Genomic DNA, 69,251 nt, shown 5'->3' on the forward strand with positions numbered 1-69,251 from the left:
TCCTAAAAAGCTACTCTGGCATTTTTATTTTTGGTCCTTATTAAGAGTAGTCACAACAGATAGGGATCAGTCGTCCGTCTTCTTGTTGCTCATTCTCTCCACATTTTCAGAAATCCTTCCTCAGATTTCTAAGGCATATGCTCCTTACTGTCAAAAAAACACAAAAGCATAAGAAACCTTTTTGCATGAACTATCTACATAATATTGCTGCTTGAGGGTACTAATGAAAATGGCAATCGACGAGAGTAAATATAATGTGAATGCAGAGAGCATTATGTAGATGCTTTCAGACCCTCACTGTACACAAATTGGTCCCAATTAGGGAGAAAAAGTTTTCAAACTATTTAATTCTACCCTAACTTTCCGTGTTTTGACCAAATACAAACACTTAGCATCAGGGGCGTGGTGTAGAGGGGAAAAGTGATGACAATTCTAAGGGCCCTGACCAACAGAGGGCCCTCCACAATTTATTTTTTGTTCATGGAAATAAAAAAATAAAAAAATCGGGGCCCTGTCAATTACAAAAATTATCTTAATGTATTTTCAAAGATTGTTTTTAGCAGTAAAAATTTTATATTCTCACTCCCAGATCAAAAAACACACATCCATATTTGCCCTGAACCCACCACAAGCTCATTCGCTCTTTTTGTTCAAGTGTAACAGAGATGCGTCTCTGAGTTCCTGCAGATTTTGTCATTAAAGTCTCTTTATGGCAGGAAAGCACTTGGTGTGACGGTGGTGAGTGAACTCCCTCTCTCTGTGCCTCAGCCTCCCACCGTCTCCTCTTTCCCCTCAGTCTGCGGAGAGCAGCCGTGCAGACGGCAGCCTGCGAGGTCTCACCAGGGTTTCAGCGAGCGACGAAGACTCTTCTGAGAGCAGCAGAGAGGGAGAGCAGGTCAACGCTGCAGCTTCCCTCCACTTCATTATGGACCTGTGGACTAGCCGAGTATGGGGAACAACCACAAGGCTCGTCCTGATGCTCGTCAGCTGGTGTGTGAACATAAATTCAGGTGAGCTCAAACATCTCGGACTCTGAGCTGTTTTTTAATTTATTTCAACTGCAGAAAATGATTTGTTCCAGGGCCTTTTCAAACTTTTTTCTTTTGTGTTAATATTGAAAATTTGGCTCTTCAATTAATAAGCTCTTCAGAATGTCTATATGTTGAACTTGAATCCTTTGTTTCCTGAAAGGGAAACATGAAAAATGAGTTTATTTCATTTATTTTTTTAGTTTTAATGCCTATTTAATTTTAAGCATTTTTATCCTGCCTAAACATTACAGCAGTTTGGATAAAAGAATGTCCAGAACCACAATAATTCGTCAGTCGTCAAAAACAACAGGAGCTGATGTGACCTGACTCACATTTTTTTTTTTTACAATATGTTGATGTGCCATCTAATCTTTGATTCTTGAAAAACAGGAATCTCATAAATATGAAGTGCAAATAAGAAATTATTTTAGGCACCTCTTCCAGCATATGCAACACTGTTGAAAAGATGTTCCTTCCATAAATGTGAATTTGGATTTGAATTAAAAAAATTGCCCACATGTGATTGAAAGCTTGTTGGAAATAAACCCATAGAGTGATGTTTGGCTAGGACACATTTGAATGGAAAGGATAAACACTGATTTTGAAAACATTTCTAGAGTCCGATATGGATCCCTACTTGATATAGATATTATTGACATTTTAGATCAATTCACCCACCTCTATTTAGAAGTAAAAAAAAACAAAAAAACAAGGAGGTTGGTAGCAACATGGCGACATCTTCATGAGTTGGTCCATAAAGTGTAGAAAATTTGGTCTCGACAACATGGTTTTCACACAAAGCCAGTTGATAGTTGTGTGGAGAAAGTTCTGCTCTTTAGCTCAGACTAGCCACATCCAAACCCCATCTACTCAGATGAAACAGAACATGTCATAATTGTGAGGCAGGACATTAGCTTCAGAAGATGTTTTGCCTTCTCACACAACTGTCTTGACTTTTAACAGTGGTGATGTTATTTTCTCGCCGTCTCCGCAGTCCCTCGCTGAAACGCTAGTTCCTCTCTCAACTGAGAGAAGTGTGAAGTGTGTGTTCTAGTCACAAGCTAATGACAGATGATATCACAGCTTTTCTAACCTCTGTCTGTATGTGGGTGTGTGTGTGTGTGGTGTTCTCTTGTGAGTGGAGTGCTGACATCTTCAGATAAGTGAATAGCAGTGTGTGAACACGATAAAAGGTGTTAGCTGTTGTGTTTGTACTCACGAGTCATGGTGTGTGTTCAGATAATGAATGAGTCCCCATTTGTAGACCATAAGAGATGTTGATAAAGTAAAAGTTAAAGTGGTTTCAGCTTTTCTACATTTTACCATGTCACAGTTACAAACCATCGTGTGTATTATTAAGATTTTATATGGTTGACCATATAAACACATTGACATTTTTTTAGTCTGCAAACTGTTGTGTTCAGGAATGTGTACAGACAGACACTAGGTGGTGGTAGAGCGCCTGTCCTTTTTCAGCTAATCAAAAAGTAGCCATCTGAAATCTTTTGCCGTGTGTGGCCTGTATTAAATCTCACACTACTAAGGCAGCTGTCATACTTTTTTCATAATTTTTTTTTCATACTTGGGGACCTCCCCCCAAAATGTGTGTACAGACCTCTGGTTGTGTAGCATATGAGGTATGTGTTTTTCTGATTTTTATTTATTCTCATCTAATGAAAGAGCAGCTGAATGGCTGTATTTTCAGGGACCTGTCTACCCATTTGTTATGTGGTTTGTTTGTCTTTGAACTGCACTAATGCAAATGTTGTATGATGTCAATGAAGTCTTTTTCTGGTTTACATTGGGATTATTTAGATCAACTCTGTTTAGATGGCAACTTAAATGTTAAACGATTAAAAGGTGACTTAATATTTTCATCTGGTAATATCGGCCTAACTGTGTTGGACCTTTGGTTAGGTCTAAGGTACAGTCTGGGACATAACCTACACTCATCTATGGTTAAGGGTGACCAAAAAATGGTAAATTTGACTTTAAAATGTTTATGTCGGTCATTGGAGACCTAAAATTTGAAAAATAGTTGACATTCTTATAAGTTCGTTCTTCCCAGGCTAATGATTCACACAAGGGATAGCTGTCTTGGTAGCGTGTTCTCCCACCTGAGATGTTTTGGTGGGGTTGTCATATTGTTTCCATTATCAGTCTACAGAACTCTGTGAGTTGTTCAAAGCTAAGTTCATAACCTAAACCTGTCTCTGGTTAGCTGCAATTGAAGTCTAAAGGGTATTGGAATATAAGGTAGCTGAAGTATTAGGCTGCCATACCTCTAAGAAAAATACACTGAAGATTTTTATTGTGATATGACAAAATATCAAGCGATAAAAGATTATTAACATGTCAGAAAGTGCCGCATCATGATGGGAAGGCTTCTTTTGTTGGCTGAGGTTGAATAGTGGGTTTTAGATGCCATTGTGTGCTTCTGCAAGCACTTTCCAGATAGAGAGAATTTGAATGTAATGTGTGAAATTGTCAGATAAAACCTCGCAATTGTCGACAAAAGCATGATAGAAGCTTTTCAAACAAATCTTGTCTGTAACCATACCGAAACCTACCACATGGCTTCTTATTATAGCTGGTACACAGGCAGGGGCTGATAGGTCCTGCATTTCTGTCTGCAAAGCCACACAGCCTTCAATGTGAAGATGATGAATGTTTTATGAGACATGGGAGCTTGAGGTGGCACTGGCAGAAATAAAAAGTTGGAAAAGCTAAATAGAGGCTCTGATTTTGTCATTTGTAAAGATTTGTGTTCAGACAAGGACAGCTGATGAAGTCAAGGCAATCTGAGCGTAGCTGGGAGGATGAACTAGCTTCAGTCAGGAAGGAGTCGAGTTACTTGTTAAACGTTAATGAGGTGCATTTCGAGAAGAGAAGTCTTGTTCATTTTTTTGGACAAACTTTCCCAATGCTTGAAGGTTACCACAGTCATCACTCAGTTCTATATGAGAAAAAAAAACACATCTGGGGTATCCAGCTTTCACACCGTTCAGGGAGGAAGGTCCTGTTTCCAGAAACAAACGTTTCTTTCTACCAAGATGGGTTGAGAGCTCATTCGGCAATGAAGACATTTTTACGTCAAAGCAAGATAAAAGCCATATTATATATTTAAAATAAAGACAGACAAAGATCTTCCTTTTTGGAGACAAAGTTTAAGTTTTTTGGTCAGAAGACAGTTACTACATTTGGAGGAAGTTAGCAAATCTGAGAACATTTTTTCCATTTCTGCAATAGGACCATGTTGTGAGGGTATTTTGTTGCAACAGAAACTGGTTCGTATAGAGGAATAGAGGAATGAACAATACTGTATGTGAAAATATTGAAGGAATATCTTGATTTTACACACTGTCTGTAAATATCTGTCTTCAAAACAAGAAAAACATGATGCAGTCTATGAATGGAAATTGATCGCCCCCCAAAAATTCTTTTTTTTCCTTTTTTTTGTAAATAGTGCAACTGTTTTCTCTGATTCTCTGAGCTGGAATTAGATCAGGTTATCCTGAAAGCAGTTCAAGTGCCATTAGTCTCCAGGCCTTCAGCTGACACTGAACATCACAGAGCAAAAGCTGAATAAAAGCCAACAATTTGGGATGCAGCAGAGATGGTATCTGACAGGTGATTTAATGAGTCTCCCAATGAGTCAGACAGTGTAGCAATGGAAAACATGAGAGAAAACCTGCAGATTGTTGCTGAAACCTTCCCAACCCCAAACTCCTACAAAGATGTTTAGTTCAAAGGAAATATTGTGAGATGTCTAAAACTATTGTAGTGACGCGGTTATGCCAGCTTTTGTTATGAACTACCTTCACTGTCCTTGGAAGGTAGAGATGGAAAACAATGAATAAGCTATGAACCTTTAAGTTCAAATATCTAAACTATGAAATAACTAAACAGAATATAGTCTTTAAAAACAGAGATAATAGGGCCACATTAGCCATGCTTATTATAAGTGCCTAGGTATGTGAATCAATCCTCTAAGATTTTATGAATAAAATACACAAAACACCTGTCACATATTTTTTTGACAAACACAAAGATCTGCTTCCTAGCAAGATTTTCTTACGGACCTGATCTATGATAAATTCCAGATAATCAAATTTGTCGCAAATTATTTCTGCTACAGCCATTTACAATAAAGACAAATACATATGCGACATATGCGACCTGGCACTGTAATTGAGTTTGCCTAAGTACTACTCAAATGATTCCAATAAAATGGCTGACCATTTAAAAAAGGCAAATGTTGCCGCAATTGGGCAGACTGAGGAACCGTCGTGGAGCTGGGCCTGCTAGCTAGAGAGCATATTTATCTGGAGGTTGAAGACGAGGCTTTGGCATGCTAATTCCTGGAGGTGTACCAGGATGGCGTAGGCTATGTCCAAATTCAGCGGCTAAGTTCTTCATCGAGCGCGAAGACCGGAGTTGTGTGGCTGTGACTTGGGACGGTGCGGTGTAGCCTTCGGATTTATTCCTGACCTTACCTGACGTTTGCCCTGTTGCCTAACATGGAGGGCTTAGAGTCTCACCTCACTGGAGGATAAGGAGCCAGAGCTGGTCTTTGAGATGAGCAGTACCCGCTAGAAATAACTACCTCTATAAACATTTTGAGTTAATATGTAAATAAAGTGTTATTTAGACACATTCTAAACAGTGACAAAAAAAAGGTGGGTGTCTTTCCCCTTTCGCTCAAGAATTTCAGAGGTGCAAAATGTCAGTAAGATTCTCACTACTTTAGCAGGTGAGGTTTGAGCTTTCTATCCCGGCCGCAGCAGGGGTCTCCGTTTGCTGTTGCTGTAGGGTGAATGTTAAACCAGCAGCAACTATGGAAACGTGCAGCTGGCTTAGTGAAGGAAAGTTTGAAAAGAAGGTAAAAGAGCAATGACTGGAGTCTCACATATAAATCTGTTTTGCGTTCACACTTCACGAGTTGCCAGATAATTTCTGAAACACAAATGAACTAAAACTTCAGTTCTAGATTATCTTGAGTTTATCCCCTGTGGATTTTTGCCTTATTAAATCACCCTGTTGTCAAGTTAGTGCCTTTGTGACAAAGAATTCATGCTGTCAATTTTTTGTCACATCTTCAGAATTGATTCTATATTTTCAAAATTCGCCACCACACCGAGGGGTCATGACTTTTACTAAAGAAAGTAGGGTGAATGTGCTGTGGCGTGCATGAGACATGGATTATTTTTTTCCAAGTTCACCAAGCTTTTGAAAGAAACTGATATGTTCTGATATTTTTGATTCATAAAGAATCGTGCTTCCAACATCCCAGATCTGTGTCGTCTACTGAACACGTGTGAGCTCTGAGTCCTTCTGTGACTTTTGAGAAATCATATTCAAATTTAACGACTATCCAGAATGTCACCAAAGAAACTCTGTGATTTTGTAAAACATTTTCTTATGTTTGTTTTTTGTTTGGTGATTCTCAGAAACGTGTCACAGGCCGCTGGTATCGAATTTATCACCGTCGTCATTCAGAAGCTCCTCTCAGCTGTCCAGCAGTCATGGGCCGGGTTTTGCTAAATTAAACCGAAGAGAAGGTGAGTGACATCACTGCAGCCGTTATACTGTAAATTATATCACGGTGTGGTTATTAGTTATTAGCGCTTTAGCGGAAGTATGCCCACCAATGATAGCTAATCTATCACATCGTAACATAGAGCCACATTGGACAAACAACTCTCATACCTAAAAGGTTAACCTAATGGTGCGTTCACACCAAACGCACACGACGAGTGAGCACTTTGAATGCAGATGCTTGGCATTCTACATACAGCATTTCGCGCGTCTGGTTTACGTCCAAACTCTATGTGGAGGCGCGTCGAGGGCCGTTGTTTTCCATTGGACACACTTGACGTGTCAAATGCTCCAAACGGTTCAAATCTTTCTGCACTAGGCGCTCAAAACACGCCTCGATGTCCCTCAATGCGCCTCCACATAGACTTTGAATGTAAACCAGACGTGCCTGATGCTCAAAACATGTTTGGTGTGAATGCACCATAACATGATTTGGGCCTGTAGAACAATGCCGGACTATGCAGGGAAAACGTAGGTCGAACATGCAGAAAGACAGGGAGTAACCTTTCATGCACATAAATGTGCAGCTAACATAATTCCTGACAGACATTTGGAGGGTTTTTTGAACCGAGTCTACCTGACTGTCAGATTAGAAGGCATCCTAAAATTTAAGCTTCTAAATGTCAACAAAAGTAGAAACTTTTGATATACTTTTGGATCAATTCAAATACTAACTTCAAGTAAGTTCAAGTACTTGAAATCCAAGTACTACCTCCTTTCCAAACTGACTTTTCAACACTTTCACAGACGCAGCAAAAGGATAAAACTTTGCCAGTAGTTTTGAAGCGACGTATCAATATTGCTACACAAACTCAGGATGTAAATCACTGTAAATCTTTCACTTGTGCTGTTTAAAGCCGCGCATATAAATTACTGACACCACTCAGTGGGTTGCTGTCCTCAAGCCAACCTTATACTCCTCCGCTCTGCAGGATGCTGACATCTCGCACTGTGCTGAGAGGGAACGTGCTGAGATTAAACATAGTTTAGGCTTAGCTCAACATCATAATACCAAAATGATCACAGAGAATTTTTTTCTTTCTGTTTAAGAGGAAACAGACAAACCCTCAGATATGTGCTGAGCAAAATAAGCCTCCCACCCACTCGTAGTCCTGTTGTCACATGTAACATTTAGGAGTTTCATATCAATAAATAATTGCTGCCTATTGCATCCTTCACTACACAAGCTCTTTTAAATTCCCAGTGTGTTTGCAGTGGTTGTGCATAGAATCCCCCTGCTGTTTCTGCTCCACTGACCATGACACCTCACACTATGTGATGCGCTTCACTTGGATTTAAATTAGCCAACTCTTCATGATTTTGATTAGAGAGGGGGGGTAAGGTTCCTCATTGGTGCTGCGGTTTATGTTTGGAAAACTGATAAATAATACAGTCGACATGTTTTTGTTGATTCAATCTAGAACACCTACAGAGGCGCTCTGAAGTTACATATACTTTCACTGGGATTGATAAAGTATATGATATGTGTTACAAAGAAATAAGATAGTTGGTGTTGTTGGAGTTGTTGTTTATTTATTGCCTGGTGATTTACCAGTTAATCTGGAAACAAAGTAAACCAACATTGCAATACCTAGTATCGCATAATATTCCAATAATCACAAACTTAAATCACAGATTTAGACCTTTAAAGTAAACCACATGAGCATATCACCACCGAAGTTATGCTAGGTGTGTCTAACACAAATTAGAAGCTCTTACACTATACAAAACATTAGCATTATACCATACTGTGCAGTAAATAAGAGCTAGCATTGTGCTAATAATTCATGAAATCACTAAAATTTTCATTAGCTTAAAGCTAATCTGCTAAAACACTCATCTAGTACAAAATACACCTTTCTCAGTAGTTTATCTCATTCAAACTCAATTCATGTTAAAGAACTTAACTTGGTTGCGTCCTCTGATGACAGCATAAACTACTTCAACTCGCTTCTGGTTTTCAGTCACTTCTACCAATGTAAATAATCTAAACAGCCACCTAGTGGAATGGACTGAATAATCTTGAAAATATCCTTAGTGGAAGTAGCAGTGTTAATTTTTATTGGATGTTTCCCTGGCATGGACCTGGACACAATGGAGAGTCTTTTAATTTTAGGTTGAGGTAAGAACCACTTCAGTAGCCTAATCTTAGCCTGTTTAATTCCAAATCCAGTTTTCCGTGTAGGGTTAGTATCCTGTTGGATCACTCAACTGTGCCAAAGTCTCAGCTTACTGTGGATTTATGGCATTAAAAGAACTTGGAGGAGTTAACTTTGACATGAAGGAGCTTTCTTTTTGTCACATAAGCCAAATTTTGATTTGTAAAAGCAATTAGAAGGGTAGGACAATCACAGGGTGAATACCTTTTACAGACAACACTTATTATTTTGAAGATTTGTTGACAATAATATGAAGAGCAACATTTTTTTCCTCTTCGAAATAGTCATTTTGCGATGTCAATTTCATTCTAGAGTACAATAGGAACTGAGCTGCAGGTAATTTATGATAGCCTTGGTCTTCCTTGAAACATGACTGCCCTTGAAATAATAGCAACCTTGCAGAGAGTCAATATCATTGATCAATGTTGCTGTGTCTGCTTCAGCGTTAAACACCATCAAAACCAAATAGTGGGCCACTAGGATCCACTGGGTAGAGACACGCTAACAGCCATCAACCAATCTATTACATAGTGGACCACTGGGTTGAGACGAATGGAAGTAAACAAAGTTACTCTTAGAAAGATGTTTGCTTTAAGAGGTAATTAAGTAGTAATACTGGGTTACATGTTTGTGTCTACATGAGCAGGAACTCTGTCATGCCAGTAAGTGAAAGAGTTTTAAATGTTGCTGACGTACAATTTAGTGTTATCAGGTTACTAAAAGGCATAATTGTCTACAACAAAAGAAGTTTTCTTTCAGCACCAGCCTGCTTCTGGTTCCTTTGGCAATTTGCTCACAGATTTTATTTGCTGATTTTTTTTATCCCAGATTTTTCTTTCAACACAAACAAGAACTGATGAAATGAAATAAAAGGAAAATCCAAGAAGCTAAAGCAAAGTCATATATTGTTCTCCATACAGTTTTGTTATTGTTGCTGTTTAATATGCTGAACTTTTGACCTCATTTGATGTATTATTTACAACTAACATAACTGTTTGAAACACAACATTGATCATCCCTATTTCTAAGCCACTGACTGAAATATGTTTTCATATGCCTCAGTAACTTTCAATTAAACATGAAGCAGTGAAAATTGTCTTGAAACATTAAAAAACCATAAATAATCTTTATAGTAAAACTACTGAATATTTCATGTGACATTATTCAGATGTACAAATGCAACTGAAGTGGAAAAATATCTAATGTATTGTTTCAGTGTATTTCTAGGACAAGGGTCTCTGCAACCTTATAAACCTAAAGAGTCTTTTTGCTCACAGGACAACCAAATAAAATGTTTAGAAGTGTAACATGACTTTTTGAAAAAAGAGCAATTTTTCAGCCAATTACCTCCTTTAGGAAATTTCTTATCATTTTTAAACAGCTAGCATTTTGCTGCCATTTCTAGGATTTAAAATAAAGAAGAACATAAACGAGATTTCAACCTAATGACAATGAAAACAGATTGGTGCTGATACTTTTAATGTTATTCTTTGGATACAATTCAATAAAAATATTGCAGGGAATTTTTGAAAAACAGATTAAAAATCCATTTTTGTTATTATGTCTATACTATATAGACATAACAACATATTAAAAACATGAACTGAGTCCTTTTAATTTTTAGCCAAAGTTATTAAAGGGGCAGTATTATGCAAGACTGACTTTTTTTTCTAGCTTGCATCATGTTATAATCTTATTCCTTCATCAAAAACATACCTGCTGTGTTTCCTCGGTGGTGACATGTGTGTCTGGGATCCTTTAATCTCCGTGGCAACCATTCAGCTGTCCAAAACGCCTGGGTGGATGTAGGCCCGCCTTTTGAGATGAAACTCCTCCTCAGAGTTACATTTTCCGAGCTTCCGCCTCACCCAGCACCCCTCTCTCATAGCTCCACCCCTCTGCTCCTTCAGACTAGCCAGCAGCAATTAGCAAACACCTGGTGGAGCTGTGCATTATGGGAGCTACTTCTCAGTGCAACTCTGCTAAAAACACTGAAGGGTTAATAGAGGAGCCGTTGTGATGACTTCCTGAAGACAGAGTTTCAGAAAGAGATGGCGGCCCAACTTCAAGGTATTAAACTGCAAAGTAAAATTTCTCTTAAGTCATATTTGATATATACAGCATTTTTATAACAGCTGAGGGTAACATATTTACTTGACTGTGCTAAATGACACCATGTGATTCTAAAACACATAGTACTGCCCCTTTAAAGATAATTTTATTGTGTTATTTTCTGCCTTTCACCTTTAATTAGCCACATGCATTATTCAGTATTCAAAAAGTTCACAGCCAGCTCCATCCCAATACAATTAGTAGGAGAATCTCAGCGCTTCAAAGATATGTCCTTCACCAATATGCAGCTGACAATGCTCACATGTTCATGCAGAGGAAACAATAGTAAACATGTAAATGACAAGGACAAACGTTTTCAGCTTTTACCACCTCATCTTCACTCATTATGTTGAGAAATAACAGATTTTTCTCACTTGCTTAGATAGATTTTTCCCTCTTGTTTCTGCTGCAGGTGCTGGAGGCTGGTCTCCTCTGAGTTCAGACAAATATCAGTGGCTGGAGGTCGACCTGGGTGGGCGGACGCAAATCACATCTGTTTCTACGCAAGGTCGCTATGGGAGCTCTGACTGGCAAACGGCCTACCAGCTGATGTTCAGCGACACGGGACACAACTGGAGACAGTACCGATGGGAAGGACGCATAGGGGTGAGTTTACTGTTGTAAAGCAGTGTTTCTCAAACTCAAAAGGAACACTTAACCCATTTAACAAACACCCACGGACCACCTAGCTTGAAATTGCCACCGCGATAACACAATATCTTAATATATCCACCTGAAATGAAAACATTAGCCTTTTAACACTCATATTGTCACGAACATGTCTACATGGAGCATTTTGAGTTATTTACAGATTTTGAAAGTTGTGGATTCTGAGCTTTCCAATAATGTCAACCACATGGAAATAAAAAAAAGATGCTGTTCTTTACAACCAAGTGTTGTGTGCATTAATAACAATTCGACCTATTTGTCATTTAGAAGCACAGTTAAAGATAAATAGACTTGAGTTGTTGTGGCAGAAACAAAAAAAATATTCTTTTGCACCGTTAAACATAAAAAATATATACACTTATTTATTATTTGTATTTAATTAATTTAATCATTTTTAATTTAATAATAATAATAACAGTTTTTAACGTGTGAGCAGAGCATCATGAGCAAGCAAAACGTCATAAAAAAGCAAAGAGCTGTTCCAAAGAATCAAATCGTCAAAAACTTTGACGTTGAGAAAACCACAGTCTTCCTCTACTATTCTAACAGCTAGAATAGTTGTTAGTGTTTGGAAAAAAGCACATTTGCAACTATGACTAAACTTTTTTTTTTTTAAATCTCCAATGTTATGGGTAATTTTCAAAAATGCTAATTAATTTTACATTAGAAAATTATGATGGAAAAAAATGAAATGAAAAAAGTAAAACCAATATATTGTCTTGCAATGTTCTACAATGAAATTGCGATTGCATGTTTTACTAATAAAATGAAACGTTTTCATTTTAATTATTTATTAAATTTAAAGAAAGTAATCATGTAGCATAAGCTAGTTTTTGTCTACTGCAGTTGGATGAAGGCAAAAATAAATAAATAAATAAAATAAAAACGCTGTAGGAACTTTACAGTTAAGACGTGTCAAAACTCAGGTCATGAAGGATTTGATTCTGCACAGGATTTGGTAGAAGTAAGTGAATGAGCAAACCTCCAGATTCCTGTGTGGTCCATGTCGCTATACCAGAGGCAGCCCCAGGCTGTTTGGTGCCCTGGGCGAACCACCTCCACAAAGTTGTTGACGCTGAATTAACTTTGTAGCATAAAGACTTTGAAAGATGAGCTCAGTACTTACGTCTGCTGACGACTGCATGAGAGGAACAGGGACAGCTTTTAGGCTTTCAGATCCTGACGATCTCTCCTGCAGCATATTGATATAAATCCACAGGGTGCCTTAAAACAACTGAAGCGCCACATATTAGTTTGCAAAGTTTATCACGACTTTCAAGGTTTGGAGTTGCCCGCTGAGCTGCTTGTCTGTCATAACTCCTGTAAGACTTTCTTTTAAGCTCAGAAAGGCTGCATTCCTCTGACTCGCTGCTCTTCTCACATCCTTTCCACTTCCCATTGCCTGTGAAGGAGTATGAGAGCTGAAGACGGGGATTACAGTTGTTCCAAGTGTTTCTGAACTTAAGCTTTCTGGTAGTACAGGAGAGATTTCACTGTAGGAAAGAGGAACATGCAAATCAGCATAACCACCAGAGAAAAGCAAACATAATGTGCCAACCAGCTGAACCCTGGTGTGTTTTGTAAGTGATTGAAAGTGTAAAAAGCGGAATTTACTTAATACTGTTTTTGTTGACCTTTGGAGGTTCATTGCTCAGAGTACTATGTGGTTGGAGTTTGGGACTGGAGGAGTCCTTTTAATGTACATGGTGAACAGAACAAGGTGTAACACAAACCTGTAAGCATGAAATGCAATTTTATGCAAAAACAAATGAATTCTCTCTGATAGTATTGTTTTAGAAGTGTTAATGGGCTGTATGATGTGTTTTCCAGTTACACCGTGCCATTTTATAGCACAATCAATAGCTATGTTACCTTCAGTTGTTATAAAAAAGGCTGCATATCAAATATGACATAAAAGAAAATTGACGTTGTCATGCAACATCTTGAAATTGGGCTCCTGTCGCTTTAAGAAACTCTTGCTGTTTTCTGAGACACAAGCGTGTAATTTCTTTTCAATACAGCATGCATTTCTTTAATTGAAAAGGTACAACGGCATTTAATTTCCATTTTGGGATTAATAAAGTATTTTTGAATTTGATTGAATATTGGAAGTATGAAACATAAGTACATTACATCAAAAATAATGGTGAATCATATTCGCATAAATAAATAAATAAATAAATAAATAAATAAATATTAATTAAAGCACGTATTATTAATTAAAGCTCAAGTGAAAAGATAGAACTGCAAGCACTAATGAAAGGGTTCCAAGCCTTCCCAACTTTGGCCCTGCAATCAGGAGGTAACCTCTTAATATTAATAATACATTTTATTAATAGGGATCTTTCTTAGGATGCAAGGTCACCTTACATTATTTTCAAACTATATATTAGCATAATATGTAATTAGTAATGTCTTAAATCACATTATTAGTTTTTTTGCTGCGTTGTTGTCGTCTGTATGTTGTGATATATAAAGATCTTTCTCTGTGTTGCTGTTTTACAGGCCTTTCCTGGGAACAGTAATGCAGACAGTGTGGTCCAGCACAACCTCCAGCACCCTGTGGTCACTCGCTTCGTCCGCGTCGTTCCTCTCCACTGGAATCCAAACGGTCGGATTGGACTCAGGCTGGAGGCTTACGGATGTCCTTACAGTCAGTTTCCCCCCTGTTCTCCTCTGAAGCATCCATAAGCAAAGTGACAAAATTCATCTGTCTTCATTTAGTGCTAGAGACTTTTTGTTCATATGTTCATCTGCTTTTAAATCAGTCAAAAATTTGTTGAACCTTTTTTATGATTAAAAATCAGGGGGGGTTGCGTTCCTTTTAATATTTAATTTTTTTTAATAGTTAATTTTAGACATCTGGCTCATTCACAAAATTCTTTAGCAGGCTATAGATGTTACTATCTTTCTAATTTACTTACTATACTTTACCTTATTTGTATTTGATACAGTTAATTTATTAGAATTTATTCTGTACGTTTGAACATTTTTAATATTCATAATTAAGAACACAATTCTCACTGTGGATTTAAAAATGATTTCCTATTTCCCTGAAAGTGTAGACAATATGAAGACAGTGATAAACTTGTGTTAACAATGATAAAAATTTAATTTAACAATGATAAAAGTTGAATTTGTTACTTATTCAGAAATTCAACATTAGTAGGTTTTAATCTCTTTCTACTATATTTTTAACGATTTATTTCCAATGGAGTAAATATTTAACTTGATCAATTTTCAGAATATTAAATCAGCTGTTAGTGTTTTTTGCATGCTGGATTGAATGTTAAAACACCTGTTTTTTTAGATTTGTTAGTGAATATTAAAATTTATATGATAATAAATGTTGATATAAAGGTCTTAGGAAAGTTATTAGAGATTTGAGACTTAACTCAAACTTGTAAGGTTTGGTGAAGTCAAAACAAGATGGAGAGCTCTGCAAAAAATGCACACAATGCTGTGAATTTTCATGTATTTCTCAAAAAGACAAAAAATAAAGAAAAAATGCACACAAAACTTTGTAAATATTCCACTAATGTTGAAAAACAAAATCGGAAAAAAAACACCTCAGCCTAGCAACAAGACTTTTTAATCAAAAAACAAGAGAATTGTTTTTTTTTTGTTTGTTTTTTCAAAATGTCCCCACTTTCATTAAGCAAATTTATTTTCAAACTGTCAAATCGCACATTTATGTGGTCGATGGCGACGCAGCAGCTACTGTTGTGATCGTCCTTTTTCAGATTCTGACACGGTGAGCTTCGACGGCGACAGCAGCCTTATTTTCAGTCTGAGACCAAGACAGACGTCCACTAACACCATCCGTCTGACGTTTAAAACCTTGAGGAACTCTGGCTTTCTGCTTGACGCTGAAGGACAGAATGAGCTCGGCCTCACTTTGGAGTTACAGGACGGGCAACTTCTGCTGCTCCTCAGAAGAGGTACGACTCTGACACCCCGATGGTTAAAGTCTTTAACGGTTGTGTGTCCCAGCAGGTATCTTTTCTTTTGCCGTTTCGTTTGGTTCCATTGTCAATCAAATAACAATTACAGCCAGATGAGAGAAGTATTAAGAGGTTGTTTTCTAATTAAACAAAATTGGAGGGTTGGCTGGTTTGTGATTTATCAATTTCCTCTCTTCTTGCAAATGCAGACACTGCAGGTCTACCTCAGGAAACCATCTGTGAGCGGGTTTAATTGCTTTCTAATTCCAATTCATTGACTTTAAAAATCACATCACAGGCAATAACTGGCTCATTTGCACCTTTGTCTGCATTAGATTTGCATTAGTTAGTGCAGGTTTTGCTTCAGCTAACCCATTAGGGTCACTCATGTAGCCTCAGCAGCCTTCAGAGGCTCTTCTAGAAGTCCTTTCGTTCCACTCTGTTTGCCCGGAGCTGTCCAGGCTGCTGGAATAAATACCCAGACTCATTTTGGATGTAAAATACAATCCAGTGGATGCAGTAATGCCTCCTCATTTATCAGAGGCTCACATACACATATTTGGGTTTTTATTTTGGGATTGTGATTAGTACGGTTGAAGGTAAACGTTTGTATTTTTGTTGGATTTTCACTTCATAGCAAAAATAAATCAAAACATTTGAAAACTGCTAAATAAAAAAAAAAACACAATGTGACTCATTAAGATCACAGTTACATTTTATTTAGCATCTTTGCTCATTTATCTTTCATTAGAACCAGATAATCAGATGAAAATATGAAAAAACAACAACAAAATAAATCTCTCCTATTAAAGCTAAAAGTTAAGGGTCATGACTCATTCGAGTTGTTGCTGAATGGTAGACTCAACGGGATTTTCAGGAAGGTGTTGTCCGCTCGCCACAGAGATGTAAATATGTTGCTTTGCTTTTATCTGCACAGCAACATGCTCATGTCGAAAAGGCCGACCTGTGTTTGAGTTGATGGTCCAGAGCCGAGCCTTTTGGCTGTGGAGAGCATGGATTATTTCTACAGAGTATAAAGTCTCTCTAGGTGTTTGATGTAGGCATAGTTTCTTTTTTTTGTGGGGGGAGGTCTGAGCAGCAAGTTGAAAAATAACAGAAAGAATTACTTTAACAACAATTCAGTATCATTAACATTAGTCCTTTGACAAAAAGGAGGTTTGATTTGAGCAAATTATTGCCCAATTAAGTAAATACCAGGTACAAAGTGTGTCAAGTTTTTTGCTCTTGTTAAGCCACCTCAGCTGTTGCCCAAATTTGAAAAGGCTTGTTTCCTCCAAAGAAACGCAGAGCGACTCATCTCAGTGACATTTTTTTTTAAATTAATCTTTCCATTTCTCTCTCTTTTTTTTTTTTTAGATGAATCTCATCAGTAGTGTGATATGAACAGGCAACATGCATTGTCCATATGAGTAGCCAACATGTGCGTGTGGCACTTTGAGATTTTTGTTAATGAAATGTGCATTACAAATTAAATTCACATTATTATTCTGCCTTGTCTTTTGGACGTCCCATGGATCCTCGGGTTCGACGCAGGTGAAATTGTTTCAAGTCCACCTCCTGATTTTTTTGTTGCATAAGCCTCTGAACCTAGTTAGAAATCAAAATTGGATTTCTTATATCTAGTGACCTCTGCAGAAAAGGTGTATTATATGAGACCTTGCTTTTGCACCTCAGCAAAGTCTTTCAGCCTCTGGGGGGCATGGCAGTGTGAGTGGCTGACAGAAAATAATACAAAAACCAGATGTAAGTGCAGATTTTGACTTGATAAGACCGATTGTCTCGGAATATTTAATCACCTGATCATTTTTTTAATCCTGCTCTTTCTTCTTTGTTTTGCATTTTGAAGGTCTGCTTACAACCTGGGTATGATCCACTTGCACAAAATGAGACTTTTTTTTTTTAAGATTTCAGTTCAAGAGTATATTTTGAATGTTATATTTTGTTTTATTGTATAGCTGAGATTGGATTTTAGACATACATTCTGATATGTGTATCTCTAACACAGACTATCAGGGTAGAGGAAAGATACATATGTTTACTATTTCATATATTCTATGTTGTGGAGCGTTGTTTTTGATTAAAGATTTCTGTCTGTACCGTACAGCAGTCGGAGTTTTATGCAGAAAGATGTACGTAGGTAAATTCTGCAGGTTCTGTAGGTGAGTTACTGTGTGGGATGCACATCTACAGCCTTAGCACGGCATCTAATTGCCACTGGAGCATAAATCCAGCTTTAGGAAGCGAGACAGCACTGGAGAGCACAGATAAGGAGGAAATGGAGAGGTGGAATATTGCACATTTAAAGCAAAACGAGATGCAGTAAAAAAAATAAAAAAAAATAAAAGGAGAACCTTTGACTTATTTGCTCACACAATGCAGAGAAAGTCAAGTTTCTAGTAGAAGTTATTTGAAAAGTCAGTCTAGAAATCCCAAACTGAACATGAAGCTTCCTCATAAAACGTGTAGCTTTAGCAATGGCAGCAGAGGAAGTGGACACAGCTGTTGGCCACACTTCCAAATATTGAGCATTTACAGTCAGAGCAAGAGGAGTGTTTGAGACATGTTATTGCCAGTCACAGATGATGGCCACTTCTCACATAGTGGACACAATTTCTAGTTAGCTTCATACATGGCCAAACGTTAGTGGTGAAAATCAACCGCTAACGTTTGGCCGCTAATTTCAACACAGACCACGCCCCAAGGAAGAGCAGGGCAGGAAGCTATAGTTCTTTACCAAGCTAGCTAAAACTTTTGTCTTTCAGTTTTGTCTTCTGAAACATTTTCAAGCATTTTATCACCTTTCTTTTTTTATTACATATTCTCTAATAGCTGTTGGCAGACTTGCTGACAGCACGTGATGCAACAACTGTGCACATTTTCTACACTACACTGCTGCTTTTATCCAGCACTGAGTCATGTCAGTCCCATTGACGTTTGTGATTTTTTTTTTTTGTCAGTTGTTTATCTTGGTGTACTTTCATTGCTCCCAAAAAAAGATAATATAAACTCACTTAGTGGTAGGGTTAGTCACACAACTATATTCCAAGTGAAACAGGAGAAAGCAAGTCCCCAAAATCTTAGCATGAAAATATCCAAATCATTTGGAAGGAACAAGTTTGTCACTAATAGTTAAAGACAACCTATATTTCCAGTTTTCATCTTCAGACCTCAGTCTGCTGATCAATAATTAAACTTACATCAGTCTTCTTCTCTCTGTCTCCCACCACGTCTTCACTCTCTTCCCTCCTTCTGTTGTGACAGATCAATATAGATCAATGATTTAATACTTTTAACTTAGTCACTGTTCATATTGTATTCTTTCCTATCCTATGCAGACAGCGGGTCCCATTTCAAACAATGACTGATTCATATTTAATGAGTCAGTGCATTTGGCAAGGTCTTCACCTCAGTTTCTCAGCACAAAAATCTTTTGCTCTGTTGGCACTTTAGGGAGCACTTTGAAAGTCAGCGGCGCTTCCTTGTTCATTTATTTATGCTCGTCGGCCTCTTTTCTCACCTCTTTCAGTGTTAATTACATGACGTGTTGGTGTCGGTTTTCTCTGAGGCTTTAACAGCACGCGGAGATGAAGGCCTTGTTCCTGAGACATGATCCCCGGGAGAAAATCTTCTTTTTAACCCTTCACTTTCACTTAAAAAAAAAAATTCTAAAATTTGTAGCACACAATGAACACCTTACAAGCCAAGGATTAACAATTAAGGTGCATTCACACCAGTCCTGTTTAGTCCGCTTTAATTTAACTTCAGTCCATTTAGAAAGTCCAGTTTGTTTCGGGAGGTGTAAATGCGCAACCTAACTCTGGTCCGCCTAAAAGAAACAAACTAAATTTGGGTGAAGTGAACTCTGGTGCAGTTTGAATGCATATGTGAACGCCAAGTGGACTGGGCAATGTTCCAAAAGCAGGAAGCGAGCAATAGCGCAGGGAATTCTGGGTAAATACAATCAAAACAAACGCTCCGGTGTTGTGCTAGCAGCAGAAATGACTCGTCATCTTTTACCAACAACAAAAGTGAAATCCTACAACAAGTGAAATCTAACAATACTCCATTTTTGTTTACATTTTGCAAATAAGGAAGTTGGGCTCAATGTCTTCTTTACAGGTTGTCATGTCATTTCCTTCAATATTACAGCACCTCCACAGGCACAGGGGTGAACAGGTTTTTCTAAGCATTTGGTTTGTTTAACACAAAGCAGTGTGAAAGCAACCACATCAGTTTAAAATGTAACAAATGTTGCTACTTTGGTCCCCAGTCAAACCGAATCTACTGAACCATTAGGTGTGAAAACAGCCAATTAAACTCTGTGTGTATTTGATGTAATTAATTCTCACACATCTTTTATTTTTGTCATATATGTACAGTACCCTAATTGCCTCAATCTATGATCAGCATCACCAATTGTTTTGCTCTCGAATTCCAGGGAAGAGTTCCAAGCAGCATCTTGTGTCTGTGGGCAGCCTGTTAGACGACCAGCACTGGCATCGTGTCGCAGTGGAGCAACACAGCAGTCACTTCAACCTCACTGTGGACAAAAACACAGAGTGGGTGGAGATACCACCATGGTTCACCCACTGGGATTATGACCAGGTCAACTTTCAAAATGTTGATTTATGAGGTGTGCATGCAAAGTATGCTTCCGGTGCAGCTCATAGTTTCATGCTGACATGTTTTCCTTTCACAGATGACAGTCGGAGCAGATCAGAACCTCGACTCTCAAAACTCTAATAGAAATTTCCACGGCTGTGTTGAAAACCTTCTCTACGATGGCCAGAACCTGATTGACTTGGCTAAACAGAGGGACCAGAGTGTTACTGTGATGGTAGATATACTTCCAGTGGATTCGTGGAAAAACGTTCATTTTACCTTTAAATGCACAAGAAAAAGGATATATATTTAAATTGCTTAACAAATTCAATTCAGTTTTATTTACATAGCGCCAGTTCACAACAACTGTTGTCTCAAGGCACTTTGCAAAAGAAAAAAAATAATTTGGTTTCAATCATAAATTTCAATTGATCCTATCAAACAGTGCAAATAGCTCAATTCATTATTCTAAGTAGTTTAAAAAGTGTCTATCTAAGGAAACCCAGCAGCATCAAGACCAACATCTGGAATACCGCAAGAAGTAAAAAGAAAACAAAAAAAACAGCCAACTTTTAGCTCATTCAAAGTTGCTATTTGCAGTACCAGATATCAGTTATTTTCTTATTTTAAATAAAGTCAGCAGAAGCACAGATTATGAAGTGCTGCTTCAGGGTAACCAGTAATGATGAGGTTCGTTTCTAGGCTAAAAGCTACAGAAATGAATGAATAATGAAATGAAGTCAATGCAAAGTCCTTGTGATGCTAGAAAAACACACGGTGTGCACAAAAACGTGCGTGTGTGCGTGCGTGTGTTTGGTCATTGGATTGGTTCAAGCTGATGTGCACTTCAAACTGCTGTACCAATCCCACACAGAGCTTACGGAATTAATCAAGTGTGCCTGACGTAAAAAGGACAGCAGGTATTCCTGCTGCATGTGACGCATCCCATTTGCTGCTCCAGCAGTACCTGTGCTGCAGATATGACTTCTCACATCTAAAAGTCTGCTGATCAGAGGAGGAATGTCTTCTATCTATTTTCTCAGATCTTCTCCCTTTTGCTCCCTCTGTGGCCTTAGTAAACATTTCCCTGGTACTTTTTGTTTGATTTGGTGTTTGTTCCAATGAAATTATTAAGGGAATTCTAACATCCTTTGTGAGGAAAAACAGCTAATGAGGTTTCTGTACATACAGATTTGAAAAGTCCTCCATGTTTATTGAACATCATGTCTCTCACTCTGTCTTTTCCTCGTTTGACTCAGGGCAGCGTGACGTTTTCCTGCTCTGAACCAGTCTTCGTTGCCGTGACATTCACGGATCCCCGGAGTTTCCTGCAGTTACCTGGGGACACTGGTCTGCATTCGGCAGGGACCTCACTGGGGCTTCAGTTTCGGACGTGGGACACGGAGGGGCTGCTGCTGACCTTTGATCTCCCGAAGCGAGACGGGACGGTATGGCTACATCTGAGAGACGCCAAAGTACATCTTCAAATCCACAAGGCTGGAAGGGCCCCTGTAGAGCTAAAAGCAGGTCAGTGCGACCCCATACAGGTCTCAATCCAAAGTTCACAGTTTGCAAAGCAGCATCTGCTTTTTCTTTCTTTTTTGTTTGTTTGCATTGGGGAAAGTGTTCCGTAAAAGCAAATACTCAACACTAGAATGAAATGGAAGAAAAGCTCTAAGTGGTTTAAATGTATGTAGATTTGCTTTGGCTACTCTGTTCGCCGTTTAAACATATTTTTCAGATTTAAAATAAGAATCCAGAACAAAACCAAGATATTTCACATACACATATATACAACAGCATCATCAGCATACATAGAACACTTGCACAAAGACTCGCTAATCATGTATGCTGAATAGGACCAAGAATTCAGCCCTGTGGTACACCAGCGTTTTCTCTTTAGCTACAGTTTAAGAAGATACATTTGATTCACATACTTGAGGAGTTGTATTTTATGTAACAGGGAAAGGGGATAACACTGGTCGCTTTTTAGAACTTTTCAGATCCACATGCATCGCAATCATATGTGATGCATGTGAATTGTTTTTTGTGATAGCAGAAAAGTAAATAATTGAAAAAAACTACATGCAACTGCAGGTTCAGGCTTGAATGATGGCCAGTGGCATTCAGTGGACTTGAAATCACGACAATATCTGACTGTCACAGTGGATGGAACTGAAGTTGCTTCTGCAAGTCCCACATACCCCATCGCTCCAGGAGCTCAGCTTTTCTATGGCGGTAAGAGGAACTATGCTTTCTTTATAATCTTTTAAACCTGGCAGGTTTGACAGATGCAGCAGTTTGCTTTTATTTAATAATACAAATCTTTCTGTAAAGAGTTTGCTTGCACTATGTCAAAGTTCCTGTATTTTTTTAAAGTGGTCTTGAGCAATAGCTGTATGTGACTGTTTTTACTCTGATCAAGGTATCATCCGAGCATGAAAACTGCCACAACTCACCAGATGAACAATCGTTCTGTCTCAACATACCAGGCACTTTGATTTAAACTAGATCTCCAAGGAGTTAAATGGAATTTTTTTTAACATTTATTTTACTTTAATGCAAAAACAGCAAAGATAACATCGGTTGGGAAGATAGCTCCGACTAGGTTATTTTCAAAGAACTTAAACATCTTTCCTCTGTTTCTAAAATACATTACCTTCAAATTCTATTCATTTTCCATAGTTTTTAGGCCTGACATCCACAGGTTACCTTTTCTTATGTGCACACTCTGCACAACGTGCTGTGAAGGTCAGCTACATGAGCGCTCTTCGAGATCTTCAGAGAAGCCAAGAGTACTCTAAAAGATTCTTAGAGTTATATTTCCTGAAAATTAAGAACAAGATATAGATGATTTAAAGTGTTTGTGCTGTACAGCATTAAATATATTTTGAATTTTGTTCCATTTTAAGGTAATTCTGAGGTGTAGATTTTAAGGCGTCATTGCTAACATTGCCTGTAACATCAAATAACTCAGATAAGTTTAGTTGACAACTGTGGTGTACAACGATGGAGAATCAGCCAGATTTTCAGATTTAAACCAAACATTTGGGCAATGTCATGATTTTCTCTGGACTTTACTGGTTGACTCATATTTTACTCCTAGGTTGCCCAGCCGAACGGAGCGGCCACTCGTGCAGAAATCCCTCCCGTGCTTTCAAAGGATGTATGCGTCTCCTGACGGTGGAAGGCGAACTGGTGGATCTTGTCAAGGTCCAGCAGAGGCTGATGGGAGATTACAGCGACCTCCAAATTGACATGTGTGGCATTATGGACAGGTGAGAAAAAAACAAATTATTTGTTTTTGTTTGTTTTTTTACTTAAATTAATTTGGTCAAATGAACTTTTTACTTTTTACTTTTTCATTTTCTTTTCTTTCAAAAGTTAGTTTTCTAATTCAGTTTTATTGTAAGAAAAGAAGCTGGAATCCACCAGTCACAATCTTTAATTTGTGGAAACATTTTTCACCCTTAATGTTGATGTAAAAAGTTTTAGTTCCATTTACTGATAATTCCTCTTATACCAAGACATTTTCCCTTGATATAAGTGAAATAGTCTGCCAGTGAAACTAGTATGTTTTTAATCACTATGAAGTAATTATTGACTTAAAATAAGCTCCAATATGTTGCTGAAAAGTTATTTGAAAAGTAGTTTTGCCTTATTTCAAGTGTAGTGAGACATTTGCACAAGAAACGAGACCGAAAATACATGGTGAGATTTTGCGTTTTTGCAGCGCACATAGGTAACGTAATTTAAATCGAATGTCGTAACATTTTTAGAGTCTGATTAACTAACAAAATTGTTAACTCAGTTAGTATTTGTTTTACAATTGCAATTACAAAAATCCAGCTCCTTTTAAACTTATTTCACTTTCTATGTCCTAATTGCGTTAAGAAAATCCATTTTCCAGGACATACAAATGCATCAGACTTTTAATTCGGTTATAGTGGAATCACACTTTAGATTTTTTTTGCGGGAGGGGGGGGTTTAAATAGCTCCCTATTGAAAACTCATATGTTTTATAAATCTGTCATAATTCGGTTTAATGGCATTTTTCTCCCACCTGAGGCGACAGACACTTTGCCCTGATCGTTTCCTTCTCTCTGCCTATGCTGCTAAAAATGTCAGGACAAACTCTCCTGCAGGATTTTGCTGCTTTGTTACACAGAAACCTAACATGACATTTGACCTTTTCTGAATCATTTGAGCCCACTTGGTGAATATTAGCGATATTATCTCATAAAAATGAATTCCTTTGCCTTATGAAAAATAAAAAATTAGCCCGTAGAATTGATTTTCTACTTGTTTTTTGCCTTCAAGCTCCATTCTGCTATTTCTATTATTGATATAATCGGCATCTGATTGATCATGTGCATGCTGAATTAATCTGTGGTTTGACATTTTGGTTTATGAAGAAGTTTGGAAGTTATGTGTTTTGCAGATAAACAAGGCAAGAGTCAAATGGAAAGATATTCATCATACATGCAGCTAAATTCAAAGGTGGGGAAGAATAAATCTAAAAGACAAGGAACATATTTGCTTGGCTGTTTATAAATCTTTCTAATTTAAAAGTTGTTCACCTCACTTTCCATTTCCTTTGCAATTTGTTGCCCTCATTTTCCTCCTAAATATTTCACCCAACAGCTTCAGAGCTCCATCAGTCTATCTTTTACTTTGTTTTTCTCTGTTTTTTTTTTTTTTTTTTGCTTCAGTTCCTTGCACAACCTCAATTTTTTTTCTCTTTTCTAATTTCAGGAATGTTTCTTTATGTTTCCTGCTTCGCCGTCTCTCAAAAATAGCTGTGCTTTACGTTACCAGGTTCACTCTGACACAGAGTCAGCAAATCAGAAACAAAATAAGAAATCTTGAAAAAGATTGTGAGAAATAAATGACTGCAACCATCCCCTCACTGAAAAGCTGGAAATGAAGTACAATTGAAGTAAAGCTATTCAACTTGTCTGCGTCATTTGGAGCCAAAAATGACTATGTGCAAACAAGAAAGTCAAGTTTATTTGAATATCACATCATCAACAAGGCTCTTCAAGGTGTTCAAACTGAAACGTAAAGGGATCATTTTCAGGAAATTGGTCGATTATGACTCATTAAGGGGGCAGTATTATGTGTTTAGTCATATTTGATATATGTAGCATTGTTATAAAATTTCTGCATATATCAAATATGACTTCAAAGAAATTCACTTCCTGATATAATGCCTTAAAATTGGGCCACTGTCTCTTTAAAAACTCCTGCTGTCTGAAACTCCACCTTCAGGAAGTCATCACGACAGCTCTTCTCTATTAACCATTAAACAACATTTTACCACTGTTTCACTGATAAGTAGCTCATATAATGAGCTCAGCTGATGCCCAGTGTCACCAGGTGTTTGCTAATTGCTGCTGGCTAGTCTGTAGGAGCTGAGTTGGGAAGTCGTTGGGGAGGGATCTCTGTGAGAAAAAGCGCTAAGTATATATAGAACATTGGATTGGAGGATGATGGTATCAGCACATATTTGATTGGATGACCTCTGCTTCATCTCCCCCAGATGTTCCCCAAGTTACTGTGAGCATGGAGGCAGCTGCACTCAGTCGTGGAGCACGTTTCACTGCAACTGCTCCAGCACCGGCTATGGTGGAGCCACATGTCACAGCTGTAAGGATGTGTGTTGATTACTGTTGCTTTGGACATAATTCACTTTATGTGGGAATGTTTGCACCAATCTTCATGATTCCTCTGAGGATGATGAGCTCTGATGAGCTGTCATCCTCAGAGGACGGCATCAGAACATGAAGAATTATATACATGTATTTTATTTTATTTTTTTCCCTCAGCAATATACGAGCGGTCCTGTGAGGCCTACAAACACAGAGGCAACACATCGGGATATTATTACATCGACGCTGACGGTAGTGGGCCCATCAAACCACAGCTGCTATTCTGCAACATGACAGGTAGCTCTCTCACACACACATAAGCACACGCACACACGCACACACACACACACACATCCAATCACAGCATGCCGACACTCAGGTGTCCAGTCTCTCTTTCAGCAGCCAGCGTTCCTGCCTGTCCTGCAGCTTTAAAGGGAATTTCTCACTCAGGCAGAATCTAAAAAATTTATACTTTTTTTTTTTTGATACAGAAGACAAGACGTGGACAGTGATCCAACACAACAACACAGAACTGACCAAAATCCAGCCGTCCACAGAAGGAAGTCAGCATCTGCCTCACTTTGAATATGCTGCAGACGAAGAGCAGCTAATGGCAACCATCAACCAATCAGAGTACTGCGAACAGGAACTGGCTTACCACTGCAGGAAGTCCCGCCTTCTCAATTCGCCAGGTGAGGTTTGACATTTCTTAGATAAAAAATTAAAAAATAAATAAAAAACTATTCAAAATATAATTTTACAAAAGATTATGTAGACTAAAGATTACTTTTGAGCATTTTGAATTGATTCAGGATTTCCACGACTATAAATTACAATTGTGTATTTTTTTTCTTTCTGCACCTCTAATCTGTATTTGCCCAAATTTGCACATCACTGTAGATCTATAAAATACAGACAAAATATTGCCAGTAATACAAAAAAATTACAAAATTTATGAGCTGTCAGAATCACTGAGAAGTTGAAGGACACAACTCAAAGAGACTTTCAGAAGTAGAGCGGTCAGCCTGACACCAGCTGTCCACCCTGTCTGTGTTTCAGAGGGCGGTCCGATCAGCTGGTGGGTCGGAGGGCCTGGTGTGGGACAAAGGCAGACCTACTGGGGCGGAGCCCTTCCAGGCAGCCAGCAGTGCGCCTGCAGTCTGCAGGAGAACTGCATGGACCCCAAACGCCACTGCAACGGTGATGCTGACCGCACTGCGTGGTACTGTGTTTTCACTTTTTCAGTTTTTATTTTTAACATTTAGGATTTTCAACACTTTTCCAGGGTTTTTCCTTATCAGATGGTGCATGTTGGAGCTTCTATTCACTCCGTCCTTTTTCTTCCCGTCCGCTGACTCTCTGTTCATCCAGGGCCAACGACTCTGGTCTGCTGACCCATAAGGAGTCCCTGCCTGTCAGATCGCTGGTGCTCAGGGATGTCCGGAGGCCAGGATCAGAGAGCTCCTACCAGGTGGGACCACTGCGTTGCTATGGAGACAGTAAGTTAGTGATACCATATCATAGTAGAGCGTGTGAAGTACCTCGATTTTTGTATTTCCCGATTTCTGCTTTTTTAACTCGTCTTTGTTTTGTTCTGTCTTTTTTACAGAAAGTATCTGGAATGCTGCATTTTTTGCCAAGGAAACGTTGTACCTTCACTTTCCCACCTTTCACGGAGAGCTGAGCGCCGACATCTCGCTCCTGTTTAAGACCACCTCATCATCCGGCGTCCTCCTGGAAAACCTGGGCATCAGAGACTTCATTCGACTTGAACTCAGCTGTGAGTGAAATCTGAGGAATAGGATGGCAAATCCCGACTTTCCTACGATACGAGTACAAATCGAGCAGCGCGGATCATCCGAGATCCACCGGGATCAAGCATCAGCGGGGGGTGATGGGCTCACATCAGACTCAGGCTTTCTCATCTTTAAAAGACACACTTCCCTTTTCACACAGCTTCCTTTCATACCGCATGTGGAGAGATCGCTGAGGGTGTAACGTATTGAGACACCTGGGTGTGATGCAAGTCCAAACTTCACTGTGACAGTGATTTGTGAGAAAGTGCAAGATGTGTTTTTTTCTTTCTTAAAAAAAGTTGAATGTTAAATTTGATTTTGAAGAAAATCTGCACAATGATATAAAAACGAAAAGGTAAAAGAATAAGCTTGTATTTGTGATGACGTCCGACCATTCTTCCAGGAAAACAGACTCGGTCAGACACGTTCTTCCACACTAAATACTCTCATAAGGACCGTTGGTTATGTGTAAAAGTATATAGAACGTGTCACAGAAGCCCAGCCATGTTTTGGTGTGAAGCAACATTAAAATTAAAGGAGCTTAGATCAGATCCTGAAAAAGAGCTTCTCACCAAAATCTCCTTAGCACCAAACCTTTGCACTTGGCACAGTGATGGACCAAACCAAACCTTTATGTCAGTGTTTTTAAACAACAGCAAGTTAAATCTACACTCAACTTAAGTACTTGTGATTTTTATGTACCATTGCACCCCTACGTTTAACTGATTGGAACACCTAAATGTAATGATATGGATCGGCTAACAAATATAGACTATAATGATTTCAAAATCATTTTCCTTTAGGAAAGACTCAACTTCAGATTAACACTGGTGTGCAACAATATGACAGAAATTCTTAAAAATTTAACTAAAGGTGAAAGCTCTCTTTTAGATTAGAAATCAGTGAGAAAAATAGTTTTTCAAGTTGTTGAATTAGGAAGGAACCATCTTGATTGTGTTCAGCAGGTATCTTTTCCCGCTCCGTCTCTCTCACAGCCTCCACGGAGGTCGTCTTTTCCTTTGACGTGGGTAACGGCCCACTGGAGGTAAGCGTGAAGGCCGGCGTCCCGCTGAACGACAACAGGTGGCATCGCATTCAAGCTGAGCGTAACGTGAGAGAGGCGTCGCTGCGCCTTGACGAGCTCCCCGCCGCCACACAGGAAGCCCCTGCTGACGGACACATCCACCTGCAGCTGAACAGCCAATTATTTGTAGGTCTGTGAAACTTTAAAACCCTAATTTGATACAAACTTTGTTTCCAAAGAAACTGACAATAGAAGTGAGCGTCTATTGCAGCTTTGACTGATGTACGGCGTATGTCAATAGCTATCAGACACTTTAGTGATTACTGGACTCTCTAGTAACATAATGAGATGTTGTGATTGCCTAAAGTGCTCCTCAGGTTTTTGGCAGGAATGTGACGCCTAAGTTTAACACAACAAAAGTCTTAGTCCAGCTTTACTGCAAATTTAAAATCTCTGCCAGTGAATGTTTATGTTGGGTACTTAGTCGATATTTTTAGGCTTGAAAGAACCTACATTGTTAGGTTGAGAATCACTTCATCACCTTTAAACCGCTAAATGTTCAGATCATGCTAGCATATTAGCTAAAGCTAAAAATACTCTGTAATGTTAATGCGAAGACCAACACGGCTTTTTTTTAAGTATGTTTACTTACATTGACATTAAAGCTAATTATGACACACACGAAAAAAGTATCAGTACAGAAACAACCCATTATAAAAGGAGTTAAAAGCTAATTCTGACTTCTGCTTGTTCAACATTATTAAGCTTAAATTTTTACTTCTATAATTTAAGTTATTTATGCTGTTTTTCTTCAACAACTTTTTGAAGGACTTTTTGCTCTTCTAGTTTTTATACCACTTTTACCCCCTGTGTTTCGGATTCAGTTCAACTTTGTTAGCACAGCGGCTAACACTGTTCACACTTCGTAGAGTCTGTAAGGTCTTTCTCTGTTTTTCATTAACATTTAGCTGCTTGTTAAAATATTTTCAGTTTATGAAATGTTTGTTATAATACTTTGGTCAAGATATCCTCAATTCAGAGTTAATTGTCCAGTTTCCTTCTGGTTGCCTAAATAAGGTCAGTAGGTTGGACTGCTAAGCTGGTGTTTCCCTGACAGTTCCTCAGAAAACCTTGAGCTGTGATAGGAACCCCATCAGAAAAAGCAGTTTGTCTCATCACAACAGTTTTGAGCTTGACAGTTTGGTAGGCTGAGATGATTACAACATGCAGAGTCTGAACTCTGCGGGCAGCTGCAGGTTGTAGAGGGAAAAGTCACGGAGCAGTAACTTGCTGGGTTTAAAATTTGTTCAGACAGCCGGGACAAACAAACTGTCAGAGCGAGGCTGATGACTCACCAGGATTTATGATGGCAAATCAGCAAGGTACATGAATATCAGAGACACTTCTTGAGATAATCCACTTAAGGACAATTCAGCTCTGATATATTTTACAATGTAAAAAAATAAATCTTAAAGATGCTCAGAGTATTACTGACAAGTTTTTCTAATTCTACTGATGAAACTATTGTCAGTTTTTACATCTCTGTATCTCCTCAGGAGGCACTGCTTCCAGGCAGAAGGGTTTTCGGGGCTGTATCCGCTCCCTGCAGCTGAACGGTGTTACTCTGGACCTGGAGGAAAGAGCGAAGGTCACCCCGGGGATCCAGGCGGGCTGCCCAGGTCACTGCAGCACCTATGGTGGGCTTTGTCAGAACCAAGGCCGCTGTGTGGAGGGAGCCAGAAGCTTTTCCTGTGACTGCAGCTCGTCTGCCTTCAATGGAGCCTTCTGTGACCAGGGTATGCAGACCTCGTCCAATCAGATTTGGTTCGGTAGCGTTGATAGTTTTACCCAAGCTTAGGTCAATAACCTCCAGCTGGCAGTTTCTGATTGAAGGTAAATGTGTCACTTTCTTTCTTAATAAATTTTCTGTCCTGATAAAAATTATTTTAAAGTAGTTTTACATTTAAAACTGCAGTATGAAACTTCTACAAAAATGTTTTACATATTCGATCGAACTGTCACCATATTAGACTGATCATCTGTAAAAATATCAAGCTCCTCCCTGAACTACTATTGACATTAAATGAAACGTACTGCTCCTGATCAAAAAACTGCCAATCAGAGCCAGAAAGAGGGTCAAAGGGCAGTCAGTCAACTTATGTATGTGGTGCTAAAAATGCCAATGGTGGAGAAACTACTTGGAAAACTGTTTATCCATTTTTAGCTAGTTATCTAGTCCAGGCTGAAATGATGTCTTGTTTTCCCAGACGTTGTGAAAATACCAAAATGTCTCTCTACTAAGTATTGTGATATGGTTGGTGGGACTGAATAGAAAAGCGTGCCACACTTTTCAGATTTATATTTTGCTTTATTATTATCATTTTTATTTTTTTTTGCAACATCCTGAGATTCTGTCTGTTTTTGCTACATAAATAAACTGACTTGAAAGAAAATTGTACATTTAGAATAATCATATGTCTGTTGTAGGGTTTTTTTGTAGGAAAAAAAATATTTAGTTTTTAAACACAGAACAACAAACTTCTTTAGCAATATAGCAAAGTGAATGTGTTTCCTAGAAGTAAAGAATATTTCCTGGAAATGTCACTGTTTAATTGTTTACAGTGTAGTTAAGTTTGAAACAGAGTCTTGTGCATATTTAATCAGTTTTAAACCCTAATTTGGCAAAGTGTCGCCGGGTTTCGACTCATCTGTTGGGTTTGTGTTATTTAGGAAATAAAAGGCACACTGAGCCATGACAGTAGCGCAGCAGCACCTCAATGTGTGTTGGATAATTAACCAATCCCAGCTGTGCAGCTTGTTGAAGCTCCACATGTAAATCAGAACTCTGTCACCTGACTGTGATGCAACAAGAGAGCAGAGTTTGGAGAGTTTTTTCTATCACCTGTCGGCCGGTTTCCTCAAGCTGCTCTTTCACCAGATCGCTAATTAAGTGACAGAGGCAAAAATATGAATAATGCATAAAGTTTCTCTTGTGGGAGTGGTTGTTTTTCTTTTTTTATTCCAAGTCAGAAGCCAGGAATATTTTATTCCATTATGCAAATTGGATGCTAATGAAGTACTGATTAAATAATAATAAGATAAAAACAGTAGCTGTAGCGTTTGCATAGATCGCTTATTTGACAGTAAGTAGAGCTTCTCTTAAAAAGAGACAACTTTGCAAGAAAAAACAAACAAAAACATTTATTACAGATGAAGGTTGGTCATTGCTGGCTCTCACTCAAGTGGGAACCACCCAGACTAATAAACACAAGCGAAACAGTAAAATTACAAATTCTTGGTTCTGTTTGTAACTTCCAACACATCAAGGTTTATTGGGACCCAAAGCGTCGAGGAGAGGAGTCGTCAGGAGGCACTGATCAGCCAATCAGAAGTGGATTCTGAATTAACTATTACAAAACATTGAAAGAAGACAAATATACCAAATTTAGACATTATGGCGTTTGAGACGAAGCTCAGGAAGGTGGTCTTAGTTACAATAATAGTATTTATTATTTATTCCGGCAAAAAAGTTACTGGAAGGTGAATAAAAACATGCATGGTTCTGAGAAACTAGCCAAGCTAAGAGCTTGTTTCTGCTAAATTAAGATGCATAGTTAAAAAGTTGTACTACAAAATGTACACGTCTGGAATATTAGCAGAAAAATGTACAACCTGTTTTGCAGTGAGGCTTTGTGAACCTTTCCCTGCAGACGTCTCAGTCGCCTTCGAGCCAGAAACGTCCCTCAGCTACAGCTTCAAGGAAAACCTGGTGAATGAGTCAAACGGGAGCAGCAGCCCCACTTCGTCCCCCTTTTTACCCAACCTGAACCTGAGAGCAGAAAACATTTCCCTGAGTTTCAGAAGCGGCCAGAGTCCTGCTCTGTTCCTTTACGTCAGCTCTCACCACAGACAGTACCTGGCTCTGCTGCTTAACAAGCAAGGTGAGATCTCTGGAAAGTTTTTTTAAACCCTCCCTAACTGTTATTCAGAAGATGTGGATCTATAAAATTAGAAAAAACACTTGTAAGGTGTTGCTTTTAGGCATTGATTACAGGAGTTAGCAGCCACAGTTTGGACTGCACTGAAATGTACCCATCCAAATCAATTACTTCTTACTGCCTTTCTTCACTAATAGCTTTTGTGGAGGAGGAGGAAAAGGGACATCACTTTGTAGCCTTTAATAGAGCAGAAAAATGACATCTTCAACCGTCGCAAAGTTTTTACCAACTGCCGGCCGAGCTGCTGCTGTCTGCGAGTTGTGCCAACGCCTCCTTTGATTTGTTAATTAGAGTCATTGTTACCTGTGAACACAGTCTGCTTCGTGAAACAAGACATGAGTAGTGCTGAATTGTTAAAATTAATTAGCAGGACTGAAAGTGGTGAATAATTGATGATGTGAGAGTGTATAATAGCCTTTTCATTCGTCTTGCCCTGCGGGTTCATGAAAACACTGCTGTTGATCACAGTTGATCATCTGTGATTGTGCCAGAAGCTCGGTACACTCAGGGCGCAAAACGCTGCAGATATTCCGTTAATGTTGAAAAATAACAATTTTGCAATTCCTGCATTTCTATTAAATGGGAAACACAATTAAAATCTCATGTGAATAAGTTTGTTCACATGATTAAAATAAGTCACGATAAGTCACACCCGCGTCCTCCTACCACTTTCTGTTGTCCTGTTGCTACTTGCTGCAGCCAGTAGTAACATCCAGTTGTTGATCATGGGACTTGTGTTGCGTTTCCATTGCAATTTTGTGAAATGCACTCATTTTGATACAACTGAAAAGCCACCCGGGGCAAAAGCTTTATTTTTCTTTTTTTTTAATGTGAGCTTTTTGGAAATGTCCATGTCTCCCATTAAGCAAATTTATTTTAATGACTCCATGTTGCACAATTACATGGTCAATGGAAACGCAGCTACTGAGATCTTGTTGACTCTTTTTTTTTTTCTTTAGCGCTTTGGTTAACTATAATCAGTGTTAAAGTTGATTTTTTTTTTTACTTTCTTGAGTTTTAATTTTTGCCAAAGTTTAGCTGTTGGACAGATGGATTTATATTTGACAATAGGATATTATCATCTGCAGACGTGTTTGACTGTGGCTGCATAGCAAATCCAAATATACTCTTCCACCGTCATGCATGAGACCAGATAGGAGGTGATTGTGTAGATGAACTGTTTGGTTTTCAGCACAATGTGAACAAAATAATAACTGCAGGTGAATCTAGCACCTGCAACTTCTATAATTTGGCCGCTTTGACAGGAAAAGCCATATGGCTGGCAGAGGATACTGACATAGAAATCAGTGTTTGTCTAATAGTGAATACAACCATCATGCCTATTTTTGTCTCAATACTGCATGTGCTTAAGTCTCACATTAATATAACATGTTTTTATGTTTACATTGTGTGAGTGCAGAACAGCTAGAGGTGAGGTACAGGCTGGAAAGTAGCAAAGAAGAAGAAATCCTCCGGAGCAAAGTGAGGTCCCTTGCTAACGGACAGCTGCATTCTGTTTCCGTCAGCCGACTGGCCGACTCCGTCACCATACAGGTAACACATCATCCTCTGTTACTCTGGTTTTAACTCTGCCTTTAAACTGATTGGAGAATGATGTTAGCGTCAAACAGACGGCACACGAAGCTGCCTGTTTGTGTTTTATAGCCAGCTTAACAGCTTCAGTTCTGTGAAGTTTTCTTGACGCTGAACTCTAAACGCAAAGCTTCATCACAACACCTGAAGTTTTAACTTGACATATTTTGTGTTGACAAAAAAAACAAAAAAAACTAAAACCTTTCAGGAATGAGAATTACTTTTTAGCTTTATTCATAGGCTAAATTCTTTAATATTTACCTACAATGAAGGAAATGCATTGCTCGTGTTTCTTGATATTGTTTTTTTGTATTGAAATCTGCCTTTTCCTTCCAGGTTGACCAACATAGCAAAGAACATTTCAACCTGACCTCTGGTGTTGAATTTAGTGACGTAAGGTCACTGACTCTTGGTAGAGTTCACAGTAAGTGACTCAGCTGCACAAACATAAGATAGATGAGAGGTTTTTTTTATTATTATTTCGATCACTCAATCTATCTTCAGACGTACATTTTAATTTATCTGGTTAAACAAAACCATTAGAACGGTAAAGATGCTAATGTTTTCCCTTGTCATTGTCGTAATGACACAGGGACCCTATTGAAACTCTGCACAAACTGTTTTATTCACTAATCTCACTAATGGTTTGTAAGTTAAATACAATAGATTGAATTTATTTTATTTTCTTTAATAATAAAATACCTCAAAACTCCAACCTTTTTTTTTTTTTATCAGTTTACTGTCTGAATTTGAAATTATATCCAGCAAAGAACCAGCAGTAAGCTGTAATTTTTACAATCATTTCCTGTTACATTTGATCACTAAATTAAAATGAACCTAACACAGATGAGTTTGTATTTTACTGTTGAAAATACAACAGTAAAATGCCCCGGTTTTATACTTATAAAACCGGGGCAAGAAAATGTAAGCACTGGAAATTGGTCAAAGCACTGAATAACCTGCAATATAATTAACAAGTAGGCGTCATGTTTACAAACTTTGCTGGACAATAAATTCTCCTAATAATTATCACGATTAATGACAATATTGTTGTTTGAGACCATTTTCAAGTGATATATTGACAAACATATAATAACGTAAGTTCACCGTCTAAAAGACCAAAACAACGTTAATTTTGTAAAAGGTTTACAATACTGGAAGATATCAACAACAGATATCCTTACATTTTTTATCATAAAATTTGTAAAAAAAAATAAAAATAATAATAATAATAATAATAATAATAATAATAATAATAATAATAATAATAGTTCTGCATCAAATTAGAACTTTTTTCTTTGCCATCTTTTCCTGATGGGTAGCAGTAACAATTATTGTTCTGTTTTATGTAGAACATAGTTGAAAATAAGTTGAAGGTGCGTGCGTGTGTATGTGTGTGTGTTTTGTTAGTGTGTTTTGTCCTTTATCTTGTTGCCCCATTGAGCAGACAACAACCAGAAAAAGCCCTGATTGTTTTCAGGAAGTCAGATTCATAGCATTCTTTGCTCTTAAAAACAGCCACCTGCAGTTACTGAAAGGGCTAAATAGTATTCGGGTAACCATGGAAACATCAGGATGAAAAACTGAGAGACAAAACAGAGAAAAAGTGCAAAGACTTTCTCCCAGGTGGCAGAGAATTGATGGAGCTTTTTTTTTTTTTAAATGAATATGAGGTTTCCTCTCCTGCATTACAGCACTGCAATTAACAAACAAGATATGATACAATCACTAGGCTACATGTCCTATTAATCCTATTATCCTATTATTTTCAGACATATCAAACTAGACTTGTTCAGATCTTGCTAACATTTAGATAGTTCTCATTTATTTCTGTTTCGGTTTGAAGAACCTAAAATTAAGCCGGAAAATAGTTTGTCCTTCGTTTCTCTGCTCGTCTCTACAGACTCTCAGGATTTGGACCCGGCGCTGGCTCAGCTTGGCTCTTTGGGTTTCACCGGCTGTCTGTCTGCTGTCCTCTTCAACTCCATCAGCCCTCTGAAGGCCGCCCTTATCCGACCAATCGCCAGCTCTGTTGTTGTTAGGGGCCCGCTCATACGGTCCAGTTGTGGCCCCGCTGCAGCCAAACCCCATGCAGCGGAAAACACACACCACCAGCCAGGTCAGGAGGGGCGAGGGGATCCTTTATATCGTTTGTGATTTTTACTGATCATTCTGACACTGATGGTTCGTGAAGAGCACGTTATCAAAATTCTGGGAATCATTTCACTTTAAATTTTTAATAAATTGGGCACCGCCAGAAAGCTTCATGTTGCCATTTTCATTTGTGTTGCTGGCTGAGGGATCCAACAACAATAACAGAGAAACATTTTCAAACAGCTGTCATTAGAGCTCTTACCACTTATAGTCTATTTAAAGAAAAAAACAGTAAAATTGGTTCATAACACATCGGATCTGTCAACATTTTGAATAATCAATACCTATTCCTAATCCCACCACATGACCACCTGTGTTCTGCCATCTAAATAAAGGATTATTTTAGTTTTAATTACTTCTTGTACTTTTCATGATAATTGTTTGTAGTTTTTTTGTTTTATATTTATTGTTTGAGTTGATTGTAGTTTCTGAGATGGGATCCAATGATGTTAATTAAGGAGAACTACATAAAAAACAACTGCAAGGATAAAAGAGTCAATCTTAAGGGACATTAACTTCTCCTTATGGATTCAGGTTGTAAAAATAAGTATGCAACCGAGCTCTGTCCGGTTTTTATAGGGTGGTCATTCTTTCTGTTGATCTCTCTGGGTTTGTAAATGATGAATTAATGACAAGTGTAATGTTTCGGCTTCTCTTTCCTTTGATTGTTTTAAGGACCAGCCTACTGTGGTGTACCTAAGATTGTATGCCAAGAATAAGGATTTTTTTTAACTTTAAGAAAAAAATCAACTTCATCTCACACACATGCACTCGTTTTATTTTTCTTTCAAATGTATGCTTGTTGTTAAATGACGTGTTTCTGCTTTCTTTTGCTTGTTTTTGTCTCCTTTCTGCTGTCTATTGGCTGCAGACCAATCAGGGTCGGCAGGAGGAGGCCAGCCGTTAGTGAATGCCCTCAGAAGTGACTCAGCTCTCATTGGAGGTATTGTAGCAGAAACTAGCTTCAGAGTTGTGCTCATCAATCATGAGATGGGACATGTCTGAAGGTGAACTTTACAGTTTAATTCAATATGCTTGATAGAACCACTCGCAGTGAAAGAAACCCTGTGTAAATGAACCCTCACAGTTGTTCTCCAAACAGCTCGATTGTCTCCACGGTAAATAGAAATAGAACTAATAAGGATGTGAATCACTTTGTAATCCAAATACTCTGTTTTTGGTTCTGCAAACATCATAGAAGTAACTCCTTTAACAGGGAGGTTAGAATAAATATGACTAGTGCAGCTATGTTGTCCAGAGTACCGGCCGTAGGTAGGACCACACATGATAAATTAGTCAGACTTAGAGCCAATCAAAGACTTTGGTAGAAGATGACCATTGGAGCAGGAAGACTGGCGAACATTCCTGCAGCCAGACTTGGCAGTGGGGTTGACTGGGAACAGTCCAGCTGGAGAGAGGCTGAAACATTCAATGAGGTTTTGAGTTTCCCTGGAGACTGAGAGGTTTCGCCTCATTAGTCACCTCTCTAGGGACGTGTCTTTATCCGCTTTTGCAAATCCTTACCAGCCCTTTCCCAGTTTTTACGACCACTTCAGGGTGGTACAAGCCCTGCCGAGATGCATGTTGCACGCAAGCGATTTAGCTGACAGCAGACTGCATTGCTTGATAGGCCTCGGTTTACGTCGCTATATGAGCGAAGGCCTTGCAAACTTCAAACAACACCGGAACCACCGAAGTGGACCGGATCACATGGTGCCTGCTATCAGAGAGCTGCTCAGTGTTGAAGATCGTAATCATAAGCAGCAGCAGGAGAACATGCCTCAACTTTTGGAGACTGAGATTTTACTACCCTGCAAGTTCTCTGAAGAAAGGAGATGTAGCGAATAATGTCATATCCATTATTTATGTCTCTTGATTTGCTTCCATTCTGAATAGTGTATTGGTATTGGGATTGAGAGAGTGGAATTGAATATTCTGTTTGATCTGAAGAATTATACAAATAATATGTTAGCATCTTTCTATAACTTTTTTTTCATATCTAAGAATCAATTGACTGTCTAGAAATTACTTTTTTATGCTCTTTGTGTTCCCCCATGTGGCCAAATATGTGTTAGCCAAAATATATCGACAGTAAGTTTCTCTTTATCGTTCAAGCATCAAAAATCCTGAGGTGAGTGAAGTGTCTATGTATCACAATGTGAAATTAGGGGATTTTGTTATGGCTGTGATAGTTGAGTTTCTGTCAAGTTTGCTGATCTCATTGATCTCATCTTTATTCTGTATTTCTTCCTTAAAGAACAACGCCTGCTCATCTTTGGCCTTTTTCTTTGCATTTTAGGCCTGATAGCAGCAATAATCTTTGGGATTGCATCTGCGTTAGCCATACTGATCCGATTTCTGCACAGAAGAAAGGGGACATGCCAAAACCAGGAGCTGACAAAAACAGAAGATAACAACAGACTGCAGTTTGCCAGCCAGAGCATCTCGCAGTACGGTCCGACTGAGAGCCAGAAAGAATATTTTATTTAGACGCAACCTCCCAGTTGGCAGACAGAGACACTTTGTGATTCCTCAGTGCTTTGCACAACAACCTGATATGTGATTGTGATTTATATGCAGTTTGTGAAGTTCAGCAGTCAGAAAAGCAAAACAGTGTCACAACAGTCAGCTGTGAATGGATAATGATGTAAATTTTATAGTGTCAACTAAACTGTTGAAATTATAAATCATTTTTTGGTTACATTTGGAGTCTTTTGTGTGATAGATTTAACCTTTAAAGCCAGGAAGCCTAAGAAAATATTTTAACTTTGGCCTCTTGCTCTATGAATGGCTGTGAGAAATATATGTGCTTGCAATAAGAATTTTTTTCTCTCTAAATGTTTTTAAGGCAGTATAAAGAATTTTCTTATAAAAACGCGTTAGTTTTGTCACCTCTGTAGCAGGTGTCAATACACATTAAAATAATTAAGGAGTGTTTTTATTCTGGGCAGGCAGAAACCAAGTTTAAAACAGACATAAACACTTTTTTTACTCCATGAAATGTTTCTTTAATGTGCTTTTAATACTTTTTTCATTGTTGTTTCTCTTCCTTGCGTATTTTCATTCTACTACACTCCATTACCATGTTTTAGGAAGACATACAGGCCTTGTTAAAATGATGTTGTGACAGAATAAAATAAGGCACACAATATGTGAAAAAACAGCTCCTCTGAATTCTGTTTCATGCAATATGAATTTCATATTTACATAAAACCACTTTGCTCTACCGTTTCTATGGCAGCTCTGGAGACAAAACAGAAGTTGCCAGTTGGACTCTAGCGGTGGCCCCTGATGATTCTTTAAAAACCAGACTGACTTCCTCAGTTTTCATCATCACAAAACCACGTTTGAATTGTGATCATTTATTTATATACGTTTTCATTTTATTTGTTCATGACTCAGTCTACCTGGAAAATAAATTATTTAAAAAAATGTTTTCCTTGCATTTCTTTTACAAGTCAATAATTGTGGCAAATATCGTCCCGTGTATGTCCCGTTAACAACTGCTGTGATACTAAAATAGATACATAGTGACCCCTGGTGGCCCCACTAGGGATAAGCATATAAGCCACGATGGATGGATTATAATGCCTCTGATTTGCGCTGATGGAGTTTTTGGGAGTTGGATGAGTTTTATGTTGCTTTTAGGCTGGAAACTGTCAGTCAGATCTGGCAACCCCCGTTTGGTTTCCGTGTCAATTTGGTTCAGGCTAAAATGAATAACTATGGTTTCATAGTAGGTTCATAGTTCTCTAATTGAGTCTTTTAAAGTAGTTCACAGATTCAGGTTGAACTACTTCCTGTTTGTTCATCATATTTTGTCTGAAATAGAGTTTTAACAAATCTACAGGTCATGACGGTCACATTTCAACATTATTAGAATTTTTCAAGGGTTTTAGTTCTGGTCTTCAGTTAATATTCTTAATTATAATAGAATAAAATGCATAGTTGAGTTTAAAGGGAACTACATTTCAATACTTTTTGCTTTGCATTAATTAAACAAAAGTTTGAAAATGTTCTTCCATGTTACAGCTACACTCTTGTGTGAGTTGTTTTATCACATAAAATCACACAAAAAAAAATCACATCAAAATTATTGATAGTGTTAAAACTTTTACAAGGAAATCTAAACTCATGAAATGATGCTGCAAAGGTGCTAACAAACCTCAAAGTGCCGACTCCACATTTTACAGTGTCTTGCCGTTGGCAACATAACCTGGAACTTGATGAAACGTGGAACTAAAATCTCAGAGCATGTTTGGAAACATTTCTGCAAGAAGGCAGTGTACTAAAATCTTTACTTTCTGAATCTGGCTCAGCCTCCTTCCCCAAGGATCACGTGTTATTTATCAAATCCAAAATCAGATTTGCATGAACTAAGATACAAATCTGGGTTACAGATGACTGCAGCTTCTTCAAACAAGCCTAAAACGCTCCATTTAACAAGCAGGTTGCTTTTTCCCCGTCACAAATGAAACAAAAGCCCCCATCAGGAGTTGACATCTTTACCACACCTCACCCTGGTATTCAGTAAGGCAAATATTTACCTTAGAAACAAAGGTAAATGGTGAGGTGGAGGGGGGAGGGGGGTGTTTATTGTAAAAGTAGATCATTTCTGATAAACCGTTTGGGATGACACAGAGAACAGGTGTTTAAGAAAGGGAGCTCTGCCTACTCAGGCTGTTGTTAATCATAAATGTGTACTTCCTGTCTGGTTACTGTTATATCTAACAAATAGTTTCTCACTGTGGAATTTGTCAATGCACCCTTATAACTGTTAATGCAAAACAACAAGCTTTGCATGTATTTTTAATCTAACCAGAGATGACCACATACATGGTTTACAGTTCTTTGTTTTGTTTCCTTTATACTCACATTGTGACAGATCCCCCTGTAAGATGTCTTCTTAAACATGTTATTTATGAAGTACCACACCAGAGACATTTTTGTTTCCTATCTAAACAATGCAGAATTATTACGATTAAAAAGAGAAAGATTTAAAGGGGCGGTATTGTGTGTTTTTATTGTTTTATAGCACATTCAAGTAACTGTCACCTGCATAAATGCTGTATTTATCAGTCATTACTTATCATGACTTCACAATTTAACGCCTTGCATTTGGGCCTCTGCCCCTTTAAGAAGTTCCTCTGTTGAGCATTTACAAATAAGTTTGACTGGGAAACAGTTTTTATAATGAGCCCAGCAAGACGTGCAGGTCCACCAGGTGTTTGCTGGTTCCCGGTGCAGTCAATATTTATTTACCTCGGCAACAAAGTTGTGAAGTGAAAGGATGCAAGGGGATGAAGGGTGGGGGAGGTTACCAGAAATCTAGGAGCACTTAATAATTATGATGAGTCGGGAGTGAGAATGTGTTGAATAATTCAAATGACTCATCAGGATGTTCCACACAAAAAAGCCTCTGAACAAAAATAAAATGAAAAATAGTCACGTATTTCCTGTCTGGCTGCTACCAGATGGGTGGGAAATCTTTTCCTTGAGGGTCGGCTTGCGGGAGATTTTGCTGAGCAGGCTGGAGTCACTTTGGATGCAATCTGTTGTCTAAAAATTTTTATTTTTTTTTATGCAATCGTGCTTTTTGCCCCAAATATAGGAAACAAGACTTTCATGACTACAATTATTCCGATATCACCCCAGTAAATACTCTGGTGACCTCACTAAAGCTACTTCCTCTTTTTGCTTACATTCGATCGAGGTTTTCCCCTAACATTCCCGGCCTCGGAGTGTCTCCCTCCCCAATCGTATCCTCACACCAGACCTCTGCTAGAAGAAAAAAAACCAAAACAAACAAAGCCACACAGAGGAAATCAAAACTCTTCCATTAAACCACCAGCAATAAACTAAAACGAGACACAATCAGAACTCCATCCAACTTTACACATGTAAGCATTTTGAGTGTTGAACAACCAGGAAGTAGCTTCTGTTTCTGCTTGACAGACGATCAGAAAGGCCGATAAGTTATGGCAAACAGCTTGTCTGGTATATTCTATTTGATTTCTGGCGATGCACTGTGTAAAAATGTGATGAATATTGAGTGATCTCAGAGCTGCATGAGTGGCTCTCATAGTTTGCAAACTGGGCATTTCTTGTCAACCAGAGCAGAGACGCAGAAATCTAATTACTGGAAGTGTCGCCTTTACAGGAAAGCAGCAGGCATCGTTTTCTGGTGTGTTCTGCTTGTCTCTGTCCTTGGTGACCTTTTCTCATGTGAGTATTTGCTGATTAAGGGCTTTGAATTACACTAGCATTCAACATTCAAAATCAATACAACTCATCTGTGATGTGATGAAGCACATTTTTGGGAGGATGGTTGGGTCATGTGAACGTTTGGGTGAGACGTGACACAGCACAGACACAATCATGTGACGGCGTAGAGTTGAGACACGCAGATAATGCTGGAATCCTACTCAGTTTTAAAATAGTAGTCTGAGTAGTAAAGGTTAAATAAAAGGGTCCTGCATGTGACGACTCCACTGACTGCATTTGTTTTTATCTGAGTGCAGGTTCCGGTATTTTGAGTGATTCCTGTGTTTTCTATTTTTTTTAAGCTCTGCCGTCGTCTTGCTGTTCAAATTTGTGTTGGCGCTGTAAGCTCTGATATCTGCGCAGTTACTGCAACATTTATCATGTTTTATGGCTTCGTTTTGAACTGCATACAAAGAACCTAGTTCAAAACATAGACAACATGGTGAAATCAGAAAAACTCTGATCAATTTACATTGTAAATTTGCAAAAGTATCATTCAAAACTGAGGTTCTTTTGCATAAATTAGGATCCATATTGAATATATGATTCTTCAGATGTGAGCTGCATGAAAAGTTACTGCCACTGAAACTGGGACGAGGAATTCTCTGTAAGAGTAAAGAAACAGGCAGTGGCGGTAAACCCCAACTTCTGACCCTTCAGCGATACAAAAACAACTCGCACTTTCATTGTGTAAAGCATCAGATATAAATTTGTTTGGCAAATCAATTCAGGCGTGAAACAGGTTATACAGCACGGTTAAATAAACAGGTGTGTGTGTGTCATCTGATCTTATCTGTCTCATTGGCCAATAAAACATTAAGTTGATGAAAACTTTTAAGATCTAGATTATGAAATGAGGCTCTTTTAACTTAATAACCTTCACTCCCTTTGTTTCTGATTTCTGCCAGAGAACAGATTTTTAAAGGCACTTCAGGAAAATCCCGTCGTCATCATCTTCATCTTCAACTCTGATCCCTTCACGTCCTCACAGGTCCAGTTGACCGTCTTCACTTCACCTCCTCCCAACATTTCAAACCCCGGTGGAAAGTGTTTACTTCATTTTGAAATTCCCCTAACTTCCTTTAATTGAAACTGAAGTGATGTTTGCGGGACAACGTGGACAAAGAGGTCCGATACCTAGAATCCTAACAGACCGGTCTGAGGCTGATAAAGTCCTGTGCTGGTGTTATCTGAGCAATCCTGATGATGAGTCATAGCAGGACTGGTTTTATGTTATAAACATTTCTTGTTCCTCTTGTGCCAGAGCTCCGTGTAGGTTTAGCTGAAATGTAGCATTTCATAGAAATGCTGACTTAATTATTCACAGACCTTTTGGCGTTTTCCTCTTTTTCAAACTTTGACATTTTCTTTCACTTCGACGAATCCACGGTCCGGAAAAAGATTCTGTGGCACGCTGTCTCACTGTCTGCATGTTTGTTGCAGAGGTATTTCCCTTAACTCATAACCTACTTTGATACCCCTGAATGCAGTCCATTGAACTAAAATTAATTCAGAAAGGTAAAGTTCCAGTGCCTAGAAACAAAAGCTTGAAACAACTTTCAACAGGGCAGGACTAGGAGTAAAAAAATAAGAGTCTGCTAGCATCATCAGCTAACTGGGTTAATGATGCAAACCACTAATAAAAGTTGTTTACAATCACTTTTCCAACTACAGTCAGCTCAAATGGAAAGATGTACACTTTGGTCAAAGGGGCCAATAAGCCGTTGGGGTCCGGCCCTCCAGGTGTCACCCAGTACCTCAGAGGGCCAGTCCACACCTCGCTGTCAACGTGGTACTTTAACAGTTAAGGAGGCTGAATACATTTCCACACCACACTATTTAGATTTTATTTGTAAAATGTTTTAAAACTTCTTATCGCTACCACTTCACAGATATGTAACACTTTGTATTATTCTGTGAAGCAAAATCCATAAACTAACACATACAACTGTTCATGTTAAACATTGTTCATGTAAGACGTACATTTGTTTGATGTAAAGTGACTCGAGTCAAAGCTTAACCTGTTAAGAAAAACACTTTAAACAAAGTATGAGGTCCAGTGTTCAAGCAGGGAAAAATATTGATTTAAAAAAAAAATAAAAATAAAAATAAAAATAATAATAATAATAATAATCTGAAAAGTAAGGTAAAATTCAGAAACAACAAAAACACTGACAAGACCTGTAGTTTCCTGACCTGAGTCTTCAAGTGCTGCTGTGCAGCGGCAACAAAACAAAAACAAGCAAAATGTAAAAATCACTGTAATCAAATCATTCATACATTCGTTGCCATGTGGTTAGACAAGAGAAAACACAATAACACAGAATAAAAAATACATAACAATCTTAACACACATTTTAATCCATACGGATGTTCTTTGAGCTGGTGAAGAAATCATAGATCCAATCAAAGTAGAACTTCATTCTATCCAAGCTCAGTGCTACATGACTGCGGCGACAGAAGGCCTTATCTCCACCTAACAGAGTCTGCAGAGGTTGGGACGATGCCTCACGTTCTTCTCATGTGAGGTACGCAAATGACAGGATGTCCGTTTGTTAGAAAAAAAATGAGTTCATGAAGGCACCCAAAGGCGTAGAGTCGTCCCACACCAAGCTGCGACGGTCATGTGCAAAATTGTTTCTAGAGATTCTGTAGAACCATCTCAGGTTGGTTCAGATTGCCTGGTTTCCCTTCAGTGTAACGTTGTTGTTTCAATCTGCATGTGAACAAGAATGACATTTTTCTTCAAAACATGCAAAATTGCTGCATTAAAGGTCAAACTGTAAACACTTAGAGATGTTGAGGTTACCTGTGAAGTACGTTTCTGCAAACGAAGAACAGAATCACCAAAATTAACAGGATAGAGGGAAAGATGCCTACAAAGATGCCTATGAGCCAAACTGGAGGGGTTTCTAGAAAAAAAACAGACAGAATTAGACCCTCTGATCTATATTGCTTAAATAATCAGAATAAATGACATTTTTATACAACTTGCCTCTAACTTTGGAAGGGACAAACACGGCCATTTGCCATACGTAACATTGGGCAGTATTGTTTGCAAAAAACAAAAATAAATGCTATGCAATTATCAGAGTTTTTAGCATCTTTTGTTATAAGTAAAAAGAATTGAATAATGTTAGATATTCTCCTTTTAAATATTTGTGCATAGAGAGAAAATTTCATTCAAAGTTTTCCTGTCATACCACGGCTAATCCTGAATACCTTACAGTTTAGGACGTAGCAAAAACGAAGATGTTTTTTTTTTTGTTTGTTTTTGAGAATTAGTTACATAATAATCAAAAGTTTAGGAAAAGTGTGAGTAGAACTTTAAAGAGGCCAAACGGCAAGACCACTTTAACAGAGTGGTAAAAATGTCAAGATTCTTAATGAAAGGAAAGTGAACACACTTTTACTACACAGCTGGTGACTCAGCAACCATTACGTCATGTGAATAAAGTGTCATGTAATTGTTTTGACGGGATATTTCCTACCTGGTTGTGCAGGACGTCCAGCATTCCTCGTGCAGTTGACTGAAAAAACAAGAACACTTTATCATGAAGAAGCTCAATTCTTCCTTATTTATTAAAATTTTTAATAGATTAAAATGTTCTGGCTAAAACACAATTAAATTGTTTACTGCCTTGCACAAAAAAAATAAAAATCTAGCAATCATAAATGCTGAATTAAAAACTGGAGGTTAATACTGACAGCTCCTCCATTAGTCCAGATTTGTAAATGATAGAGAAAATCTTTGTGCTGTTATCATTGCTTCTGTAATAGCTTCTAGCAAGTGATTGTGATACTGCACTTCAGTAAGTAATCTAAGATTGATTTGACAATAACACAAGGGAGGACAAGAAAGACCGGTTATGAAGGGTTAGGCGGGTGAAATTTGCCTATCAGTCTGTGAATCTATTTTATCCACCTTTTTTTTACAACTGTGACTGTGGAAAGAAGCAGGTAAATACTCACCATGACATGTTGCGGTGGTAGACATCTGTGTAAAAAGAAATATGGAGTAAAATTAGAAGGGTTTTTTTAAGGTAACTCTTACCATTTGTTTCAAAAATGAGTAATTTTTCATACCTCTGACATGCAATCCCAAGAGTACACTATTGTCTCGTAGCAGCCATGGGTGTGTAGATGTGTGCTGTTGGAGCTGATGATTACCTCCTCAATTTTGCCACCGATATTTGCCATAACATGATTCTAAAGTTAATAAAGGGAACATGGAAAAAACTCTTAAAAGCTGGGTAATTTACAGAGACATGATGTTTAAGCTTCATAAGGTTTTAACACCAGAAGTAACATAAGAATACCTTTAGAAACTTCCATAAAGGCAAAAACTGCACAATAAACTTTTGATATTTCTCCAGAAGATGTGAAAAAGGTGCATTTTTATAACTTACTGAGCTGTTGATCCAAGAAAAATCACAAGTAGAGCCTGTGATGCCGTGGACAATGTAAATTGTGCCATTACTGGTTTCCATGGCAGTGCAGCTGGTCTCCTTCGAGACGCAACCACGACCAGCCAAGACTGAAACGACAAAAATGAGAGCTAGCAAAAAAGTTCAACTATTTATTGAGGTTGAACATATCAGAGTTATGTCAAAAACCATTGACAAAACAGTGTAATATCATACAGTTGCAATGGGTGTTGTGTTCAATGATGAGTACCGTTTTTGACCAGGAGAAGAAAGGCAGTAAAAGCATTTTCCCCCACTTTACATACCGCAGTGACATTTGTAGAAGCTGACGTTCCAAAAGCAGCACTTAGCACGAGCAGATTCAGAGTCAAATGATCAACTAAGCTAATACTCATTTTTATTATGTTTATATGATCACCTAAGCACAAAAGTAAAGTAAAGAAATCTAGTATTTGAAATATTTATTTGTTCTCTGGAAGAAATTAAGAGATTAATGTGTGTGTGCGTGCGTGTACGCATGCATGTGTGTGTGTGTGTTGTTTATGCTAGCAGATTAGCTGAGCGTTGTTGACAGGGATGTGCTGAAGTCGACGTGCATGGTAGTGGCTAAAATAAGTCATTTTTTGCCAAAAGATGTTTTAGGCAAAAAAAAAAAAAAATCACTTTCGACAAAAAATTAATTAAACCGCTATTTTAGGAAGGTGATGATATATAGATGTTCATTTCGAATTAGAATCATAAAGTCATTCATTTCCTTCACAATGTCCATTTATCTTGCCATTAACATTTAGAACCAAATAAATCCACCATCTAAAACTAAGCATAGTAGACAAGCGTTTGTCCCTTCCCATAGCAACAACTGAAAAGAATCACACTTGACCTTAAATGACCCCATGCCCTTTTCCGACATAGCCAGTATACACACCGACACCATGCGTGTTTCTGCTGCTGTAGGGAATTCCTTCCTGTTTGTCTGCCTTTCACACTTCAACTACTGGGAAACCCCTGAGTTGCTCAACATTAGATTTTGGCACTACTGTGTTCTTCGCAAAGGCATTCATAATCATCTTTAGACGATTTAAAGAAGGACTTCAGAAAACAAACGACTCATGGTTTACGATAAAACGTTCAATTGCCACATATGTGGTCACATGTGGTTGCACATATGAACACATATGCGTATGCAACCACATACGCGTGTGCGGAGACAAATAGTGCTTCTTGGAAAAAAGAATAGTGCAAAACTGTATGTTATTCAGTCAGGAGTTACTGTAGTCCTCTTACCGACAGCCAGGAACTGAAGCAGGTATTGGTTCGTCATCCTTTCACGCCTTAGATCAAAGAAGTCACTTTTCAGACAGCCGCCGGTTTCACTAGATCCTGCTAAGAGTCTGTTCCTGTTTGAAGGCTGCAGTGTGACTGCTCCGTTCAAAACCGAGAGGAAAGTGACATGTCTCTCTGGAGAACTGTCTGTTTTAAACACAGGGTGGGGCATGTTTAGATATATAGTAGGGTTGGTGGGGTGGCGGGGGGTGGGGGGGGATTTCTGCTGTCTACTCCTCCCTCAGGTGATTTCCTCATTCTCCTCATGATAAGGAATGGGTTGTAAATTGTTCAGTGTAATGTGTAAAAAAACGCCACAAACAAACTGACAAAGCAATAGAACGCAGAAAAATAGTTACATTATGTAACAATGTGAATCTCTATTGCCCACATATGTACAATATACAATCTTGTTATAACAATATCATAGACAGTAAAGATTATGGCTCCGTAATCAGCTATGTGATTAAATATGGTTTCATTCTTGGCAAGAATCAAAAAGTATTTTCTATCATTTACTACACAAATAAAATTATGTGTAGTAAATAACTTCTTCTAAAGCAGAACTTCTGCTTTTGTAGAACTTCTACTAAACTTCTAAGAGAAATGTTTTTCTTTTTTAAGATTGAAACTATGTCAACATAGAAGATCTAGAGAGGAAATGCAGTTTATGCAATCATAACTACTGTTGCATTTCTGCTTTTAATGTGGGTCTTCCACAAATGTGCAATTTGGCTCAGCACTTTCTGTGAAACATTGAGCCCAAAATAAACAAGTCATTAGTAGAAAAACATGATTCTCTTGTTTCAGTTTTCCACCCAAAAGCTCCACATTCAGTCGATCAAGGAAATAATTAGACTTTATCAAAAGTATTTACTCCACAACTATGATAATAGTGGAAGGTGTGTTACGATAAGGAGCCTTTGACTGATTGTCTGTGTGAAAGTGTGGCTGTGGTTTAAGTTAATACTTGTGGTGTTTTTATCACAAAGCTGCTGAATATCAGCAAAATCTCAAACCAAACAGGAAGGATTATATCCAGCACTGAAAAACAAACTGTTGAACCAACTTAACTGAATCGCTTCAATTGGTAACAAATAATTCAGTTAGGTTAATCCAACTTCATTTATTAAGTTGATTTAACTTGACATTTTTTTTTCTTTTAACTGTTTTAATGGCCTTTATCTGAGAGCGGTTAGACAGGACAATAGATCCTGACAGAGGGAAAAGACATTTAAGTTAAAAGTGTATAAGTTAAGTTAATTCAACGCTAAAGAGCAAGTTGTTCAGTGAGATTAATGCAAAAACGTCTACAACATGAACTAATAATTTATATTAACTTATTTCCTAATAATAACCAAATACACTTTTCATAGTGTAACTATGAGTTCTGACTTTTATTATAACATAGGACGCAGAATAAAGTAATTATATGGTGGGACATCAGACATTATACTTCACCTTTGAACATTTATAAAAACTTGAGATGTGCATATGTAGAAATATAAAAGCTTTATTATTTTAACAATTTATTTGTAATATCATCATATTAGTGCAATGTAAGATGTTGTTAAAACATGAATAGATTTTTGTCATAGTATGTTAAATATGTGTATTGTAAGAACGTAGTATATTGTTCAAATGTGAAAAGCACAACCTCAGTAGCAGCTCTCTGCTCTGTGAAATTCCTTAAAATGCTTCATGAGTAATTAATTCATTTCTAAACTTCCTTTTAGCATAGAGGATATAACAGATTATTAATTATAGTGTGTTCACACCAGGAAAGTCCTGTGGTGCGCTTATTTTGTCCAGATCAAAAGCAGACTTACTATTTTTCCCCTTTTGGTGCAATTTGCTTTCACAATGTGCTTTTTAGCAACCCATCTATAATTAGCACACACAGCTAAGCAGCAGATGATCATTGCTCCCATTGGACAGAAAAAAACAAATATAAAGGTCCTGCTTGCTGCGTTTGTGCTGTAATCAAATGCATGTTTCACAGTGGGATAATTCTCGTTTTGGAACGTTGTTGGGAAATTCGGCACAGAGATGCTTTGGGTGTCTGGACCCACAACATTCTCAAAGCAGAAAACATACGATCAGGTAAGATTTCAGCATAATCAGTATATGCAGTGGAGCTACTGGTAACACTAATGGACTCATTCTTTCCAAAATGCTGAGGACAGTGGCTCACGGAGGCCAAAAAGACATCTACTTCCTGTAATTGGTCTCTAACCCTCATGCAGTTTGCCTCACAGTGGAGCAGATAAGGAGACAATGGCAAGTCTTTGGATAGATTCCACAGGGAGACAAAACAGCTTTGTGATCCAAATTCAAGTGATGTTTGGTTTTTGAATTTATTTTCAATCTGAGGAAGTAGAATTAATAACTTTGTTTTCACTGGATCTTGACATGTTCTTGTATATCCTTCCACCGTATAAGACATAGCTGCAGAGTTGTGGTTGTGGTAGCAGTGCAGCCAGCGATGTTGTTGCAAGGAAGTCAGACCTGGTGGCTGCGGTGGTGCCGTACTTTCCTGGGGTAGAAGTTCATACTCGTGCACCAATGTGTTCATTACGGTGCTGTTTGGAGTCTCACTGGGCGACAGTAGATAACCAATAGATTGTAGGTGCTGTAACCATTTCTTCTTTGAATTCTGAGAAGGATTCTACGTGTGTTTAGTTGAGGTAACTATTACAATGAACTGGGTTTCTATGGTCGGAAATAGAAGATAAGCATAATCTAGTGGTGAGATTAGAGCTCCTTCTTGATAAATGTTTCTGAGAAAACAGATAGGCTTGGTGCGGTTTTACAGTTTTTTTCCATGAACGTGCCTGCAGAGCTGGGCTTTAGGGGGGATTTACTTTAGACTGAGCTCTTCTCTTATGTTTCAGTCTGTAGTGCAACAAAGGTGAAAACGTTTGAGGTTGACATTATTGTTGATCTTAATCCTTTAATTGAATATTGGCTGAGAAAGGCATCAAAACTTGCTAATACTTTTTGGTACTGTGTAAATTAAACTTTTTTTTAGCTTTAAATCATGCTGTGATTTAAAACATGTCTGGAGAGTTTTCTTGATTCTTCTATGCATGTTTGAGAAATCATTTAATCTCCCGTGGCAACCATTCAGCCATGCAAAACCTCTGGGTGGACCTAGCCCCGCCTTCAGGATGCAGCTCCTCCATGCAGCCTAGTGTTTCAAGGCCACACAGCCATTTCTATTCAGGAATGTTTAAAATATAAATGGGGCCATGTTAGGCAGATGATTTTCATTGATTACTAAAAACCATCCTAATTGCTTATTTCTTAGCAGCAAAATCTAAAATAGAGATATTATTCTGGATATCACAGACTGCAAAGGCTTATTGAACAACAACAACAGAAAGATTAAAGAGGAAACGTTTCGCTTGAGGATGATTCAAAAGTTAATAAAGGGAACATGGAAAAACTCTTAACAGCTGGGTAATTTACAGAGACATGATGTTTAAGCTTCATAAGTTTTTAACACCAGAAGTAACACAAGAATACCTTTAGAAACTTCCATAAAGTTTGTTGTCCATAAAGACAACAACACAGTTGTTGTCTTTATGGAAGACAACAACGTTTCGTTTCCCTCACAGGGAAACGAAACGTTTCCTGTGTTTCGTTTCCTGTGAGGGTTTCGGTCGCAAGAAAAGAGGATGCTGTTGAATGTTGTTCATGTATATTATGACTGATTTGGCCATAGATCAACCCTCACTAAATATCTGACTCACGAGAAAGATCCCCAAACATGATCATGCTCAGATTATTTCCTGTTGAGCAACTTTGAGGGGACATCTATAACCGATTTAAACTAGTTACAGTAGAGCCACTTCAGTAAAGTTTATGTTTGTAAATAATTTCCTGTGAAACACAAAGAGTTTTTTTCATGGGGAACATGATAGGTGTTTGCTCCAGTAAACAGAATTCATTTGTATCTACCAGTTTCAGAATTTCTTTATTCATTTTAATGACAATTTGTTTTGCAAGCGATGCGATACAGATTAGACAGCTATGGAAATATTCATGCCAGACTCCAACTGACTGTGTCATTTAACAACTTGAATAAGCGGCACATCAACAAGGAAGGGACAGGATATTATTAAGGGACTATTAATTTAACAGACTTTAATTGTATGGCAAGAATAAACAGACACTATTTCCAGATAAAAGGTAAAATAATATTGTTGAAATGTCATGGGTTTGTTGATACCATATCTAGTACTGAGAATAAATATATCTTACATAACAGTAACTAACTTATCACTTATTTATGTTTTTAATTAGATTTAATATATATTTATTTCTTCAATATTATTTTTCATGTCAGTGTTAATGTCATGAGGCTGATGACTCTATGACACTTTCAATTTGACTCATTAGGATTTGATTAAGAGCCAGATTTGTTCTTTGTAATTTCTGTCCAGTAAAACTATTAATCTATAAATCAATAGACAGGTCAATATAAAGATATAATCCATGTTTCTGTCTCATATTTGTATGGCATTAAAAGGACCTGGAACTTTTGTTTTTCCACTGAAAGCTCTGGTTTGCACAATAAATGCCATGTGGGTGAAGTTTTATGGATGATACTCTGATGTCCCATTCTCCTGAAGGCAGCACAGAGCTGCACCATCAGAAACCAACAAAAACGCTGAAGAGAAGAAGAGCTATGATTAATGTATAGTTACAGTTCTATCCATGTTTTAATGTTGCAGAGCTCAGTCGGTTTCCAAATAGTTCAAAGTTTAAACTGGCATGTTGTACATCTTTTATCTGGTCATTTTGTGGAATATTTAACAACTAGAAAATGGCACACAATAATAATATTTTTTCCACTCTGATTTTTTCCACACTGCTGTTAGGCCTACCGATTTTAACTTGAATGTTCATTGCATTTTTTGTAGACACCTGTGAAAATAATTTCTATTCCCATGACTTTTTTGTTCTCTGGGAAATTATTTTTGATGATAAATACAGAAACAAGCATACAAATCAAAACATCTACAATAGTGATAGTAATATTAATGATATAATAATAGTCAGTGCAAAGTATCCTGAAAATTCTTTGGTGGGGGGCGGTGAGAGACCTGGATAAAGGCTAGGGGGGCGCTGGCCCAAAAAAGGTTGAGAAACACTGTCTTAGAGTGAATGTCTGGTTCAGACCGCACAAACTTTATCCCAATGCGTGTTGCAATCACTGACTGTCAGGGAACATGAGCTTGTCTTTTTTACAGGTAGTTTTCTTCCCTTTCTTTTATTGGACTGTTTTTTTTTTTTTGGTTTTTTTTTTCAATTCTGGACTTTTATGACACTTTTATGTATCATAAACACATGCACCTGTTTGTCTTACTGTCTAATGCAAAACAAAGCTCACACTTAGAGTCCACCACATACTTTTTTCCATTGCTGATAAAAAAAAAAAAACCTCAAAGAACACCTGAGAAAAAAATTCTCCACAAGTAGCAAATGGAACCAATGTTTAGCCCTGAGAAAGCAGGACTAACTCCCTTTGGATTTTTACTTGTTTTTTTTAATTACACCAGCAAATCGTACTGTGTTTTAGTGGATCTTTATGTGGTGGATCATAAGCAATAAAACGGAAATTAAAAAAACCACAGAGAGATCATAAAGATAATTACAGCAATTACTGCATAAGTGGAAAGTTGTAAGAGAAGGCTTTGGCGTGATTTGATGCATACCACGTCTTTAACAGCTGGATAAAGATTGTATTTCTTTAAAAACATTTTTTTAACATTCATCCACCATGTCTTGACTTTTAGTAAATATGTGTGTTCATCACAAGAATATTCATTAACGTTTTGGATCTAAACTTGACAGAATTTGAAAATATGAGTATGAATACTATTTTCAGGGATTCATCTCTTGAAAAGCTACATTTTATAGGTGGAAATTAAATTTTTCACGATCCTCCGATAAAATTTACTGATAAATGACTCGTGAGGTCCAGACCATGGAGAAATGTCCTGGCCCAGTTTGTACAGGATCACAAACAGGAGCTGCTGACATGGAATCAACAAAGCAGAATTGGTCCCTCCTTAGCAAAATATGTTCCCAGTCACTATGCATTCCCACTGCTAATGTGTTGTTTTTCACACTTTAAGATAGCAATGAGACCACTTCAAAACCAGTCCGCCCTGTTCAGTGAAATGAGGCAGAGCCAGAAGCAAATACAGTAACAGATTGCTCTTTATTGTTTGTTCTGTGAGAAGCTGACATGTTTTAGACTCAATCAATCTCTTTCTGAAAAAATCTTTATTTGCAGCTCAGTCTGTTACAAAAGTGGAGAATAAAAGCTGAAAGACAGAGAGACGTTTTATGGTTGAGCTCACACCTAATCTTCAATTTGTACGACACGCCTTGATTTATTAGTTACACAATACCCGTCAGGCCTGGCATGTGGGAAATCCCGACACGTCAAAAATTTCAAATCGTAATAACAGCCTCTCCACGTAGATGCACCTCGATCGGGTGAGAAATGAATAAGAAGGAAACTGCAACACGAAACGCAAAAACAGTAACAAAAACATTTATGTTCGTCTCACTTTTCTAGCTCAGTAACTCGACGCCCGCTCTGTCCGGTACCAGAACCAAACAGCTTCTATGCACTTTAAATATGGAACATACGCCCAGGAAACTGCAAAACAGCCGAAACACTGAGTTTGGAGTACTGTGAAGTTAAACCCCGACAGTGATCCACAGGGTTGGGATGTTTAGTGTAAGCAAACAAACAAACAAACAAACAAAAAAACGTGTTTCAAGCAAGAAAGGAGACAAAACTAACGGGGAACGGACACAGAAAAGTCAAAACACACACAAAAAAATACAGCTCTAAAATTGTGAACCGTGATGGAGTTTATTTTTTATCATTGATTCATAAAGTTCACATAAAGTACTGGATGCTGTTGTTTTACTAAGAGGAAGAAGTTCAACATACAGTAAACAAGAATCTGCCACACACACATTTCTGAGGTGGTTTAATCAGTTAAGAGTCACTGTCTGACAAAAAGAAAAATCAAACACACACACACACACACACACACAGATGAGACAATCTGGTGTCCGTCTTTTTACAAGCAGCCCGCATTAACAAAAGCACAAACAGGTTGAAAAATGTTTCAACAACAATCTGGTACAGATCAGGCAAATAATTTATTTTTCTGATTTCTCAAATCAAACAGAGTCTGCTGGACTAAATCTCCAGGTCAGAAATTATCCGATAAGTTTGATTTTTTCATGCCTTAATGCCCTCACATCCCTGAAACAAGGAGCTTCACAAATAAAACAAAAAGAAAAAACTAAATCCTTGGTAACATATTATTTGACAGAGTGTGCATAAGACTGATTTGACACTGAGATCATAAAGATAATCGCAACAGTTACTGCAGATAATTCATAAGTGGGATTATGAATTAATTAATAATCCGTCATGACAGAAGTTCCGTCATGAAAATCATGACAGGACGCGAAGTTCATGAAGTTTTCATGAAGTTTTCATGAATGTTTACAACTGTTGTCATGAAGTGTCATTCGGTAAATAATAACACTTTTAATGCAAAGTTGATAATTTAATGGAATTTTAATGCAGGTTTTAATGACTCTTTGCATTAAAAGTGTCATTATTGACTGAATAATGCACAGGTGACACTTAATACACTTACTGCAACTTTGCATTAAAAGAGTCATTATTTATGACACTTGTGACACTTTATGACAACAGACTTAGACATCCATAAAGACTTCTTCATGTTCATGACAGATGTTACATCGTGTTCATGACAGTGTCATGTCAGTCTTGTGCACACTCTGTCAAATAAAGTGTTACCAAACCCTCTGAAAATAACAAGGTTTTTTTCTGAAAATGAGTAAACTGGAAGAAGTTTTGAAAATCTGACCACAGCCTGTCCAACACCGCATGGTGTTGTTGGACGCAAATGAAGAAGTGACAGATGACTCAGTATGTTTCTTGTGCAGCTGCTGCTTGGCAAGGACGGTTTTCCAATCAGCCCCGCAACCTTCTCATCCCAATACTTGTCACTAAATATAAATCTTCAGTAGGAATTAACTCATTTCCTGCTTCTCAACCCAGCAAATCCAGAGAGTTTTGTTTGTCAAAGTCGAAGAAAGATTAGGAAGAAAAACAAAATCTTCTAATTGTAACTCAAACATTTCCGATGTAAGGAAAGAAATAAATTACTGTCACATGAATAATGAAAGTAGTGGGTTCTACTGATGTGCGGTACTTTCTGAGAGTGATTCACCGGGTCTGCGCTGCTCTAAGCGACATGTTCACAGAGCTTTGTGGAAGAAAGCTGCAGCCGTTTGGCTTTACAGCTGCAGCACGCTGCTTTTTCTTTCAACGTCTTTCTTGGAATTCAGAGACTCTCTGAACGGGTGTCTGGGGTATTACCTAAGATGTTGGTTGACGTTTTATGTCTTATGTCTTTATGATGTTTATATTCTTAAACATCAACTAAATAAAGCCATATTGGTGAGGGGGTGGGGGTTGAAAATGGGCGTTGTCTTTTGTGATGGACCGAGTTAAAACAGGAGGAGTCACTGGATATTAATTAGAAAATAGTTTTTTTTTTGTTTTGTTTTTTTGTTGTTTTTTTTATTATTATTTTAACCCAAAGATTATAAAATGACAAAAAGATGAACTGAGCTCATAAAAGAGGTCAAAGAAACAAAACTGAACTCAGGCAAAAATGTAAACAAACTGGCTGCACAAACAAACATAACTGACGTAACAAAGAAATGACACACAAGGGTTTATATACTGGCTGATCAGACCAATTAAGACACAATCGGGGTAACTAAACAGAATACAATTACAAACACAAAAACAAATAACAGTACAGCTAAGTTTGGCTAAACTAAAGACTCTCAAAATGAAAATCAAAAATATTAAAGTTTAAATACTAATATTTACTTAAATACAAAACTTAACAAAGAAACTACAAATTTCCCCTGCCAGCAGGAACTAGTGGTGTAGTCCAATCAGCATTTAAGCCTGCTGAGCCCTGGCCCCCATCTTTTGTCTGGCGACTCCAAGGCAGGCAAGTACCAGCAAAACACAAACAAAAGGTCAGTCTCAAGCAAACAAATTAAACTTAAGTTGATATAAATACACATGCTAACTAAATGTGCGTGCCAACATAAAGAACAAATGTATCCAAATCAACTAATGAATGCTTTACTGAAACTAAAATGTTGTGTTTGAATGAAAAACAAATTGTGCATAAAAGAGTTACCGACTTCAGAGTGCGGCCATGGATTTGGCCATCACATCTTTCAACAATTTCATTCTGAGGATCAAACATCAGAGACAGAGCTACGTACGGCTGAGTCATTTGTTTTTCTAAAACTTGCTCTGATCCAATCAGAGTTTTCTTAAGATTAATCATATCTGCTGTGATGTCACCAGAGTAAATCTGTATCCTGTAATATGTTTTTTTCTTCTTTTTTTTTTCTTCTTTGCTTTAGGCATCAGGTCCAGTCTTATTCTGTATTTTACTTTGAATGTTGTTAAACTGCCAACCTGAATCTGCATACCACATCTTCTGTGTTTGCATATTGATAATTTCTGTCCTGTTTGTTGTGGACTTTGCCGTTGGTCGAGTACCCGACCCACTTCCTGGGACAGAGCAGAACTGGGTTGCAGAACATTGTTCAAAGCTCAAAATGGCCTTTTCTGTGGCTCTTGACCGACTGGTTGTGAATGCTAGTCGCAGGAAGGCAAGATATTAAGATATTAATTATCAAGATCATAAGGTTAGAGAAGCCCCTCCACAGATTGGCCAGGTGGTCTATCTGCAAGATCATAACTTTAGGGGGACGCCACAAAATTCATGACATCTGGCATTCTGATCCATTTTCAATGTTGAAGGTTCCTGATGGAGACAGCCCAATTTACACCATTGCTCCAGTCTCTAATCTGCATGCACATCGTGATGTGAATCAGGATGTGCTTAAGGCTCAAGTCATGTCAGGTCCCACACCTCAACCTTATGAAACTGAATCATTTCCTCAGGTCCATTCAGATGATGACGCTTCTATTGATGGTGATATTTGGATCGTGGCTCCATCAACTTCTTGCCTTCCAACTTCTGTGGTTCCCTCTGACCTTGACCCTTTTAGCCAGCCTGGCATTGCTCCGGTAGTGAGTACAACAGTAAGGGAAAATAGTAATCAACAAGCAGCAACAAGTACTAATTGTTCAGTCTTGCGTTACGCTACAAGCGTTCTTATGTCCATCATCTTCCCAGAGCACTTGATGGGTCGTCTTCTGTATTGGTGTAGGTTTTAAACTGTATTCTGGTTGTTGCCTTGCTGTTGTCGTCGGTGCGCTGACAAAGAAAGGGGGGGCAGAATGTGGTATATTGGTCCAGGTTAACCTTTAAGGTGAGTGGTGGCCAACGCAGCCTTTAAAGCCAGGTGTGTAGTGTGTGCGCTCACACACATTTGTATTGAGCTGTGGAGACGGCGTGGTGTGGACTTCCATAATCCCCTCTCTTCCTCAAACGTCGAGCAATTGTTTTCGGGTTAATTTTGTGATTTCCCATTGTGTCTGGTTTTTAGATAAGTTTTTTAGTGACTATGCTTCCCTTGTGTTCAGGACTGCGGTCAGGCTGGTGGTCTCGCTCCGCTCTCAGGGACTGTTGCAGTGTCCGTCCCAGCCTGACCAGGCGTGCATCGTGAGCGTGGGGTTCTTAACCGAGGTAAATGGGTTCATTGCCAGCTTGTTTTGGGCTCCATGCCATAGTTCGCCCTACATTTTATTTGTAGATCCTGAGTTGTTGCGGGACTTGGTGGTGGATTGTTTGTGGCTTCCCCCTTCCCTCCTCCTGCTGCTTCCTGGCGCGCTCACCTAACCTGAATGTTTGTGACGCATGGGGAGCACAGCCACGTCAATGCGACTGTTTTGTCCTTGTTTTGCTTCATCCCTTTTACAAATGGGTTATCATTTACACAATTCATTTATTTTCATTGTGGTCAGGATTCAACCGCTCATGTCTTATAGTTTTTTGTCTTGTTTATTTGTAGTTTGTAGTTGTTTCTCTTTTGCATGTAGGTTTAATTTGTCATTTGCTTGCATGTTTCGTTTTGCTATTTTGTTTGTTCATTTGCTCTGCATATTGTTTCTTTTGTTGTTTGGTTCTTTTTTTTGTATTTATTTCTTTGCTTAGTTATTAATTGGGTCTGAAAATAAAACTTGCTGTTGAAGAGCTGATGTGCAATATATGTGTGTGTAATCTGTGAAGTTGGTAAGTTGTTTTTTACGCATATATTCTATTCTTGCCTGTTTTAAACTTTGGAGAAAATAGATCATTTTAAAACATAATAATCCACCTCTCTTTGTTGTCCTGACCTGGCGTGGCCCTTTTGTAAACATCGCAAATAAATTTAAATTCCCGCTGAATCTGCTCTCATGGTTTTGTTTAGCGGCCCTCATCTCGTCCTTTCCCCCCAGCTGCACCCATCCTGTCATCAGTCCCAGCATTTAAGGAGCTCTCATCTGGATTCTTTTGTTGCACTGTCAGTTTTCTTCATCCGTTAAATCAGCTGTACTCCACAACCTGCTGCTGCCCTCTAACGTTTCCTTTGTATGTCACTGTTAAATGAGTCCTTCTGATAAACCACAGGCCAGTTCCCATGAACTGACATTTCTGCTGTGTGCGCTGCTCCTGTTCAAACAGGCAAACAGGAGCCGCATGACTGCACACGTCTTTCTAAACACAGAAAATCGTACAATGGCTGATTAACTTGAACACACCTTGTTTGTTTTTTGTTAAACAAAGACAAACGCTCAGAAAGATAAACGTATGTCAAGCATCTAAAGTCGCTGATGGCTACGGGATTTAAAAAGGAAACTGTTGTGGTCTCAGTTAAGGTTTAGATTATGCTTTACAATGTAATTATGATAATAAAAAAAATTGTGCTTCAGGTCCGAATGCTGTCATTTTATGCCAAACAATACCAGAGAAGATCCGAAATATTGCCTTTTTATCATATTATATTTAAACAGTACAAAGTTTATATTTTTATGCATATGTATATAGGCTACTTCATACATTCATGCCATGCAACCAGATATCACTGGCATCTATGCAAATGTTAATGTAGAGCAAAAAACATTTTGTCTTATCTCTTGCTGCACTGATTATCCAATTACAGATTACAACATTAAGGTGTCGTCTTTTCACGTTTTTCTCTCTTAGCTATGTCATATTTGCTCTCTGATAATCTTCTTTGAATGTGTTTGCAACTTTTTCCACCACACTAGTGGAGATTCTTGATCATCCAGGAGTGTTATTATGTGCTTTCCAGGCACATAGAGCCAATCAATCAAGTAACTATGGTACCTTTAATTGTAAAAAAATAAATACTATCAGCATGCTGATATGTAGCATCACACACACACCCACACACACGCACAAACACGCACACACGCACACACGCACGCCCACACACACACACACATACGCACACACACACACACACACAGCCCCTTACAGGAAATCGTCTGCTTTGGTCCCATACAAGTGCAGGATATTCACCCTTTGCCCTTGGTTGTTCCTCCGTTCTGATGCAAGATTAAGGCTGAGCTCAAAATAGGAAATTCAGACGTGAACAGATTTCCATTTCTAGTAGCTAGCTGGAGAAAACACAGACTCTTTCTAAAATTAGCAATCATTTGGAACAATTTCAGCTGGATATTTGGTCACACTTCTGATAATAAAAAAAAAAAGTAGCACAGTTTCTACAGTTTCATCTGGCTGGAGATTGGGGAAGAGAAATTTGTACGCTGGCAGGAAACCACAGCACAAAAATATGAGATTAAAGGTTAATTGTCCTGCTGACTTAAGAATTCGAAACAGTTATTGAATAAAGATAATAGTTTCTTATTCTCATAGTAAAGGGAATTGTCTTGAACGTCATTAGAGTATTCAAAGCTTACGAAAGAAGATTAGGAACAGCAAAAAAGTAAACAAATAAAAAAAATTCAGATTATTTTCTCAGATTTGTGAGATTAGAGTCAGAATTCTGAGATTGAAGTCAGAATTCTGTTTTTTCCAGTTGCACTAATCCCTTAAAACAAACTTCACTTCTTTTTTTTTTTTTACCTCACTTATTCTCCTTCACAAATTTCCCGAGAATCAGACTGCACCATCCCCCGCTTTACCGTTTCTGTACGTGAAGCCTCCACACACTCAGACAGGTCAAACCCACTTCCACACACACTTCCTGTAAACCACGGGACACCACAACAAGTCTCGTCCACTTCTCATCAAACATAGACAGTAAAACAACTGGCATTCAGAGCTGACAGAATGTGTTTCTGTGTGAACGCAGCTTGGTGAGTGCAAGTCAGATCAGGGCTATAGATGAACAGAGGAGTTATTTTATTATATCAGCACAAATCAGTTATGTGAAATTCAGTCAGTTTTTTGTTTCCAGTTATGGTCCGTTGCAGCATGCTGATTTTGGTCAAGTCTGGTACAAGGCATATGAACACACCCCTACATAGAGGCACAGACACAGGCACACCCACGCACACACACACACACACACACAGCCCCTTACAGGAAATCATCTGCTTTTTGTTTTTCCTTTGTCACAATGAAAGGTGCACACACACACACACACACACATGCACATGCACTCACTGCCTTACAGGAAAAAAAAGGGTATGACTGAAAGTTTTTTTTTTTACCTTCTTCATTGCTAAATGTTTGCAGTGACCATGGGAGCACAGAAAGTTTCCAACCACAGAACAAATACCAGTCAGATTCTCACACTAATAATCCAATGAATATGCAGACAGGTTTATTACGGCTTGAGCTGTGAGTAATTAATTATAATCTACAATCAACCTGACCTGTCCTCCAGAAAAATAAAGATGTTCTCATGTTTAATGCTTTAATAAAACATTCTAGAAGCAGCTTTTCAGCAGAGTGAAGAAGTGTTTGCCCACTTCCTGATTCTTTTTTTTTTTTTGCGTGTTTGTCTCACTTCAAAGTTTCAAAAGCAATTTAAATATTAGTCAAATGTTGACTCGTGTTGCCTTTGTAATGGTGCACAAAAACATGTACATGTGCAATGTCTTCGTGCACATGAAATAAGATACAACTAACTTAAAATAAGGTGTTTCCCATTGTTAAGGGGACAAATAAGTAGGTAAGTGAGTAAGATCGATCAACCTAATATGCTTTTGTTTAAACGAATAAATCCCAGGAACATAAAAGGATTACTGAAGTCCAGTTACAACAGATATTGGCGTGTGCTGTAGATCATTTCAGCTAAATCTGTCTCAGCAGCAGTTGTTAGTAGCATTCTCTTGTCTTCTCTTCTCTTCTCTCCTCTTGTCTTCTCTTCTCTTCTCTCCTCTTGTCTTCTCTTCTCTTTTCTTCTCTTCTTTTTTCTTCTCTTCTCTTCTCTTGTCTTGTCTTGTCTTCTCCTCTTGTCTTCTCTTCTCTCGTCTCTTCTCTTCTTTTCTCTCATCTTCTCTTTTTCTTTTCTTCTCTTCTCTGTTACATCACGACTGAATAAATGTTAATCAGCTCCTTCACACTAATGACTGAGGTTCTTGATGCCTTTAATCTTAGTGAAAGCTCTAATTAGACTGTAAATACCGAGTGAGTGCGTAAGGTCAGAGGTTATATTGACATTGTGAATGTTTGACTGAACCCAGCCCATACCGTTGTTTGTTTAAGTGAAAGGATAACAAAGCTTCTGGATGAATCAGTGGAATCAGGACTGACGCGTGTCGGCCATAAGCTCTGGTGACCTCTGGTTTATCGCCATCGCTTTAAGTGTCACATGAAGCATGACAAATGGCGGGTGTGAAAACAACCACAAAGAGCGGTTTGTCAGGCCGGACGCGAGGCTGGCATCAATCACTGCACAGCTGTTAAAGTACAGAAAATAAGACAGGAACATTTTCTCTTATCTTAGGTTACTGTAACACACTGCTACCTTAAGAAGATCACAGTTTTCACTAAAGTCATTTTTGGTCTAGCTTTGAGGTCAAATTTCACATGAAAGTAGATAAAAGTAACTTACAAGTAGCTTTTCAGACAAAAATATGAGCTTGTTTTAGGTAATAAATCCTTAATATTGATGAAAAAGTACAAGTTATTACTAGCAGTAATATTGCCAGATGAATTAACTTATAATAAGACATTATTCCCATGTTGGAAGTGAAATAATCTGCCAATGGAACTAAAACTTTCTCATAAATAATAAAGATTCTTTTTGCTTAAAAGCTTATATTTCTTACTGGTAAGTTACATGTAAGTTGGTACACTTAGAATAAGACAAAACCAAGATATGAATGTGAAAATTCCCTCACTTTTTGTGGACAAAAGTGAGTAAGTTATTTAGACCTTTCGTAATCACCTTTTATTTTTAAATCATAGAAATTCTTTAGTCACTTCTCCTTTTCATAATCCCTCCTGCATCAAGTCACAGACAAAAGCCACACCTTGTTTCCACTGCTGATACGAATCAAAACACACTTCAGGAAAGTCCCTTGCGTAATCTACAAAATACGTGATTCACGTGCAAAAATGTACACTATTCACTAAACATTTGGACATAGTGGATCAAACACTAAATCGCACTAAATTATGAAAGATCTGATATTAAAGAAGTAAAGATAAGAAGAAGTTCTTATATATTCAATTATCTTGGTCTCAGGTTAATCTCACATGAACTGCAGAGCTGATCAGCAGCAGTAAAGGATCTTCATTTGTGTTTTCCCCTGAAATGGAAATAAAGAGGAGGAGCTGCTTTGTCGAGGCTCTGGTTAGAGTGGTTAGTTTGCACAATTTATTACTCACAGATTACTGTGCAGTTTGAAGGAATACGTCATTTATCGGCTATTATTACCAGTTAAGGCAGTGCAGGAAACAAAAGGCCTTCTGGCTCTCTCAGCACTCTCTCTCAGTGGCATAAAACAACAACAGGTGTAGTTTTACAGGTCTACTGTGTTTACTTTACACCATGACAAAAAGATTAGAGAGAGGAGGAAGAGGACATACCAGCATCTTTAAAAATAATTTTAAAAAAATCTTTCGGTGCAAACCATGCCATGCAGTTTTACTGGCAGAGTAAAATCAGATCAGGAGACACTAATACCTCACTAAAGCCTCACTGATGAAATGACTAATTGAGGTTAAATGTCACGTGGCACATTGAAACAATGCCGTCTGCATGATGTGGCATTGAATCTTCAATTGTATCTAAAACAGATCTGATCTAACCATGCATTGTCACAATAGGTTATGCACGTCAGAATTTTTCTTATTTTTTTATATGTATAAAAAGGCCTGATTTGTGTAAATTACACTATGCAGTTTACCCCCAGCAACAATTGTTGCCGAGTGTAAAACCTACATTTTCTCTAACGTGACCAACATAAAATGTAATAATTTATAAGTATCATGTGTTAGGGAGGTCCAAAAATTGAAATGCATGTGTTTATTTTACAGGAACAAATTTGGGATTAAACGTGTTAATTGTCAACACTGCGAAAGCAAAGTAACAAGATCCAAGAAAATGTAATTTCACAGGTCAGTAAAAAGTTTTTCATTGAATCAAAATACAAGAAAGTGGGGAGTCGGTTAGATAAACTGTAGCTCAACCTTAACATGGACCCGTGCTGCGCAGTTCGGTGTGTTTCGATTCAATTAGCGCAAAAGTAAAGCGACTCACACACATCTACTTTCTGACAGATTATCAGTGAAACAGAGTTTAAATTAACTAATCAACCACCGCTAGTCTTCAAGCTGTTGCTAACTATTACTGTGATTCTTCACAAAAAATATTTTTGAATTGTGTAACTATTTTCAACTGAAGGCAAGCACTGAGCAAAAATATAGACCCATTCAAAAAATGTGAATATTAAGGAAAAGTTAATTTTTTAGTAATTCAATCACATTCAAGACATTCTATAGATTAATTATCTGACTGATGTGTTAACATAGTTATATCTCTTAGTATGTTTAATAGAAGTTATTTTAGCAGGTTATCTGATAAGTCCTATCAGGATATATACACTAATTTATTGAATAAGATTGTATGCAACACAGAATTGCATTTCATACTTTTTTCAGCGCCTGAAGCACACAGCATTAATCAGGTATAGTGCAAACAAAGAAACTGACAAAATACATTTTCTCTGTTTACAGTACTAACAAAAGCCATAATCTCATGATCTTCCATTCACCACACAAATAGTGACAGCGTGGCTCACTGACAAATGTTGCTAGAGCATCCAATAAATAATCCACTAGAGCAGAGCTGTGACAAACAGAAACATATACCGTCAATGCGTATAAAAAAAAAATCAACAACGACTCGGAAATCAGAAAATCCAGTAGAACAAGTAAAACAGAGCAGAATTAGGTGAAAAGCTAAAGACAAATATAAGAGAACACAAAAACAGACGGACAAAAGAAGTTTCCATTATAAAAAAAAACAGAAGAGCTTTGAGTTACTGAGTCAACGTTTGATTAAAACATGTCAGAAAAAAAAATCTCCCTCTCTGATTCATGTCCCACCACTTCCCTCTCATCACTTGCGAAAGTGAAAAACTGTTTTTTTTCTTGTGAAGATTATTTCTGTCATTTTGACCAAAAAAAAAAAAAAACTCAAACAGTTTTAACTTTTTAGAAAAGTAAATGTTGGAGCAAGGAACTGAGCCTAGAATAAAGTGCCTCTGAGTGAGTGATCTTTGTTTTCTAACTTCTGCAATATTACTGTTTTCATGAATGAAGTTTACTTTAAACTCAACACTTTTGAGGAAGTATCTGGTTTTACAGCCTATCTAATCTGTCAACAGGAGTCACGCATGAGATCTTTGTACGGAAGAGGATTAGGGCCACTGGAAAAAAAAAAAAAAGTCAGCATTTTTTTTTTTTTCAGTAGCTCAGAAAAAAAAAATTCTCCGAATTCCGTATCTTTGGGTTAATGCATTCATTCAAGTTTTAAACAACCTCTCTGAGTGTTTCTTATAGCTGTCTTCTGCTTATAAAGTGCAGATACATTTTTTACATTTCTGGAGAAAAGTTGTCACTTTCTTATGACTTTATTGCTTAAGTAAAGAAAAACAAGAGCAATACTTTATACTTTTTTAAACAAAAGGCTGTTGTTTCCTTCAATATTATTGAAGGTAAAGAGCAGAATAATCTAAAGGTGATCATTCTGAGCAGGAATGACGTTGGTCAGACACAAGCAAACCCTAAATTGTTAGGGTTAGTCACCCCTAAACCTAACACAGACTTCACTTCAAACATCTTTACTGGCTGAAAAACATCAGAAGCTCCCTTTATTGGACAAAAACTCATTTTCATTTGGAAAATACATTTATTTCTTATTTGGAAGGAGGACAAACATGGCGACACGGTAATCAATGTGATACAGATAATGTTTTCAGGGCGGGCAGACATATTCAGTATGAATACAGGTCCTTCTCAAAAAAATGGCATATTGTGATAAAGTTTATTATTTTCAATAATGTAATTATAAAAATTAAACTGTCATATATTTTAGATTCATTGCACACCAACTGAAATATTTCAGGTCTTTTATTGTTTTAATACTGATGATTTTGGCATACAGCTCATGGAAACACAAAATCCATGTCTCAAAATATTTGCATATTTCATCCGACCAATAAAAGAAAAGTGTTTTAATACCAAAAAAGTCAACCTTCAAATAATTATGTTCAGTTATCCACTCAATACTTGGTCAGGAATCCTTTTGCAGAAATGACTGCTTCAACGCGTGGTGGCATGGAGGCATGGAGGCAATCAGCCTGTGGCACTGCTGAGGTGTTATGGAGCCCAGGATGCTTCGATGGCGGCCTTTAGCTCATCCAGAGTTTTGGGTCTTGCTTCTCTCAACTTTCTCTTCACAATATCCCACAGATTCTCTATGGGGTTCAGGTCAGGAGAGTTGGCAAGTCAATTGAGCACAGTAATACCATGGTCAGTAAACCAGTGGTTTTGGCACTGTGAGCAGGTACCAGGTTGTGCTGAAAAATTAAATCTTCATATCCATAAAGCTTTTCAGCAGATGGAAGCATGAAGTTCTCCAAAACCTCCTGATAGCTGCTGCATTGACCCTGCCCTTGATAAAACACAGTGGACCAACAGCAGCAGCTGACATGGCTCCCCAGACCATCACTGTATATTTCTTAGAAATGATCTCAAAACAACAAAATGATAATTTGACGCGATAAATACTGGAACGACTTATCGTACGGCAAAATTTGTTATCATGACAAATTTGCTAGGTTTTTAAAAAGTAAAATTTTTCGGGTTTTGTGGGTTAAAAAAATCAACACATTGTGTTGGGAAAAACACAGAACATTCCACTGGGAATCTGCAGCCACCACCTCCTCCAGTTGTGTTCACATCTACGAGAAGATCTCTGCACGCAAATGAAAGTGATCATTGTTAAAGCAAAACGTGTTAGAAATGTGTTTTTACAGTGTATAAATAAACGTGGGTGAGTAAGAATACCTGCTAGAGGTTAAATGTGGTCAGCAGAACAGAGAGAAGAATCAGTGGGACGGGAATGAGGTGCCTCCATCTCCCTGGATAAGACAAGAGATCGACGATTAATTCTCAGTCGTTGCATATGTTGCGAATAAAGTTAAAATAATGAAAACAGTTTAAGAGGAAGAACTGAAAATTGGGCATTTTTATTTGAAATCTAGTGAAATAAGTCATGTAATAGTTTTTTTTTTCAGCAGCTTGTGTTAGTAAAGTTGTCATGTCTGAGCTTGGCTTGGCTTATAAAGTACTATGTAAAAATGTTAAACCACCCAGTGACCTCTGACCTTTTTTTATTTTACACAGAGACAATGTACAACATTGCCTTGGCCTTTTCAAATGAAAGATTAATTATGCTAGCTTGTAGCCAAACATGCTGACTTCCACATGTAGTTCGTGGAAGAGTTGATGATTAAATAAAATTGATCATAGATAGTGAATTGATAAAAAAAAAAACTGAATAAAATTAATTTTGTATTTTGTGTTTTAGCTCCATAAAAAGTCATTAGATGCTCATATAAATGAAAGACTCACATCCTTAGCATCCGGTCTCAGACAGCCAAACTTAAACCTTGAGTATGGGGTAGTTTTTCCAATAACATCTCATTTCATGTCTTTTCAACTCATTTGACTAAGAAATGTCTGAATTATTAATTATGATATTTAATACATCCTAAGTGAACTGTAACTTGGATGTTTTGACAGTTCTCTACCTGCTCCGTTGCCAAATCCTCTGTAATGCGAGCCGTGAACTCTGGAACTCTGAGAACACTTTACTGTAAAAACAGGAAAATATTTGCATTTGGAAACTTCATATTGATATGTTTTACAAAACTTTATAATTAATGACTGAACTACAGTTCAGTTTCCATCAGTTCAGTTCAGTGGGATGAAAACTGAACTGTTTTCAGAAGTTTCATGTTGAAATAAGATCAGCTACTTTAGCTTTGTATCATTTGTGGCTCATATTAAGTGTTAAACTGATTAAAGAAGTCAAAATGGTTAAAATAACAGATTATTTAGGGCTGGCATGCACATCTACCTTCCATCCAACAATTTACAAAAATGGTAAAATGGTAAAAAGCAGACACTCACTTTCACATATCGTCATTTCTTTCTTCCACTGCGTAAAAGAAAGCAAGAGCGATGAGTGCGTGTGGGTGTGTGTGTAAATATTTTATTAGTTTTCAGTTTCAGTAAAATGAATTTTAGATACCTTATCATCGCAGTCCAAAATGTGCTTGATCGTCTCATAACACCTGTAGGTGTGCAGCAAGG

The 69,251-nt window shown here is 37.9% G+C and overlaps 3 protein-coding genes across 3 annotated transcripts in view; 1 reads left to right on the forward strand and 2 right to left on the reverse strand.

Annotated features, from left to right (window-relative positions):
• Positions 1–650: 650 nt before the first annotated feature.
• LOC103476504 (contactin-associated protein-like 4) lies at positions 651–39,513 on the forward strand. The gene is made up of 24 exons (XM_008428908.3): positions 651–1,010; positions 6,482–6,592; positions 11,313–11,506; positions 14,075–14,222; positions 15,313–15,510; positions 19,973–20,139; positions 20,234–20,371; positions 21,396–21,663; positions 22,234–22,374; positions 23,243–23,414; positions 25,679–25,785; positions 25,965–26,084; positions 26,279–26,479; positions 26,847–27,009; positions 27,159–27,286; positions 27,397–27,567; positions 28,579–28,797; positions 30,164–30,403; positions 32,318–32,548; positions 34,026–34,159; positions 34,535–34,622; positions 36,102–36,317; positions 37,224–37,295; positions 38,652–39,513. The coding sequence occupies exons 1-24, from the start codon at positions 926–928 to the stop codon at positions 38,840–38,842; spliced, it is 3,903 nt and encodes a 1,300-aa protein (XP_008427130.1). The 5' UTR covers positions 651–925; the 3' UTR covers positions 38,843–39,513.
• Positions 39,514–39,589: 76 nt separating this feature from the next.
• Positions 39,590–48,516, reverse strand: LOC145555085 (uncharacterized). The gene is made up of 7 exons (XM_081616350.1): positions 48,328–48,516; positions 47,026–47,153; positions 46,703–46,825; positions 46,589–46,613; positions 46,108–46,146; positions 45,426–45,528; positions 39,590–45,332 (listed from the first exon to the last, which is right to left on the reverse strand). The coding sequence occupies exons 1-7, from the start codon at positions 48,362–48,364 to the stop codon at positions 45,257–45,259; spliced, it is 531 nt and encodes a 176-aa protein (XP_081472476.1). The 5' UTR covers positions 48,365–48,516; the 3' UTR covers positions 39,590–45,256.
• A 17,893-nt stretch (positions 48,517–66,409) lies between these two features.
• LOC145555167 (uncharacterized) overlaps positions 66,410–69,251 on the reverse strand; it is an 11,464-nt gene continuing 8,622 nt past the window's right edge. Inside the window, exons 3-7 of the mRNA XM_081616545.1 lie at positions 69,190–69,251; positions 69,069–69,096; positions 68,687–68,749; positions 67,941–68,014; positions 66,410–67,848 (exon numbers count right to left, since the gene is read on the reverse strand). The exon at positions 69,190–69,251 is cut by the window's right edge and continues 61 nt beyond it. Of these exons, the coding sequence (XP_081472671.1) occupies positions 67,944–68,014; positions 68,687–68,749; positions 69,069–69,096; positions 69,190–69,251 (224 nt within the window). The 3' untranslated portion in view covers positions 66,410–67,848; positions 67,941–67,943. The remainder of the gene's footprint in view (positions 67,849–67,940; positions 68,015–68,686; positions 68,750–69,068; positions 69,097–69,189) is intronic.

Source organism: Poecilia reticulata, chromosome 15 (assembly GCF_904066995.2).
Source record: "Poecilia reticulata chromosome 15, P_reticulata-male-v2, whole genome shotgun sequence".
NCBI classification, from domain to species: Eukaryota; Metazoa; Chordata; class Actinopteri; order Cyprinodontiformes; family Poeciliidae; genus Poecilia; species Poecilia reticulata.

Excerpts from the sequence above, each read along its gene's own strand:
- LOC145555085 (XM_081616350.1), bottom strand. The coding sequence starts at position 48,364 with ATGACGAACCAATACCTGCTTCAGTTCCTGGCTGTCG. Across the intron at positions 47,154-48,327 it reads GCTTCAGTTCCTGGCTGTCG|TCTTGGCTGGTCGTGGTTGC; the intron begins GTAAGAGGACTA and ends TTGTCGTTTCAG. Across the intron at positions 45,529-46,107 it reads TGGACGTCCTGCACAACCAG|AAACCCCTCCAGTTTGGCTC; the intron begins GTAGGAAATATC and ends TTTTTTTTCTAG.
- LOC103476504 (XM_008428908.3), top strand. The coding sequence starts at position 926 with ATGGACCTGTGGACTAGCCGAGTATGGGGAACAACCACAAGGCTCGTC. Across the intron at positions 6,593-11,312 it reads TAAATTAAACCGAAGAGAAG|GTGCTGGAGGCTGGTCTCCT; the intron begins GTGAGTGACATC and ends TTTCTGCTGCAG. Across the intron at positions 32,549-34,025 it reads TCTGCTGCTTAACAAGCAAG|AACAGCTAGAGGTGAGGTAC; the intron begins GTGAGATCTCTG and ends GTGTGAGTGCAG.